Source organism: Pristiophorus japonicus, chromosome 16, assembly GCF_044704955.1.
Source record: "Pristiophorus japonicus isolate sPriJap1 chromosome 16, sPriJap1.hap1, whole genome shotgun sequence".
In the NCBI taxonomy this organism is placed as follows: domain Eukaryota; kingdom Metazoa; phylum Chordata; class Chondrichthyes; family Pristiophoridae; genus Pristiophorus; species Pristiophorus japonicus.
In genome coordinates, this window is record NC_091992.1 from 108,896,002 (window position 1) to 108,954,915 (window position 58,914).

Below are 58,914 nucleotides of genomic sequence, written 5' to 3' on the forward strand. Positions count from 1 at the left end.
GGGCGCTCACGCTGTCGGCATACAACGATGTAATTCGCCACAGACTGGACACAGAGAATTGCGCAGATGCTCTCAGTCGGCTACCATTGCCCACCACGGATGGAAATGGCACAGCCAGCAGACTTGCTAATGGCCATGGAGGCATTTGAGAATGAGAAAGCCCCCGTTACGGCCTGCCAGATCAGGACCTCGACCAGCCAGGATCCTTTACTGTCCCTGGTAAAAAGCTGTGTCCTCCATGAGAGCTGGTCCAGTGTCCCAATGGAGATGCAGGAAGCGATTATGCATTCCACAGACGCAAAGGTGAGCTGTCCCTGCAGGCGGACTGTCTCTTGTGGGGCAATCATGTGGTATTGCCCAAGAAAGGCAGAGACACATTTATTGGGGAACTACACAGCACCCACCCAGGCATCGTGATGATGAAAGCCATAGCCAGATCCCACGTGTGGTGGCCAGGCATCGACTCAGATTTAGAGTCTTGTGTACACCAGTGCAATGCTTGGTCTCAGTTGAGCAATGCACCCAGAGAGGTACCGCTAAGTTTATGGTACTGGCCATCCAAACCTTGGTCGAGGATCCATGTAGACTATGCAGGCCCATTCCTAGGCAAAAGGTTTTTGGTTGTCGTGGATGCTTACTCAAAGTGGATTGAGTGTGCAATAATGTCTGGAAGCACGTCCATGGCCATCATTGAAAGTCTAAGAGTTATGTTTGCCACGCACGGCCTGCCCGATGTCCTAGTCAGCGACAATGGGCCGTGCTTCACAAGTGCCAAATTCAAAGAGTACATGACCTGCAACAGGATCAAACATGTCACATCTGCGCCGTTCAAACCCGCATCCAATGGCCAGGCAGAAATGGGCAGTCCAGACCATCAAGCAAAGCTTGAAACATGAGTCGGAAGGCTCCCTGCAAACCCGGTTATCCCGAGTACTGCTCAGCTACCGCACCAAACCCCACTCACTCACAGGGATTCCCCCAGCCGAGCTGCTCATAAAAAGGACGCTTAAAACAAGGCTCTCTTTGGTCCACCCTGATCTACATGATCACATGGAAGACAAGCAGCATCAACAGAGTGTGTACCATGACCGCGCAAACTTGTCACGTGATATTGAGATCAATGATCCTGTATTTGTGCTCAATTATGGACATGGTCCCAAATGGCTCGCTGGCACAGTCACAGCCAAAGAGGGGAGTAGGGTGTTTCAGGTCAAACTGACCAATGGACAAACACACAGAAAACACTTAGACCAAATTAAACTGCGGTTCACCAACAGCTACGCACAACCTGAAGAGGGCACCATCAACTTTGACCTTCCAACACACACACAAGTGGCAACTGACATCACAGTTGACCATGAAACAGAACTCATCATCCCCAGCAGCCCGGCAAGGCCAGCTGCCCAACAGCCCAATGAAGAACTGACCAACCCAACCACACCAACATTTGTACCGAAATGATTGACAGGGGAGCGCAAAGCCCTAGATCATCTCACCTTGTAAATAAGTGTATTGTTGACTTCATGGGGGAGTAATGTTATGTAGTTAACACCTTGTAACCTGATCACACCTGTCCACCAGAGGGCTCACCTGTTGGAGTCCCAAGGGATCCCAGCATCCCTTGGGAATACGGTACATAAACAGGCCACCCACGAGGTACCTACACTCTGGAACTACAATAAAGGAGCTAAAGTCACACTTGCTCATTACACACAGTACTCGGTCTGACCATTTATTATGAATGTAACAGTTCTGACCTACCCGCAGCCTTTGAAACTGTTGACAACATCATCCAACTCCAATGCCTTTCCTCCGTTGTCTAACTGAGAGGGACTGGTATTGACTTGCCTCTATGCAATGTCACGGGAGATCGACTAGTATATATATTACATAGAATGTACAGCACAGATACAGACCATTCAGCCTAACTGGTCTATGCCGGTGTTTATGCTCCACACGAACCTCCTCCCACCCCTCTTCATCTAACCCTATCAGCATAATCTTCTATTCCTTTCTCCCTCATGTATTTATCTAATTTCCCCTTAAATGCATCTATGCTATTCGTCTCAACTACGCCTTGTGGTAGCTATATGACATAAACTAGAGAAGATTCTCATCAAAGTCACAAATGACATTCATTGTCTGAGGACATAGAAATGGTACCTGTAGAACTCTGTTGGCCAGGGCTGAATGATGTAGGCTGTCAAGTTAGACTGATATTCTGGAGTTAGCTAGATTTGTTGAAGTCAGTGAGAAATTTTACAAAGCTTTAAAGCTTCATTACATCCTTCAGATTAAAAAAGTAGGTCAGAGTCCATGATAGGGCAAACCCCAAGCTTTGGTGGGTTGAATGGACATTTTTTATTCCAATTTATTTTGTGTTGTTGCTATATGCAAGTGACATCCTTTGTGACTGTGACAAAGGTAAACTATCCCTCCTCGTCCTTCCCGACCTGTCTATAGCCTTTGACACGGTTGACCACTCCATCCTCTTCCAACGCCTCTCCACCATCGTCCAGCTGGGTGGGACTGCACTCACCTGGTTCCATTCTTATCTATCTAATCATAGCCAGAATATCACCTGCAATGGCTTCTCTTTTCAATCCTGCATCATTACCTCTGGTGTCCTCCAAAGATCTATCCTTGTCCCCTCCTATTTCTCATCTATATGCTGTCCCTTGGTGACATCATCCAAAAACACAGCATCAGTTTCCACATGTATGCTGATGACACCCAGCTCTATCTCACCACCACTTCTCCCTACCCGGTCTCTAAATTGTTAGAATGCTTGTCCGACATCCAGTACTGGATGAGCAGAAATGTTCTTCAATTAAATATTGGGAAGACCGAAGCCATTGTCTTTGGTCCCCACCACAAACTGCGTTCCCTAGCAACCAACTCAATCCCTCTCCCTAGCATCTGCTGAGGCTGAACCAGACTGTTTGCAATCTAGGTGTCATTATTGACCCTCAAATGAGTTTCCGGCCACATATCCACGGCATAACTAAAACTGCCTATTTCTACCTCCGTAACATTGCCCATCTCCACCCTGCCTCAGCTCATCTGGTGCTGAAGCCCTCATCCATGCATTTGTTACCTCTAGACTTGACTACTAACAGACTCCTGGCTGGCCTCCCACATTCTACCCTACATAAACTTGAGGTGATCCAAAACTCAGCAGCCTGTGTCCTAACTCACACCAGAGGGGTTATAAACACATAAGGAGGGAACAATAGGCTATGGAGAGCTGACAGTTCAGTGACAGAGAATGCTGAAAGAATTTGGAAGGAAAGTATAGACATTGTAGTATTTGGATGGTGAGTGGTGAACAGTAAAGACGATGGTGGGATCAGATTTGAGTGGAAAGCTCAAAGTGGCATAATTAAATGGTGAAGGAAAACATATGGAGGAAAGTTTGAAAAAATATTTTTATAAGTACTGGGAGAGGAATCTTGGGATTTGGGAGGTTACAAGAGTGGGAGTGAGTTAGGACACAGGCTGGTACAGGATATGGCAGTAATGTGCAAGTCTGTGATAGTTGGAGGGTAGCTAGTACTGGGTCGTTGGAGACAAGTAGTGAGAGTACTGAATCTGAAAATAATGGAGACAAGTTGTGGCTCTAGGAGTATTGAAAAAGCCTTAGATTTATATAGCGCCTTTCAATTTCTAAATTGGAATAAGAATTATCCATTCACCCGCTGACCCATCACCCCAGTGCTCGCTAATCTACATTGGCTCCCGGTTAAGCAATGCCTCGATTTCAAAATTCTCACCTTATTTTCAAATCCCTCCATGGCCTCTACCCTCCCTATCTCTGTAATCTCCTTCAGCATCACAACCCCCCAAGATGTTCCATGCTCCTCTAATTCTGCCTTTTGAGCATGCCTGATTATAACTGCTCAACCATTGGTAGCTGTGCCTTCAGCTGCCTGGGCCCTAAGCTCTGGAACTCCCTAAACCTCTCTGTCTTTCTACCTCTCTTTCCTCCTTTAAGATGCTCCTTAAAACCTACCTCTTTGACCAAGCTTTTGGTCATTTGCCGTAATTTCTTCTTTTGTGGCTCGGTGTCAAATTTATTAGTTTTGTCTTGTAACACACCTGTGAGGTGCCTTGGGATGTTTTACTACATTATAGGCACTGTATAAATACAAGTTGTTATATCTATTATAAATATTTTAGTATATAATATATATGTAATATATATATATAGCTACATGTATAACATTATATGTTTGCTTATATTTATAAACTAAATACATTTATAGAATTTCATATTTGTGAGTGTTAGTTTGTGTAGTGGGCAGAAAGTTGTGTTTATTTTGGTGGATTTGTAAAAGTGGGTTTGTATTGGGATTTGTCATGAGTGTGAAGCCGGATATGTGGCAGGCAGGCAGAGGGGTTATAAACACATAAGGAGAGAACAATAGGCTATGGAGAGCTGACAGTTCAGTGACAGAGAATGCTGAAAGAATTTGGAAGAAAAGTATAGACATTGTAGTATTTGGATGGTGAGTGGTGAACAGTAAAGACAATGGTGGGATCAGATTTGAGTGGAAAGCTCAAAGTGGCATAATTAAATGAAGAAAAGGGTGAAGGAAAACATATGGAGGAAAGTTTGAAAAAATATTTTTATAAGTACTGGGAGAGGAATTTTGGGATTTGGGAGGTTTACAAGAGTGGCAGTGAGGTAGGACACAGGCTGGTACAGGATATGGCAGTGATGTGTAAGTCTGTGATAGTTGGAGGGTAGGTAGTACTGGGTCGTTGGAGACGAGGAGTGAGAGTACTGAATCTGAAAATAATGGAGACAAGTTGGGGCCCTGGGAGTATTGAAAAAGACTTAGATTTATATAGCGCCTTTCACAACCACTAGACGTCCCAAAGTGCTTTACAGCCAATGAGGTACTTTTTTTTAAAGAGTGTAGTCACTGTTGTAATGTAGGAAACGTGGGAGCCAGTTTGCACGCAGCAAGCTCCCACAAACAGCAATGTGAAAATGATCAGATAATCTGTTTTTTAGTGATGTTGATTGAGGGATAAATATTGGCCAGGACACCGGGGTAACTCCCCTGCTCTTCTTCAAAATAATGTCATGGGATCCTTTACGTCCATCTGAGAGAGCAGATTGGGCCTCGGTTTAATGTCTCATCTGACAGTGCAGCACTGCACAGCACTGAGATTTTTGTGCTCATGTCTCTGGAGTGGGACTTGAACCCACAACCTTCTGATTTGGGGAGTTGTGGAGTGGTGCAGTACTGGGGTGCAATGGGGAGGTAGCATGGGATGCTTGAGCACTGGGGAAGGAATGGTGACCAGGATGTGAAGATGTGAAGATAGTGGGGGAACAGGATTTGGAAGCAGTGGAGCAGGTTTTAAGAAACAGCAGGTTGAGATTTAAATATGCAAACAATAGAGTGCAATTTAAACAGAAACAACAGCATATGACATCATTTCCAACTCTCACACATAGTTACAAAACCAGAAAGACAAAAATTTGCTTTACAAACGTCCATTTACAGCACTCCGGGGAGGCATTCTGAACAGCCAAACAATAAATTTAATTTTACAAAACCAAAATACTGCGGATGCTGGAATCTGAAATAAAAACAGAAAATGCTGAAAATCTCAGCAGGTCAGGCAGCATCTGTGGAGGGAGAAACAGAGTTAATGTTTCAGGTCTGTGACCCTTGGTCAGAACTGGAAAAGGTCGAGATGTGTTACAGACCTGAAACACTATCTCTGTTTCTCTCTTTGTTTGACCTGCTGAGATCTCCAGCATTTTCTTTTTTTATAATAAATTTGACACACTGTTCCTGGCTCACATCCAGGAATCTGGGGCGTCGCTTGCCTCGCGGCTGAAGACTGATTCTTAAACATAGTGACGGATGCCACTCGCACCTAGCTGGGCACCTGGAGGAGAAGACAGTTCACAGACATAAAATATCTAAATTCTGTTCCCGCACAGCAACTTGTGGTCAGGCCATCAAATGGTTGATGATAAAAACATTTTAAAATGTTCTTCTGGGACCAAGGCTAAAAAAGCGAGTGTGCATTTGCACTACAACTATGGCATTGATTTGCTGCAGTTATAGTGCATATGTAGATTGAACCTGGTGTCGGGGTCCACCTGACACTGGAATTCAATGGAGTAAGAGTCCCGAGAGCAGGTCGTCTCACTCCATTTTGGAGTCAGTTAAGACTTTCACATCTGATTTACACTCAAAGTTTAGTACCGGTGCAAGGCAGTTTTGCACCAATGCTAAACTAGTGAAATACGAATGCACCATAAAAACGCTGTTGCTGTCCCATGGCCAGGAACCTGGGGGCAAGGTCTGCTCAGCCAAATGAAAAATGTTTGAACACTCTTAGAACCTAGAGGCAAGGTCGATCGACTTAGCTGAAAAATAAATTGCACATTTATCCTAACTGAGAACTTGCACGGGCATCTGATGGTTGAAAGCACAGTGAAAATATAGCTGAAAGGACAAGCGGTCACACTGGAAAAAACAGCCAATCAGAGGTAAGTAGTAATAATCGCTTCAGTGGTTTATAGCATGCCAAAAGGTGTGACAAAAGAGTGATCCTCCAAGTCTGACAAACAGGAAATGTATGCTAGTCACAAGAGCTTTCTAATGTATTCTAGATATGTGGATATCTTGCATGAAAACTGCACCCAAACATTTTGTTTTAGTACATCAATTAGTTGAGTACCAAGTGCCATATTCAAAATATGACATTGTAGGTTGTTCAGCATTCCGGCCATTACAAAGCCATTGTAACCAACTAATCATCTCTTCTAGATTAAAAATTAACATTGTTTAAATTAATGGTACAAACACATTCCTTCTCCCCCAAGTCAGGTTACAAACTAATTTAGAATTTGGCCGAACTGTTTGAATTCACTGCTCCGTTTCTATTCCTAGTTACTTTTTATGCCGCTGGATTCACCTGTTTGAACTTTGTGGGACTAGTAGTTTGGAATGATCTGTTCTCGGCATTGCCCCCTCATCAGCGGAGTTAAGATTTAAGATCCATTAGCGAGGGCATAGCACTGACAACAGAACTTTCTAAGCAGGACTTACCCAAGACTGGTGGGTACCGTGGCTGCATTATTGGGCCAAACCTCCAAATTCAATATAAAATGCATTCAGGCACATTTTGTTTTAGTTTGGATAGACCATTTTTGTTAATGAACCCTATTCCCAAAGGGGTGCTTGGGGACGTCCTGGTAATGTTACATAAGAAATAGGAACAGGAGTAGGCCATACGGCCCCTCGAGCCTGCTCCGTCATTTAATAAGATCATGGCTGATCTGATCATGGACTCAGCTCCACTTCCCTGCCTGCTCCCCATAACCCCTTATTCCCTTAATGTTTAAGAAACTGTCTATTTCTGTCTTAAATTTATTCAATGTCCCAGCTTCCACAGCTCTCTGAGGCAGCGAATTCCACAGATTTACAACCCCTTGAGAAAAGAAATTTCTCCTCATCTGTTTTAAATGGGCGGTCCCTTATTCTAAGATCATGCCCTCTAGTTCTAGTCTCCCCTATCAGTGGAAACATCCTCTCTGCATCCACCTAGTCAAGCCCCCTCATAATCTTATACGTTTCGATAAGATCACCTCTCATTCTTCTAAATTCCAATGAGTAGAGGCCCAACCTACTCAACCTTTCCTTATAAGTCAACCCCTCATCTCCAGAATCAACCTAGTGAACCTTCTCTGAATTGCCTCCAAAGCAAGTATATCCTTTTGTAAATATGGAAACCAAAACTGCATGCAGTATTCCAGGTGTGGCCTCACCAATACCCTTATAGCTGTAGCAAGACTTCTCTGCTTTTATACTCCATCCCCTTTGCAATAAAGGCCAAGATTCCATTTGCCTTCCTGATCACTTGCTGTACCTCCATACTATCCTTTTGTGTTTCATGCACATGTATCCCCCAGGTCCCGCTGTACTGCAACACTTTGCAATCTTTCTCCATTTAAATAATAACTTGCTCTTTGATTTTTTTTCTGCCCAAGTACATGACCTCACACTTTCCAACATTATACTCCATCTGCCAAATTTTTGCCCACTCAGTCTGTATATGTACTTGTGCAGATTTTGGCGATGTTGGCTTGCTTGATGCTATTCCCATTAGCCTGGACAAAAGCGGACACTCGTGGGTTAATATTGGACTCAACCAGGTAGAACTAATGTCCCCTACCATTTTGTAAAATATCATACATAAATTTTTCCACACTTTGCATGACTTTTTTTTAACTTTATGGAGGAAAAATAAGGAAAACTGGATAGTTTGGAGCAAAGCCCAGACCTGAAACCAGTAATAATGCAAACAATAAGGGAAAGAAACAACGTTGCAGTGTGTAAATTAGATTTGGAAGCAGCCTAGTCCTCCACGTGAGGTGGCGATCCAATTCAGAGGAAGGGCAGAACTTACCCAACTGATGTGCACTCTTGCACGCTCGCTATCTGCTTGTTGATCCTCCAAATTGGAAACAAACACCGCTGCCAGCGAATGAGTCTCAGAGAGACTTTGAGGTTGTGACAGCGGATGGTGGGAGAGCGGGAGAAGGCGCTCAGGGATCCGATCAGACATGGGAGTGCTTCTGGACCGGTCGCAGGGCAGCTCCTCCGTCCCCGGGGGCTCGGGCTGAGTGCAGACAATGCCTTTCCGCGGGGCTGCCAACAGTAAACTCTGTTTCCTGCTCTCCTTGACTGTCTGCGCTTCGCTGCTGCTGCTGATGGGACTCCAGCAGTGGGGACCCTCGGATCTGCAGCTCGCACGGCGACCCCTGCAGCCCTTCAGACAGTCCCCCAAAAGTCTGGGCAATGCAACCCACGACAGAAGCACCTCCAGGCAGGAGAAACGAACAGGAGCCGCCGGGCGTCCCTCAGCTGGGAGGTCCATGGCTGACTTCAGCAGTGCAATAGAAAGGGATTATAGCTGGCACCAAGTTGCAAAACCAGCCAAACTCCTCCGGACTCGGGCTAAAGAAAAAGGGCTGCAGGGCTTTGCGAAGAAGCCGACGGTGAGAGATCAGGCTGGTCCTGGATCTGAGGACAATGCTGCAACGCTGCTGTGGGACGTCCCCCAGCACAGCATCCACACGGGCAAGCATAAAATGCAACTCAGTGACATTTTTATTGCGGTGAAAACTACTCGGAAGTATCACAAAGCCAGACTGAATCTGCTCTTTCAGACCTGGATCTCACTTGTACAAGAAGAGGTGAGTGCTTAGCTGGTGAGCCATTCAGATATAATCCAGACAGTTCAGATTTTGTTTTGCTTCTCCAGACTTCTTCCCAGAAGGTGCTGACTCTTGCTAGTTTTCCATTCCACAGCCACGCCTGCTCTACTGTATCTGGTCTAATTGACCATTCTTTATCTCTTGTCTTGTCTCTTTATGTGACTCCAGACTGAATCCTAGAATGCTATTATTTGATCCTAACATCGCCATGCAGACGTATTCCAGCAGGGATCATTGAATGGTGATCAAGAGTGGGTATCCTGGCCGATTTCCTCCCCACCCTAGCTCAGGGGTGCTGAGGCCAATTGAAATCATGCTACTGCTTCTTTGCTCACATCAGCTAGGTCAGCATCGACCAAGATTCAAACCTGGAGCCATCCTAGTTTGTACAGCTCAATTCCATGTTGTTTCCAACTGTGCCATCTAAAACGCAAATTTAAAGAATGTTATTCAGTATACAGTTTGAGCAGCTACACTTTAATTTATAAGATAAATGCTAATGCTTTAACATTGCTTTAGAATCAAGTTGGAAGAAAATTGCCAATGTACACGATACGTTGGTTAAAATAGAAAAACCTCTCTGCTTCTGGCCCCATCTAAATGTTTGTTTGCCAAATATTGTACTGTTTCTCAGTTACTACTTCAGGTCAAACCAAAACACTTGTTCCAGATCATACAAAATACTCGCAATGAGCAGAGAGTATCTGTTTTCATTGTGTGTCTCTCCTAACCCCTGAAATGATTTCGAACATTTGTATAATAGCACTGGCAGGACTGAGAGTGATTCCTTGAGCTCTGTCTTGGGTGTCAAAATTGCTTAGCCAATTCCTAGCAGTTTTAAAACATGGAGGCAAATCTTAAAAACCCATATTCGACATATAGGTAACTACCTTCCAAGCACCATCACAAATTTATGCAGTAAGTAACACAATGGATTGGTATTGTGGAATATTAATAATGCTGTTGTTTATTTCCTAGGGGTGGCACTTTTCCTCCAGAAAGCAATAGTTTATGATCTTTTTAAAAGATCAGGAGAGGTAATGGGCAAAACTGGACCATTGACCATTTTAGTACTTTTAATATGATGGACAAAATCCTTGTGACTGTCCCTCCTAGATCTAGTTCCTGTTGATTGGTTGCAATTACTGGTATCATTTGTACCATGGAGTTTACATTTTGTGATTGGCCAAAGATTTTTCATTTTAGTGGAAGTCTTTATTCAGCGTGCAGCAACTAGCAGGCTTTCAAAATACACTAACTGGTTTAACAGTGAATGAACTTACTGTTTGAGCCTGATGCACTGTTTGATTTCAGTCAGCTGATCACTTAGCTTTTATGTGAAGGTTGGCTATTTGCACTGGATTCATTTGTTTTACTAAAATCTGAACTATTTGTTCCACCCTCGGGAGAAGGTGATTATTAATGACCATTGTCTCCAGCACGCCTGGCTTGCAGATGCTGTAAATTTCTGTGACCTTCACAATAACAACCTTCTCAGCAGTTTTAAAAGTTGCAACTCAGAGCCAGGAGTTCTTAACAACACATGCTGCATACAGCTCCTGCTGTACCTGACCTGGGAGTCCTTGAAGCTGTCACTGAGTGCAGAGTGGCAAAATGTTTGCAAGAAGTGAGGGTGCACTTCTTTCCTTAACATATTCAACAATTTAACCTCCAAAGGGACAACTTGGAACTAGAAAGTATACAGAAGCTGATCTGAGGAAAAACACAATTTAACCCCTTAAAGCATTCATCAGCAGAAGAGATCTATTTGACCATGATTATTCATTGTTGAAGAAATGCTTGTATTTATGTAGTGCCCGTTTACATTCTAGTTACTTCATGTGAATTCAGTCCTTTTTGAAGATAAATAGAATTTTGTAAATGAGATATGGATAAATCCAACATCATTTAATCCGAATCCACTATTAAACATTTTAGAGCATAATTAAGGTAACATTTAAACACAACAGTTAAAAGCTGGATCCACAGATTTGTTCCTGCTTGCCACAACTTGCAGTAGTTGTCAGTTCTGCACTGGCCTACTGGGCTGAGCAACCCGTTAGAATTCTCCATTTAGACTTGAGGTTAATTACACAAAAATTAGATCCACCACATCTTGAGCAAGATGGCCTGAAGATTTGATATAATGTTTCAATTGATTTTTGAGGGTTTTAACCTCCTGGAGATTTGATGTTGGTCATGTGCAATATTTCAGGAGCATGAACAGTAATAAATGTGAGATTGAGACACTAGCAGCACTTCCCTCCCATAGGCTCTCAATTCTCAGGTTTTATTTTATTTGTTTTCTGAAATATAGCCTCCAGATCGACCAAATATTTGGGCTGCGGGTGGTGTTACAATCCATTGGAACACCAGCATGCCGTACCGGATTGTGTACCCGAGTGAAGAATGGGGGAAAAAAAATAAGAAATACAAAGAGTGCTATTATCACAGAAAATAAATAAATGGGAGTAAAACTGATCCAAAAATCACAAGAGGTTCTCAGCTGTTTTTAGTGTGGTGCCTTCTAAGCCCCCATTGAGTGCTATCGATCACTCGCTGTTTTTAAACTGAATCTAAAGCCCTAGTCTGTCTGGATATAAAATGGTCTGTGCAAGAAGTGGTTTTTAAAATGTCTCATTGTTTTAAATTTGTTTTCTTTGTTCACTTTTTTTATACCTTCCTCTCTCTCTCCTCCCCACCCCCACTGGTTCCCTTTTTAAAATGAATGCCAGATGTTAGTTAATGCTGAGGACTGCCAGATTACAGAAGTCCTGTATAACGAGGCAGATTAAAGTTTTGTGATGTTTCTGTTAACGGATCTCACTCCATAACCACAGTCAGGCAGCCACGTGGCCACAAACGTTTTTATCCTTGCAAGAAGATGAACACAATTCTAATTTAATCAGATGCTTTCAAATCTCTTTCAGAAAAAGGATGGGTAGATTTGTGACACAGTTGAATGTGTAAATAACGTTTTAATCAGCAAAGAAATAGTGATCCCTTGATAAAGCAGAAGGAAAAGAATGATTTTCCAAGACCCGGTGCAAAATTCCTAAAGTATTAACTGAAGACAGAAATTTAAAAAAAGATATGCTCAAAATAAACCCTAAGATGAATTAGAATCTATAACTGCAGTGTCAATGAGTGAAACGGCACTCCAGAACACGTGATGCGAATTAGATTCAATTATGTGAGATAAAAAGAAAAACTGTGAATGTTGGGAATATGAAGGGAAAATACTGGAATTGCATAGCATATAACTCAGCATCTGAAAGAAAAAAAGAGAAGTTAACATTTTGGGTTCACCTCTTCATCAGAACCCATTAAGTTGCATGCCTATATTACTCCTATCTGCTCTTCGATTTCATGCAGTGCCCTCTAAGTTTTACACAACAATCTTAATGAAAAACCTCTTGTGTAATTGTAATTTGTTTACTTTGCTGTGCCCATTATTATTAACTTGAAACCTTTTTGACTGCAATTCAAGGGAGAGAAGCAAAGTAACATCGCCATGGAGCAAGTGATTATCTGATGTGAGGGTGTCAATAAAGGCAACTAATAGGCTCCCCCAGACCTAGCGGGATAGAGAGCCTTGTCTGCAACATTAACAAGGAGTCCCGAATAGTCTGTTGCCTCTCAAGTTCTAGGGTAAAGGACATAATGGAGTGGATGGAGAAAATTCTGTAGAGGGAGGGTGAGCAGCCAAAATAATTTTTCACTTTGGAAGCAATGATATAGGAAAGAACACGATAAAGATCTTGCCAAGGGCGTTTGCTGAGTAGGGTATTAGATTAAAAGGCAGAACCTCCCACTAATTTTTATCACTACTCAAACTAGGGTTGTATTCCCTGGAATTTAGAAGGTTAAGGGGTGATTTGATCAAAGTTTTCAGGATATTAAGGGGAACAGATAGGGTAGATAGAGAAAAACTATTTTCGTTGATTGGGGAGTCTAAGACTAGGGGGCATCGTCTAAAAATTAGAACCAGACCTTTCAGGAGTGAAATTAGAAAACAATTCTGCACACAAAGGGCAGTAGAAGTTTGGAACTCTCTTCCACAAATGGCATTTGATGCTAGATCAATTGTTAATTTTAAATCTGAGATTGATAGATTTTTGTTAACCAAAGGTATTAAGGGACATGGGGCAAAGGCGGGTATATGGAGTTAGGTCACAGATCAGCCATGTTCCCATGGTAGTGACATGTTCCTATGCACTGCTGGAGCTAGCTCTTTGTAACAAAGCAGGATAAGTGACCTGAAAGTAGGAGCATATTTAGAAAGTCATGACCATAACTCAATTGGATTTATATTGAAAATAAAGAAAGAAAAGTTCAAAATAAAGGTGTTGGACTGGAAATTAGCTGACTTAGCCCAGATTAACTGGTTGATAAAAGTGGCAGATCAACCAATGGACCAGCAGTGGGAAATATTTAAGTGCAAAATGGATAGTTAGAAGTTGAATACCTTCTGACTCGGAGCGACAGGCAAGGGTTTCATAGATAAATAGAGAGATTGCAGCAAAAATTACATTTAAAAAGAGGCATGTGATAAATATATGGGAGATAATATAGAAAACAATAAAAATGATAAAAGATGGAGAAATAAAGCAAAAAGAGAATAGGAAGGCTAACAGAGAGTGAAATAAAACCGCATCAACATTGCGAGTTCAATTCCCTTCATGGCAAATTGTGAAAATGAATTCAACAAATCTGGTACTGTAACTTGTGACTGGCACCAGAAAATTGATTATGAAAGCTGCTGGAATGTTCTAACAATCCACGTGGAAAGAACATGGAATTCTTGACACAAGTGACTATTCAGGCAATGACTATAACATAATTTAAAAGGGAATTGGATAACTATCTGAAAAGGAAGAATTTAAACGGATATTGGGAAAGAAGAGAGAAATGGGATTCGAGAAGACAGCTGCAGTTGAAGAGCTAGCACTAGCCTTTAAGTGCCATGCACTGGAGGTAGACCAGAGATTGAGCGATTTGTGCATGGCCCAAATGGCCCCCTACTGTGCTGTGAATTCAGTGATTTTTTTTTTGAAAGGAGCTGCTTCCTCTCCTGGCACCATTTTTGCCTCTGACTCATTATATAGTAGGAGGCAAGAGCCTGACACTGAGATATGATGTATGCCAAATATCTTTAGTGTAAGTTTAGCATACCGATGCCATAAGGCCTAAAAAGATACCAACTGATTTTTTTGTTTTCCAGAGTTTACCTCGTCGCCAAAACGACACAACCCTATAAATTCTCCTCCCGGATCCCTGAGCTGATTTGACTGCAGCAAAAAATGATTTCATGCCAATTGTATTGTTGTTAATAAGTTACTTAGTGCTTTTCCTTTAGGAGCTTTCCACTGTAAGTAGGCCAGAGATGTAGTGCACTGCATCACAGAGAGACAGGGCATGAATTCTCATCCTAAATGCTCTACTCATCAAATTCCCCATTGGAAACTGGTAATTTCAGAGAAAGAAGTACAGAGGAGAGCCAGCTGCAGCAAGGGAATGGAAATCAGTGGGAGAGAGTCATACCCGGCCATCTCTTGATTAATTGCAGAGTACCATTGGCAGGATTTCTTTTTAAGGAATACACACACAAGCTTTGTCTGTTCAGTCAGCTTGTGCCACTTTTTCCTATAATCAAATGTGAGGGGGACAAAGAGCTGACACATATGATGTGTATATCACGAGTGGTCTGAACTGGTGACTCACAAGGAATAAAGTGATGAGTGATTTGCTCACTACCATGAGGAATACAGTGCTGATGGTGCAGTGGAAAGGTCTGTGATTCGTATTGCAGTTGTGAAGGAGGAGTTGTGATGGTGGAGAATGACAAAGTCAATAGGGGCAGGGGCAGTTTATTGCAAAGGCCTACAGGGCCAGAGCCCAGGGACTCAATACAAATATGGGTCCCCGGTAAAACATGTTCTGTTATATTGATTGGGGGGAGGGTTATGCAGGGGTGAGGAGGGGCCGTAAATGTTCTTATTGCCCAAGGCTCCAAGACTTTTTAATCCAGCTCTAAAAAGGAGTAGAATATTTATGAACTTAGTTTCGAATGAACTGTCCGAAGACTTGGTGAAGGACCAAGCTGCATAATAGAAGACATGACCACGGTTGAAAAGCGGTATCCTGGACTGTAGACAAACATTTCTTTTGTAATTTAGCAAAGGAACAGGAGTGGGCCATTCAGCCCCTCAAGCTGTTCCGCCATTCAATTAGATTATGGCTGATCTATACCTCAACTCCATTTACCCACCATTTGCCCCATATACCTTAATAACCATGTCTAACACAAATCTATCAATCTCAGTTCTGAATTATTCAATTGACCTAGTCTCAACAGTTTCTTTTGAGGGAAAGAGTTCCCGATTTCCACTAACCTTTTGTTTGAATCATCAACATCATCATAGGCAGTCCCTCGAAATCGAGGAAGACTTGCTTCCACTCCAAAAGTGAGTTCTCAGGTGGCTGTACAGTCCAATACGGGAATTACAGTCTCTGTCCGCTCCACCTGTGACAGTCATTGGAGGAAAGGGTGGGTGGGGAGTCTGGTTTGCCGCACGCTCCTTCCGCTGCCTGTGCTTGTTTTCTGCATGCTCTCGGTGACGAGACACGAGGTGCTCAGCGTCCTCCCAGATGCACTTCCTTCACGTCTTTGGCCAGGAACTCCCAGGTGTCTGGGCCCTGGACAACGTAGACCACTTTCCATACCTCGGGAGCCTATTGTCAGCAAGGGCGTCGACGACAAGGTTCAACATTGCCTTCAATGCGACAGCGCAGCCTTTGGCCGCCTGAGGAAGAGAGTGTTCGAAGTTCAGGTCCTCAAATCTGGCACCAAGCTGTTGGTCGACAGGCCTGTGGTGATATCCGCCCTCCTGTATGGCTCAGAGGCGTGGCCCATATACGTAGAAACACAAAAAATAGGTGCAGGAGCAGGCCATTCGGCCCTTCAAGCCTGCACTGCCATTCAATAAGATCATGGCTGATCATTCAACCTCAGTACCCCTTTCCTGCTTTCTCTCCATACCCCTTGATCCCTTTGGCCGTAAGGGCCATATCTAACTCCCTCTTGAATATATCCAGTGAACTGGCATCAACAACTCTCTGCGGTAGGGAATTCCACAGGTTAACAACTCTGAGTGAAGAAGTTTCTCCTCATCTCAGTCCTAAATGGCTGACCCCTTATCCTTGGACTGTGTCCCCTGGTTCTGGACTTCCCCAACATTGGGAACATTCTTCCTGCATCTAACCTGTCCAGTCCCGTTAGAATTGTATATGTTTCTATGAGATCCCCTCTCATCCTTCTAAACTCCAGTGAATACAGGCCCAGTCGATCTAGTCTCTCCTCATATGTCAGTCCAGCCATCCCTGGAATCATTCCGGCGAACCATCGCTGCACTCCCTCAATAGCAAGAACGTCTTTCCTCAGTTTAGGAGACCAAAACTGAACACAATATTCCAGGTGAGGCCTCACCAAGGCCCGGTATAACTGCAGTAAGACCTCCCTGCTCCTATACTCAAATCCCCTAGCTATGAAGGCCAACATACCATTTGCTGCCTTCACCGCCTGCTGTACCTGCATGCCAGCTTTCAATGACTGATGTACCATGACACCCAGGTCTCGTTGCACCTCCCCTTTTCCTAATCTGCCGCCATTCAGATAATATTCTGCCTTTGTGTTTTTGCCCCCAAAGTGGATAACCTCACATTTATCCACATTGTACTGCATCTGCCATGCATTTGCCCACTCACCTAACCTGTCCAAGTCACCCTGCAGCCTCTTAGCGTCCTCCTCACAGCTCACACCGCCACCCAGTTTAGTGTCATCTGCAAACTTGGAGATATTACACTCAATTCCTTCATCCAAATCACATTAATGTATATTGTAAATAGCTGGGGTTCCAGCACTGAGCCCTGCGGCACCCCACTAGTCACTGCCTGCCATTCCGAAAAGGACCCGTTTATCCCGACTCTCTGCTTCCTGTCTGCCAACCAGTTCTCTATCGATGTCAGTTTATTACCCCCAATACCATGCGCTTTGATTTTGCACACCAATCTCTTGTGCGGGACCTTGTCAAAAGCCTTTTGAAAGTCCAAATACACCACATCCACTGGTTCTCCCTTGTCTACTCTACTAGTTACATCCTCAAAAAATTCCAGAAGATTTGTCAAGCATGATTTCCCTTTCATAAATCCATGTTGACTTGGACCGATCCTGTCACTGCTTTCCAAATGCGCTGTTATTTCATCTTTAATAATTGATTCCAACATTTTCCCCACTACCCGTTTTCTCTCGCCCTCCTTTTTTTTTAAAAGTGGTGTTACATTAGCTACCCTCCAGTCCATAGGAACTGATCCAGAGTCGATAGACTGTTGGAAAATTATCACCGGTGCATCCTTTATTTCTATGGCCACTTCCTTAAGTACACTGAGATGCAGACGATCAGGCCCTGGGGATTTATCGGCCTTCAATCCCATCAATTTCCCACCTAATAAGAATATCCTTCAGTTCCTCCTTCTCACTAGACCCTCGTTCCCCTAGTGCTTCCGGAAGGTTATTTGTGTCTTCCTTCGTGAAGACAGAACCAAAGTATTTGTTCAATTGGTCTGCCATTTCTTTGTTCCCCATTATAAATTCACCTGATTCTGACTGCAAGGGATCTACATTTGTCTTCGCTAATCTTTTTCTCGTCACATATCTATAGAAGCTTTTGCAGTCAGTTTTTATGTTCCCGGCAAGCTTCCTCTCGTACTCTATTTTCCCCCTCTTAATTAAACCCTTAGTCCACCTCTGCTGAATTCTAAATTTCTCCCAGTCCTCAGGTTTGTTGCTTTGTCTGGCCAATTTATATGCCTCTTCCTTGGATTGAACACTATCCTTAATTTCCCTTATTAGCCACGGTTGAGCCACCTTCCCCGTTTTATTTTTACTCCAGACAGGGATGTACAATTGTTGAAGTTCACCCATGTAATCTTTAAATGTCTGCCATTGCCTATCCACCGTCAACCCTTTAAGTATCATTTGCCAGTCTGTTCTAACCAATTCACGTCTCATACCATCGAAGTTACCTTTCCTTAAGTTCAGGACCCTAGTCTCTGAATTAACTGTGTCACTCTCCATCTTAATAAAGAATTCTACCATATTATGGTCACTCTTGCCCAACGGGCCTCATGCAACAAGATTGCTAATTAGTCCTTTCTCATTACACATCATCCAATCTAGAATGACCAGCCCTCAGTTGGTTCCTCGACATATTGGTCCAGAAAACACTCCAGGAAATCCTCCTCCACTGTATTGCTACCAGTTTGTTTAGCCGAATCTATATGTAGATTAAAGTCGCCCATGATAACTGCTGTACCTTTATTGCACACATCTCTAATTTCTTGTTTGATGCTGTCCCCAACCTCACTACTACTGTTTGGTGTCTGTACACAACTCCCACTAGCGTTTTCTGCCCTTTGGTATTCTGCAGCTCCACTCATACAGATTCCACATCATCCAAGCTAATGTCCTTCCTTAATATTGCGTTAATTTCCCCTTTTAGCCAGCAACGCTACCCCACCTCCTTTTCCTTTCTGTCTGTCTTTCCTGAATATTGAATACCCCTGGATGTTGAGTTCCCAGACTTGGTCACCCTGGAGCCATGTCTCCGTGATGCCAATTATATCATATTCATTAATTGCTGCCTGTGCATTTAATTCACCCACCTTATTACAAACACTCCTCGCATTGAGGCACAGAACCTTCAGGCTTGTCTTTTTAACACACTTTGCCCTTTTAGAATTTTGCTGCAGTGTGGCCCTTTTTGATTTTTGCCTTGGGTTTCTCTGCCTTCCACTTTTACTTTTTTTCTTTCTATCTTTTGCTTCTGCCCCCATTCTACTTCCCTCTGTCTCCCTGCATAGGTTCCTATCCCCCTGTCATATTAGTTTAACCTTGCTGATAATAGGCTCCCGAGGTATGGAAAGTGGTCTACATTGTCCAGAGGGCCAGACACCTGTGAGTCCCTGGCCCAAGACCACCCTAAGTGGAGGAAGTGCATCCGAGAGGGCGGTGAGCACCTCGAGTCTCAACACCAAGAGCATGCAGAAATCAAGCGCAGGCAGCAGAAAAAGCGTGCGGCAAACCAGTCCCACCCACTTCTCCCCTCAACGACTATCTGTCCTGCCTGTTACAGAGTCTGTGGCTCTCGTATTGGACTGTTCAGCCACCAAAGAACTCACTTTAGGAGTGGAAGCAAGTCTTTCTCGATTCCGAGGGACTGCCTATGATGATGATGATACAGTAGACACCTCAAATCGCTGGAGAAATACCACCAACGATGTCTCCGCAAGATTTATATCAATAATTGCTTCCTGGCATCACCCCTTGAACAGCCTAGCTCTAATTTTAAGGTTGTGCCTCCTTGTTCTGGATTCTCCCACCAGAGGAAATAGTTTCTCTCTAGCCTATCGACTCTTTTTAATCATCTTAAACACCTCAATTTAGATTACCTCTCAATCTTCTATACAAGGGGATACAAGCCTGGTTTATGCAACCTTTCCTCATAATTTACCTCTTTTAGCCCCGGTATCATCTTGGGAATCTGCGCTGCACCCCCTGCAAGGCCAGTATATCCCTTCTGAGGTGCGGTGCCCTGCACTGAATGCAGTATTCCAGATGCAGTCTAACCAGAGCTTTATACAATTGTAGCATAACTTGCACTCCTTTGTATTCCAGCCCTCTTGAGATTAAGGCTAAGAACCCATTGACCTTTTCAGTTATTTTTTGTACCTGTCCACTAGCTTTTAGAACCGGTGTTGGAAAATATATATTTATATCCAGTACAGATTGTGTCCGTGATGAGTCCCTTTTTAAATATACTATTCTCCTCCTTTAAGTCTTCCTGGGCTACGTACCATTTGTGTCCATTGGTGAGCAGGTTACCTGCACCAAACATACATCTAGGTTCTATGGTATATGTTGCATCATTGTGTTCTGTCACCAGCCCAGTTTTCAACACTCTCTGCTTGTCACCAGGTAACATGGCTGACCTCACAATGCTGCCATTCTGCCTAGGATCCTGTGCACTGAGATTGTGGGTTCTGTATTTTTAACATATTGCACACCTTACAGTTGGGCTGAGTGAGCTTAACTGCAATTTCTCTGGGTGCATAAACAAAGAAGGCTTTCAGGACCTGCAGTAAACCATCTGCAGAGGTTCTGTATCAGAGACTCAGCAAATTATTAAAATGTCCAAAGTAATAATACAAAAGCTTGTATGGATTAGCTGAAAGGAAATGATCACTTAAAAGAATCCCTGCATTTTTCATCCATTTTCAAATCCACGGCACATATTTGTTTGTTGTGCTGCTGCCTTCTGAACTGCACTGGCTGAATACAGCAGCTTTGTCTATCTTTCAGTAGCTTATGAGTATTTCATTGTCCAGTAGAAATCTACTTGAAAGAGGGTGGGGGAGAAAGAGGAACTTTTATTATGCTGAGCTGTAGAGGTGTTTGGACTGGTTCAACAATCAATTTGAACATTCTCCTTAAAGAGATGTGTTTCCTTTTACATATTCTTCTCTGCTGTTCAGCTAAAACCATCAGGGCTTTTTCAAGCTTTTAATGAGGCCCCTGAGAACCCTGTACCATGTTTACGTGGATGTCTGAGTGCATTACCAGCATGACAAGTGGCCAGTGTATCTTGCTTACATGGACGAAATTTGAACTGTTGAAACTAGAAATAAAATAAACATGCCAAAATCTCAGAATTCTCACTGGGAAATGCTTCAAATAACCTACCTGTCTGACAGCATAGGTGCAATCTGCAGTATTCAAGGAGACCACTTACTGATCCAGGGAACGATTTTGGAATGGCCATTCCGATCAGAATCCAGGCTGCACGCCAGACTGCTTAATGAACAACTCCTGGGAGTAGGTTTTTTTTTCCTGCCAATTTTCTCCTGTCCTCGGGGCAAGTGGTTCATGCTGGGGTATAGATCCACAGGCACCTCACCAAGACAGCAATGATTAATGAGGAAAACATCATGTAAGAGCTGTATGGAGAGTCGTGACTGCCATGATGCCCATTCCTGGAAAATAAAAACTGAAAATATTCGTGCTTACAAACCCAACGGTGTTGTATTTATTTTAAGTAGATATACAGGAGTGATTTCCAGGCTGTATGCTCATCGGTATGGGAGTGGATGGGTTTGATGAAGGTTAAACTAGTTGAATTATACTTCATCGTTCATGACATCATTTGTCATGTCATCATGTCCATCCTTTGGAGTTCCATGGGAAAGGTTTAGGTCAGTGTTTGGCTCAGCACTAGCCTGTGTGGTGGCTGGTGTGCAACAGCCATCCCACGTTAAAAGAATTCACGCACAAGCATCTTCCACCATTTAAAATGAGTTCATCAGTCACCTGAGTACTCATTTTTAGTGTGGAAGCAAGTCATTTTTGACCCTGAGGGATTGCCTATGATGATGATGGTGACGTCGGAAGACAGATTTTAGTTAAATAGCAAGGGATGGTCTCCCTGAACTGAGATTAACAAATTGTTTGAAACTCTAGTACAGAGCAGGAGAGTTTAGTACACCATTTGATATGTTGAACAGTGTTAAATCAGTATCAATTAGAATTTAGAGTCGGCAGATTTGTACCCTCGGGGAGGGGCGACTGCAAATGTCTGTCGAGTCTGGAATTTGAACTTGTGCCTCTGTTAGGCTGCCCATTAATGATCTTTTTAGAGCTAAGAGCTCAAAACTTTTTTCAGTTACATATGCTGCAGGAGTTAAATAGCTTTGGGTAATATGTTTCTGTCTTGAAAATTTGCCTCCGGATCCACTGAAGGTGTCAGAACTCGGGGCCGTCTAGCAGTGGACTACAACCCAACTTTAACCACATCCCCTGTGTTCACCAATACAACTACATCTTCACTAAAATGAATCTTGCTGAGTTGTTAAATGGGCCGTTTCATTTTTAAGTTATAAAAAGGCAATATTCACCTGTACTTTAGCTAAAATGTTCATCACAAGCTGTGCATCAGTTGCTCACTAGGTATACTACTGCAATCACTGTGACACAGTGTTCATCTTTAATTGGCAGTACTGCTAGTTTAATACAAAATCAATTCAGTGACTAAGGGCCCGAAAGCTGGTGCTCCCCCCACCTTTTTATGGCCATTAGTGCGACATTTTTTCATGGCTGGGCCACCCCATATTCAGTTCCAAAAGTGAACAAATGGGTTCCAGCACGAATGAACCCTTCCCAAGGTGAATTTTTCAGCGGTGTGGCTGTCTTAATTTGAGCGTTATCACCACTGAGAAATTCACCATGCAGGTAAGGGTTTCTAATGAGCCAGCTGGCCTTTCTAAAGGTGGCTGGTGTAAGAGGTGCAAGGAGAGCCAACAGGTTCATTGATATGGAGCTGGAGACACTGATGGACAGTGTGGAGGGCAGAAGAAGAATACTGTTTCCTGATGTGGGGAGACCTGGCAGACCGCCAATACATAATGCATGGAGGGAGATTGCATGGGAGGTGTCCGGCACCTCCATATATGTGAGGATGCAACCTCCCAGGAGGGTACTGGCCAGTCTGCACCCGGCCCTTCCAGGGTGGCAATGGGACGACGCCTCCTAGCTCTGGTGCGACAGGGATCCTCCTCCTCCTCAGGTGATACTGCTGGCTCGACCTCCAGCCGCTGTCTCCTCATGATGGCAGGTTGTGCAGCACGCAGCAGACCATGATGATTATGGAGACCCGTTGAGGAGAGTACTGCAAGGTGTCACCAGAGTGGTCCAGGCACCGGAACCTTTGCTTAAGGATACCTATGCACTGCTCGATGATGCACCTGGTGGCACAATGAGCGTCATTGTATGCATGCTCTGGCACTGTCCTGGGGTTCCGCAGAGGAGTGAGCAGTCAAGTGGACAGGGGATATCCTTTGTCCCCAAGCAGCCAACCGCAATCCTGATTCGAGCCGGTGAAGACGGCGGGCACACTGGTCTGGCACAGAATGAACGAATCATGACTGCTGCCTCCCTTGCCCGCTGCCTGTCTGCACGGTGCTAATGGCGACGTCTTCTCCTGCGTGCCGCCCTGCTTCTGACCAGGTGTTGCCCTCCCAATGCTCCTCCCATCTTCGGGGTGAACCCGGCCAAGCAGATCTCTGCAGCCCACAGGCCTCCACTAAAGAGTCCGACCTGAAAGTTGTAAAAAGTACAGGGGTATGTGCAAACCTCTGAGCAGCACTCAGCAGGTTTAATGGAGCCAAAACAAGTAATAAAATTATATGAAAAGATAAATACTGTGGATGCTGGAAAATGAAATTAAAACACTAACAATTAATAAAACTATATGAAAAGATAAGTACTGCTCATGCTGGAAAATGAAATTAAAACAATAATAATTAATAAAACAATATCAAAAGATAAATATTGTGGATGCATGCTGGAAAATGAAATAAAAACGCTAATAAGTAATAAAACTATTTACCGACCAAAGGGCCCGAGCGGTGTCGCGTTCGAGCACCGCATCGAAAACCTCGCGGAGGCACTGCTGGGAAAAGTCCTACTTTTTCCTCGGTGAGTTTCACTGTGTTAGTCCCTTTCCAGAGGCCCGCATGCTGCAGAGCTCACCATTGGAAGTGAACACCGCTGAAATCCTCCCCGAGCTGGATATAGCTCGGGGAGGGAAAAGTACCCGACCGCGGTCAACCACCTAAAGTCCACGGTAGCCGTCCCTTCGGGGATGGTGAATTTCAGATCCTTTAAGTCTTATTAAAAATGATTGCTCTGACCCCTGAGCTTCAGATTCCTGATTCCATATTGACTGAAATGGAATGTGTGCTTTATTGGAAATGAGGCATCTGTTATTGTCACCATTGTTGGTTATTTCAACTGTATATTCTTTCAATGTCCACTGACAGAAAGCGATTGCAAACTCGCAAATGCAGCTACACTGTTGTAATGTATACACCTATAAGTATGCTCACAGGTTTGGAGAGCTGTTGAGAATTCCTCATTGGCGCCAAGTCCCGAAACCTCCCTCGGGAGCTGGCACCTCACAACTTAAGCCTCCTCTGGGAAATCCCCTCCATGCCTTTCAGTTCTGCACGGAGGGGATTCCTGTACAGGCTGCTCTTCACCTTGCCATCCTCGTCTGCCATCCGGACACGCCATGGCGCACCATCTTGCCATCCGGAGGAGGTGAGGTTCCCAATGGAGTGCTCGCTATGTGGGAGTCCTCCCTTTATTTATTGGGGACTTGGCCTGGAAGGTGTTGCACGGAGCAGTCCCATGCAACATGTGTTTAAGTCGGTTCACGGGCTCCCAGGCCACCTGTCATTTCTGTGATCTAGAGGAGTCCTTGTTCCACATTTATGTAGAGTGTGCGAGGTTGCAGCCCCTATTCCATTATTTGAAGGGGCTACTCCTCAAATTCTGGTTGCACTTCAGTCCCACACTCCTGATCTTTGGACACCCTGTGCGGAGGGGAGCGAGCAGGTCGGAAGGCCTCCTCGTGGGACTGCTCCTGGGCACGGCCAAGGGTGCCATCAGCCGGTCCAGGCAGCGGGCGGTCGAGGGGGTCGTTCAGCCCGACTGCCTGCCTCTCTTCCACGGTTACATCCGAGCCAGGGTGTCCCTGGAGATGGAGCACACGGTGTCCACACAAGAGGTGGGCACCGGAGGGACTGGACTGCATCATTTCAAACGGGAACAGAATTTTAAATTGATTTGATTTGATTTGATTTGACAAAGGTTCCCTTTATGTTGAATTGTTAATGTGTGTTTTTGGTGCCGTCAAAAAAAAAAACAAGGGGGCACTTGAATGAAAGTTTCTGGAGTGTGACTTCACCACCCCACCCGCCTCCTTAATCAGGGGGCGCTTGATTTAAATTTAAAGTTGATTTGTTGATTTACAGGTACAACAAAATAGTTGGAGAGCTGTTGAGTTGGGAGTGGCTTAGCCAGTCACGTGATGTTCACAAGACTCAAAAAAACCCCAGCCAGTTGGGTTCGGGGGATCCACGATGAGGCAAGTGGTTGTGAGCCTGGTGGATGAACTGGTAGTGTGTAGTGTGATTATTAAACCTTTTGCTAATAAACCAACTAGTTTTTAATAGCCATGTGTTGCTGAGAATGAATTCTTAAGCAAAGAACCCATGAAGCAAATACATTACAATTGTGAAAGCTGGTGGCTTGGAAATCCAGGGCTCTAGCGCATTCAGAATGAAATTCAAGATTGAATCTAGTGTAAACATGCAAGATGCCTTTATTAAAGATTTTAAAGTAGATGGATAGGTTGCCATGGTAATGAATTTGAGGCAGTGAATGGGGCTATTCAGATTAAAAATGAAACTGAGTGCAGCAGGTTATGAACACTGCTGAACACTGATTACCTGTTTCAATATGATTTTTGTAGATGAAAGAATAATTTTTTTTTTAATGGACAACATTACTAAAAGCTTTTTATATCCAGGTAAAAACATTTTTCTCGTCCATGCAATCCATTTTCTGTCTCATAATGTTTGTGGTTCATGATTAAAAAATCATCTGTTGTTATCTCCAAAGGTTTTAACAGGGGCTGGTATTATGTACTTCTAAATAAGTTAGCATTATGTGGCCTTCCACTAAAACTACATTCATGGGCTATCTGGCTTCCTCTTGGATCACTATCTACCGTGTCTACTATATGTATTTATGCTGAAGTTAATTGCTTATTTACTGATTTTTTGTCCATGGCTTTCTGCCCTCTTTCCCACTGTGTTCCTTCATAACAATAACCTCCTTTCAGTCCTATCCAGTCTCGCTAATAATTCAGCTCTACATTCATCAACTTCCTTTGGATCGCACATCCAGTGCCATGACGATCTCTACACCTTGTCTCCTCCCTATCCTTCAATGGGCAGGGAAAATCTTAGTGCCTTTGAAGTGCTGAAAGAATTACCACAAGTCTAATAAACTGCTTCCTCCTCTTCGCTAGATGGCTACAGCTTTAGTCCCGCTTCACCTTTGACGTTCTAGACTCCTCTGGCCTCGAGTGTAGCTCCCAGATCACCACTGCCAAAGTTGTATCCAAGAGGCACAGTTTCCTCTTTTGTGCCAAACGCTGCTTTCTCCTTCTGCAACTCTGAATGAAGCTAAAATCAATGAAAGATTTAAATACTGCTCCCATACATGGGAAGCTTTTCTGTACCATTCTCTCCCTTCTGGATAGGATGCAAGGGAATGGCTGTGCTTTGATAGGCAATCCCTCTCTTTTACCTCTAACCTCCAACATTGCAACCTTTTTTTATCTTTCTCTATCTTATCAGCACTACTATGATGTCCTATGCTAAACTTTCCTTTCTTGTTCCTTCTAGGTTCCCAATATATATGCTGTTCTGCACACTCTCTCTCTCTCTCTCTCTCTCTCTCTCTCTCTCTCCTCATCCCACCCTATTGAAATCCAGACTTATCGTACAGTGTTCTACTTGAACTCATTCTTTCTCAGGAGCCCAAAACTCTGCCACTCCTTTCTTTCCCCCGACAGTCTTTGTGCTTTTCAAACTAAACCTGTTGTTACCTTCTCCCTACTTTATGATTGAGCTTGTCTGCTCCTATACTTTATTCAATTTTAGTAATATCCCACAGTGTGGTTACTTAATGTAAGGTTTTTTTTTAAGTTGATTTATTTTTCTTCAGTGACAAAAATAATAAATGGTTCCCTGGAGCCAAATGCAATTTTCTGGTGGGCCTCTATCAATGCAACTTGGTAACTGTGTGCAAGGGGTATGAAGGAGAGAGGCACCTGGCATTAGTCTTACTATACAAAAAAAATAAGGGTTAAACTAGACGAAGGTTGTATATATTTAAAACCATGAAGGAATTAAAGGATTAACTCTGCAGTTATTTGTGTATTCATTGAGCTAATGATGGGTTCACTTATGCCAAAGTTGTATGTAAAAAAAAAAAGGTCTGGAAATGCTTAGCGAGGGCTGCACGTTAGACTATACATTATTCAAGGAGACTCCTTTCTGACCCAGGGAATGATTTTGGAATGGCTAATCCAGGCTGCACACCAGACTGCTTTATGAACAACTCCTGGGACTAGTTTTTTTTTCTGTCAATTTTCTCCTGTCCTCGAGGCAAGTGGTTTATGCTGGGGTATAGTTCCACGGGAGTCTGCTGTGCTCTGGTACCTTACCAAGACAGAAATTGTTAACGAGGAAAACATCATGTATATCTGTGCGCAGAGTAATGACTACCACAGTGCCCACTGCTGGAAAATCAAAACTGAATCCATTTGTGCTTATCAATCCAACAGTGTTGGAGTGATTTCCAGGCAAAAGATAGACTGAGGATCTTGAGGAAAGATCAGTTTTACTTGCTCACACAGTCAAATCTTTGTGGAAGACTTAAGTCCTTTTTGATATAATGTAGAGAAAATTTATCTCTCTTGTTTCTGGACCCGTCATCAAGAATCATACAGATAAAGTTAGCATACTCATGCCAGAATCCATCCTCAATAACATCAAAAAGATGCTGGCAGTCGACAATACTGTCATGACTAATATTCACTGAAAAACCCACACATAATTCTCCAATGTTTTTAATTTTAGTGATTGGTTGCATGAAAAAAAGGATGAAAGCCTCAAAAACCGAAGTCCACTCTAAATTTCCCCGGTTCTACTTAATTGTCATCCAAGTGCCTGTACTGTGTTTATCTTCCAGGGTTGCATCTCCCTCCAGGCATGTTCATTCCAATTGCTTTCTCTGAACAAACAAAAGGAGAGGCTGAAAGAAAGAAGTGAACATAGGAGCCAGGAGAATAAAAAGGCAAAATAGAGAAATAAGAGAAAGTAAGGAAAAATAAGGAACAGAAAATGTAAATAAAATAAAATAAAGGTGAAACTAAAAAGAAAGATTTACATTTAAATAATGCCTTTCACGATCTCAGGATATCTCAAAGCGCTTTACAGCCAATGAAGTACTTTTGAAGTGTAGTCACTGTTGTAATGTAGGAAACATGGCAGTCAATTTGTGCACAGCAAGCTTCCACAAACAGCAATGTGATAATAACCAGGTAATCTGGTTTTATGTTGCTTATGGGACAAATATTGGCCAAGTCACTGAGGATAACTGCCCTGCTCTCCTTCAAAATAATGCCATGAGATATTTTACATCCACTTGAGAGAGCAGATGGGGCCTCGGTTTAATATCTCCTCTGAAAAACAGCATCTCCAACAATGCAGCACTCCCTCAGCACTGCACTGGAGTGTCAGCCTAGATTTTTGTGCTCAAGTCTCTGGATTGAGACTTGAACCCACAAACTTCTGACTCCGAGACGAGGGTGCTACCCACTGAGCCACGGCTGACATGGGGGTGGGAGGGAAAGATGGGGTTCCTTACATTGAATTTTAGACAACATCTTGCCTTTAATGTAGAAAAACATTCCAACATGCTTCTAAGATGCGTAATTGGAAAAAATATGGATGTTGAGGTTATAAAAAGAGATATTAAAAGCCCTTGAACTTTGGGTTTCATAATTTAAATGTATTTTTATAAATTTTAATAGAAAATTTGTTTTTAAAAAAAAAACAACTTTTGAGCTTTCTTCTACCTTCTGTTACTTTAGGCCCTCTTGGGCAACCAACCTCCGAGTTAAGGCAGGCTGACCACCTCTTCCCAGACCACTACCATTGGTGCTCTAGCCCAACTGACAGGATTGGTGCAAAAACGGGTCTGAAGAAAACCTCCCTTTTTTTGACTATCTTCTACTTATCACCATCCTGCAGCAGCTGAGATCAGGTTATCACTGTGGATAAAAACCCATGTCCTACCATACTGTGGCACTGTGAATTGGGGCATTAAGCGTCCTGTGCCACTGCGCCATCCAGAAAACGTGCATCTTTTAAAGCTGCAGAGAGTCTGGCACTCTTTGGGTTAAGATAAATATTTGCTCAGTGCTTCACGTGGAAGCCGAGCGGATGGATAGTTTTACATCTGCTAAGACTCGGCAAATGAAAACATGGCAGGGATATGCTCCAACAAAAGCGCGATGCAGATGTTTGCTTTCTGCTGCCAAGTGCAATATTTATCCTAGCAAGGAATCGTGGGAGTGTGACCATAGCAGATACTAATGGAGCCGAAATGTGTAAGAAATAAACATATAGCACAGTACTTAGGAAACGTGCAGTTGAGCGTAATTGTTAGTGTCTGTATTTGATCACAATGAATTATGTTTCTTTAGGGCTTGTAGGTTGAGTTGGGTTCCTTCAAGTGTTGAAGAGACATAACATTGTCCATGCAGCTAACCTTGAGCATTGGTTATATAATTTAGGGCCGAAGCAAGTAGGAGGGGAGGAGCTGCCTGATCGTCGTAAAGCTCTTTGATATATGACCCAATATTAGTATCTCTAAATGTTAGTTATTTGCTGTTCAGGATTTGCTTGAGCAATCCTTACTTAACAAAAAAATGTGCAGTAGTTTAAATCCTTCAGCTCCCTTAAGGTTGGGGATTAGGTTGGCTCAGTCTAAACCAAGACAAGCCACTTACCCTAACCATGGCTGGATTTTTGGTAATCTATTTTTAAAAAACATTTGTATCATTGCGTAGATTTTCAAGAATATTCATTCTCCAGAAGGCTTTTGTTTACACCTTTTTTGGAGACTTTAAAAAAACAAAACTCTTCCCAGTCCAATTATTTTATTGTGAACGTGAACCTTAACATTATTTCATACAAAGAAAACCTCCAGAAAAATGGCAAAGCTAGAGACTGCATTACAGAGAAATGTGGTTTCTCCATGTGTAAAGGGGTTAAAGCTTTTGCCATTTATATCCACCCCATAAGTTCTGCAGTATTCTCATAGTGATGCTTAAAGTGTGTGTTGTGTAGAATTGTGCATCATCCTCCAATAGAAATTAGTCACCGCTTCAAAAGGGAGTTAGATGTGGCCCTTATGGCTAAAGGGATCAAGGGGTATGGAGAGAAAGCAGGAATGGGGTACTGAAGTTGAATGATCAGCCATGATCATATTGAATGGTGGTGCAGGCTCAACGGGCCGAATGGCCTACTCCTGCACCTATTTTCTATGTTTCTACCCAGGAGTGATAAATTAGCGCGTACGCTCGAGATAAATGTTGGTAACGGTGGAATCGATGAAAAGAGAAATCATTCTGTAGGTGGCACGAGAAATAAAACTGCCAGAGGTAAAAGTTCTCAAGTGGCAGCCTTCTAAATGTTTCCTTTATTGCTCATGGAGGGAAGAGAAATGGTTGGAAAATAAACATAGTCCAATTTACTTTGTTAAAAAAAAACTCAACTTGTTCCCACTGAGTATTAAATGTACTTATCAGCCTCCATGTCAACTGTATCACCAAATCATGGGTACCACAAGTGGGGTGAAAAGACTACAATATATATTGTATTTTTGGTTTGACTTAGTTTCTCTTATAGGCCAATCAATGAACGAAGCTATACATTTCAGTGGGGAGGATCTCCTTAAATTGCAGTTTGCTTGAGATGGGCTAGTGTTGAGTTTAACTCTTAAAATCAAATGTACAGCTGTCCATATCATTAAGTAGCCAGCTTTGAGAATGCTAAGTAATTCAACAGGAATGAAATGAATATACTAGACAGTCCCTTAATACTTATTTTCCTTTCTCTCAGACATTCATATTCACAGATGGGGAGGACAGAGAATTGCGAGAAAAAGCTGGTGAGTATAGAAGGAAGAATCTAGCCTGGAACTTTACCAAGCGATGAAGGAGCCTGCTGTCCCTACTTCACCAGGGATGTGGATTGGCTGCTGTTCAGCTGCATGACCCAGTTCTCCGAGTATTTCAGTAGCCCCATTCATTCATTTACTTTTTTCACAGATTAGTTGGAATTCTCCAGAAACTCTCAGTTTCTGCCACTGAACAGAATTGATGTCAAAATGATAAATTATTCTGCAGTCCATCTGTTCTGAATGCATTTAATTTATACAATGCCGTGCAATGTAAAAGTGTAATTACATAGTGTATATAAACCAACTATTTGACGCATGTTTTCCAGTCTTTAAAAAAGATTTTGAAATAATTTAAAGAAGATTATTATAATTATCTCGTAAATAAATTGGAAAGATGTTATTTTGATTGTTTAACTGACCTTGTATGCCTATTTATTATTGCTGATGGGAAGAGGGAGCAGTGCTTTGCACGTGACTTGTATTCTACCTGACCTGGTGTGGCTCGATTTTCTCATGGGGTGATACCAGGAAAGCCTCAGCATAGACATCTTCCCTTGATGAGCACAATGGAGTGGTCTGATAACCGATGTCTTCATTGCTGTCAGATAGGATTTCTAAGGGTTTGAGATGCCGCTAACGTCAGTAAATCTCCGCATTACATTTTGGAGAGTCACAATTTTTAATCTGACGACCATCGATGCCCAAGTTCTGAAGTGATGAATGATACAATACACGAGATTACAAAACAATTGAGTACAACAGAATGCAGTACAATATAATACAATACAGTACAGAACTCTACAATACAGAACAGTACAATACAGTACAATCCAATACTATATTTCTGAAACAGACTACAGATGAAGTGCTTCATGGCAGAAGTATGTTTTTGCAGGTGGGGAAGAATTCATCTCGTCTGACGCTGACATGGCCCATCTTCTCATTGATCTATAGAACTCCACAAAAAATGGTCAATGGTTGGAAACAGATTTTGAGCATCGAATCATTGAGCACTCCTCAAAGAAGGGCAGTTTCTGTTTTAACACGTCTCATCCTTGGGAGCAGTCTATTTGGGCTGTAAAGGTCCATAACACAACCACAGCTAGTAGTTACCTGTCACCAGTGGCAGTAATAGAGAAACTGATTGCTTGTACCACCATACCTGCTTGTACCCTGCTGTGCACGGCTGCATGTAGGCAGCACCATGTGAGGAAAAGCTAAATTAAGTTACCACGACAAAAGCAGCCCAAGAGCCTGCTGAGGTATTGTACCCCACAAAATGGTGATTATTCTAAAATAAAACATTCAACTGGTACATAATTTTTAAGTATTGCAGTATTAGTTTGGTTTCAGCATAAATCTGACAATATTTAAACAATCCTGTTATTTGCCTACATAGCGACGGTGAAAAATAGCAACAGTGAATAGACATCAAATGTAATTTCTTGGCTGTAAAGCACTTTAAGAGTGTCCTGAGAATGTGAAGGCACTATATTAACGCAGGTTGTTCTTTCTTTCTTTCTTTCTTTCTTTCTTTCTTTCTTTCTTTCTTTCTTTCTTTCTTTCTTTCTTTCTTTCTTTCTTTCTTTCTTTCTTTCTTTCTTTCTTTCTTTCTTTCTTTCTTTCCTTTCTTTCTTTCTTTCTTTCCTTTCTTTCTTTCTTTCTTTCTTTCTTTCTTTCTTTCTTTCTTTCTTTCTTTCTTTCTTTCTTTCTTTCTTTCTTTCTTTCTTTCTTTCTTTCTTTCTCTTTCTTTCTTTCTTTCTTTCTTTCTTTCTTTCTTTCTCTCTCTTTCTTTCTTTCTTTTCTCTCTTTCTCTTTCTTTCTTTCTTTCTTTCTTTCTTTCTTTCTTTCTTTCTTTCTTTCTTTCTTTCTTTCTTTCTTTCTTTCTTTCTTTCTTTCTTTCTTTCTTTCTTTCTTTCTTTCTTTCTTTCTTTCTTTCTTTCTTTCTCTCTCTCTCTCTCTCTCTCTCTCTTTCTTTCTTTCTTTCTTTCTTTCTAAGCTATTTTGGGAATTCTTTTAAAAGGTAACAATAATGTCGTTTTATATAAATTCTGTATTGCTGAAGATACCTTAAACAACATGCATATTGTGTTGGAAAGGCTTATAACTGGAGCCTGCTGTATTCAGGCAATTTTGTAAATGAAGCAATGATCTATGAATTTGGTGAGTTATAATCAGCACTGGCCTTCAAAAAAGCAAGTATGTGTTTTTCAAAAGAAGCATTTTGTGGTACATGACTGCAAATGTTAAGTGTGTATTTTAGAAATAGAAAAATCATTTTTTAATCCAAAAGAGTTCGACTGAAAACAGATTAAGCCAGATGGGAGTAAATTAAATATTTTGGATGCTGTTCAAATGATGAGCCAACCATTCTTTTTTTTCTCTTTCCGCTTTCTTTGTTTAGGAGATCACATGATTAACACAAACTGCTCTGCTGCACATACACGCCAAGCACTTTGTTGTAAGATGTCTGTGGAGTATGACAAGTTCATTGAATCTAAAAAAAAGTAAGCGTGTTTAGAAAATTATATTATGTGCTTGTACCATAGGTTTTCATACTTGGGATCCCTAGACTTCAGGAGTCCCTGAGGCCATCTCTGTTTGAATTTGCTTCTGTAATTATTGACTTACTCATGTATTTTATCTGTTGCTGTTTGATAATAAAAAAATCTCTGCAATCTTTTGGATAATTGATGCTTATCCAAAATGAAGTTGGTGCCCCCAGGAGTATGCCAGTATTACCCCCCCCCCCCCCCACCCCCCCAGGAAAGTTTGAAAACCACAGAGATACACAACAAGACTTTGTAGTTCATAGAAAAGTAAACCCACTGGGCGAGTTGGATATGCGTGTTGGGCTTGTGAGCTGTGTGACTGATGCTAGTCAACCATCGAAAGCGACATGTTGACAGATTTTACAAGTTTGTTTAAGTTAATTTTAAAAGATTGAGACAACCTAATGTCTTTATTCCAAGGGATCTTATTATCAACCATCATGGCAGACTGCAGCATTTTCTATTGTACGGAGGTGCTATATTGTGACAAAGCCTTCATAACAATAACAATACTGAAGAAATCAATGTCATATTAAATGTTAAACAATTCTAAATAGTAGAAAGCTCTGTTGTGGAAGAGGACAGTTGAAAAGGCTTTTTTAGTATGAATGTGCATTGTACAATTTTTAAGAATATAATAATACCAGTTTCAGAAATAGTCTGCTGCAAATCAAATACAATATATTTTTTTTTTAGTTCAGGCAGATTACTTTGGAAGAATTGTAGTATGGTTGACTAGAATCAGTCATTTTTGCAAGATTGTAATGGTCAGCGAGCTCAAAGCTGATCCAGCACACTTCATGCTTACTCAATCAGGGAAGGCAGCATCCTCCTCTACTTTCTACCAGTACCTAGCAAAGAGAAACAGGGGTAACATGTTCAAAACTACAATGCAGAGTTCCACAAAGGGCCAGAATGTTGACTGCAACAAAGGGTATGTTAGTGTAGTGGTTATGTTATGGAACTAGTAATCCAGAGGCTTAGACTAATAACCTAGAGAACATGACTTTAAATCCCACAATGGCAGTTTGAGAATTTGAAAAAAAATCCGTAAATTAAAGGAAAAAGCTGGTGGCGATGAAGCTGCTAAATTGTAAAAACCCAATTGGTTCACTAATATATTCTGTAGAAGGAAGCTTGCTGCCTTTACCCGGTCTGGCCAGCAAGTGACTTCACTTCACACCAACATAGTTGACTCTGAACTGCCCTCTGAAGTGGCATAGCAAGCCACTCAATTGTACCAACCCGCTACAAAGAATTACGCAGCCATTAAAGAACAAGGGCTAAACTTTCCTTTCATTTTCGGCGGGTTCTCAGCGATTTTCTCGGCGGTACAACTGTTTTTCCGCCCGACGAAAGTTTTCCCTTTCGTTTTTTAATGGTATCACCCAAATCTGAAAACGCCCGCCAGGTCCAAGCCGCCGATGTGCACCACCGAGAAAATCGCCAGGGCGTAAGTTTGGCCTCAACGGAAGCCCATCCAGATCGCTGAGGGAACCGCCCTGTGAAAGCTGTTTAAGCAAGGCAGTAGGTGAATAGTCTTTAAAGAAAGGTAAGTTAAAGGTTCTTTATTTTTTTAATTTTTAAATGGTGATTATGTGTAAAAGTGTCTTGGGAATGTGTTTTAACTTTTTTTTAAGTGACTTTTTAAAAAAGTTTTCCCCCCTCCCTCGACCCAACCGCAGCCTCTGATTAAAATTTTTTAAAAACTGCCCGTTTTACTTAGTTTCCTCTTAACCACTGAGAAAACCACCGAAAATAATGGTGCAAGGCCCATTTTCTCGCCAGGCGATTAGTTTTAATTCGTTTTAACTTAAAAGTGTAAATTTTCACCAGCGTTACTTACCAGACATTAGCGGTTTTTCTGGGTGGGCAATCGGGCATTGAGGAGCTCTTGGGAAAGTCTAGCCCCAAGTCTCGCCACTTCCTTCTCGGGGCCACTAGGGATGGGCAATAAATGCCGGCCTTCCCACTGATGCCCACATCCCTAGAATGAATTAAAAACAAAGTATCTTACTTGATGATTTTCTAATCCCTGCTATGCCGTTGGAAAGCAGAAAGTAGTGACTTCCCTTGGGGAAAGGATGCAGAATAAGACGGCAAGTTTCTTCGGGCTATTTGCACGCTGCTGCCAGCAATGATGAACAGAAAGCAACTGAGAAGTCATTTACTCTCATTCTCAGTCAGGAAGTTAGGGTATGGCACAGGAAAAGCTGAAAATGAGAGGAAGAGAAAATACAATTTTTATATAAAAAGACCTTTATTTTTTTTCTGTGAAACATGTTCGAGCTTGAATCTGCCACAAGTATACTCTATAATACTACTACAACTTGCTTAACACCCTGCGCTTATGCTAGGGTAAATGCAGCAAGCTGCTAATTGAACACTCTCCTCCCACTCACCACAGGAGTATGCTAGAATCCTCACTACTTTCTGCTGCTAGGCCTCCATTTTTTAATTTTACAGACACATTAATTTATTTTGTAATCCATTCATCAGAAATTATTTTTATTCTGGTTTCACAAAATTCATCCATATAGTTATGTATTGTCTGAAATATTAAGTCCTTCCTATTTTAACATTGTTTTCTAGATGGTTTTGCCATGTTGACGATGATAATTATGTAAATATTCGCAGTCTGCTCTACCTGTTATCGGCGTACTCGCACACACAAGATGTTTATATTGGCAGACCAAGTCTTGATCATCCAGTGGAGGCTGCAGAGAGGGTGAAGAGTGATGGGTCGGTAAGTTTGGTAAATGAGTAAAAGTATGAGGATTCAGCAGAAGAATCCATTTGCCAGTGTCAAGTTTCTTTAATGGCAGGACACTGAGCCACATATTGGTGTATCCAAGCTGTACTGTTTGTACTCGTCATTTTCTCTCCACGAGTTCTGAAAATCAGCTCCCTGGGCTGATCCAGTCATAATACCACCTGGAGTTCTGGCCCTGGAGAGAGCCAGACTCTCGGTGCTTGAAATATTCAAAAAAATGTGACTTACAACTGACTGATCAGACAAATTGTACCAATTTAGTGTTGTCTTTATTACAAATGGTATAGTAGAAACATGAAATAAAAACAGAAAATGCTGGAAATCTCAGCAGATCCGCAGCATCTGTGGAGAGAAACAGAGTTAACATTTCAGGTCTGTGACCCTTCGTCAGAACTGGAAACGTTCGAGATGTAACAGATTCTTAAGGAAGTGCAGGGTCAGGGAAAGGGGGAGGTCTGTGATAGGGTGGAAGGCAGAAGAGATTTAAGAGACAAAAGGATTGATGGGCAAAAATGAGATGGTAATGGCGCAAGTTAGGAAACAAAAGATGAGTCTAGATCAGATGTGAATGGCGGAATCATCACCAGCTGCCATGGGAAAGAGAAATGTATTTTTAAAAAGGTGGTGTGGTGGGGGGGGGGGGGGGGGGGGGGGGGGTGAGGGTTTGCTTTTTAAAAAAAAAAAGGGAATAATGGGGAAAAAGATATGTGTTGAAATTGTTGATTTTGATGTTGAGTCCAAAAGGCTGTAAAATGCCTAAACGAAAGATGAGGTGCTGTTCCTCGAGCTTGCATTGAGCTTCATTGGAACATTGTAGGAGGCCGAGGACGGAGAGGTCAGAGTGGGAATGGAGCAGAGAATTAAAGTGACAGGCGACCGGAAGCTCGGGGTCACGCTTACGGACTGATCCACATAATAGAAACATGGTCTTGTTTGTGTCCTTCAGACCTCTGTGAAGTTCTGGTTTGCTACAGGAGGAGCTGGATTCTGTATCAGTCGTGGGCTGGCACTGAAGATGAGCCCATGGGCCAGGTACCATTTCTTTATATACCTTGCATTAATCAGTCTTTTTACTTTTGCTGAATGTGCTTCCCCTCAGTTCCCGGTGGCTATTTCTTTTACTTGTGTTTGAAGATCTTTATAGAGCCCAGAATATATCTGTTTAGTTAATAAAGAAGTGAAGTTGACACCATCTGGTATCGGCAGCAAAAGAGTTCTCTGTGGTACAAGTGTCAGGTAGGCTCAATTGTCATCCCTCTCAGCTCTGAGTCCCAAACTGATGGATTCAGCCCTCCTCCAGAACTTGGGCACCTATTTTGGAGCATGCTCTGTGCAGTACTGAGGGAGTGCTGCATTGCTGGTTGGCCTGTCCTTCGGATGGGATGCTAAACCAAGGCCATGTCTGCTTGCTCCAGTTCTTCAGGATAGAGCTAGCTTAATGGATTGAAAGGCCTTTTCGGAACTCTGTACCTAGCACTGGCATCAGTACATTTAGTTTGCATGTTTTATGTTAATTCCTTCCTTGCTGCCAAGGTTTTTGTCAAATTGCTGGAAACAGAATTACACTCGTGTCAATGCTGGCCAAAAGCTGCACTCTGCAGGATTCCACTTGGCTAATATCACTACAGCATCTCTGTGTGTTCGATACATGTGCTTCAAGTGCAATTTTTCTCAGGAAATAAAGATTTTAAAAAAATTTAAACTAATTACCTGGAACACATCAAGTGCAGGTCATTTACAATCAAGATACATGTTTGAAAGGTGACTGTTTTCTTTAGCTCAATTACGGTATGATCATTTTCTCTACATTGCATACAAATGACCCTGCTATATTTTCAACATTTAGGAATCTTCACTGCAACAAACAATTTCTGTAAACACACCATGTTGACTCCTGCCAATTAAAATTCTCTATACCTGACTGACATGAAATAAAAACTCACTTGCTGCAATAAAATGTACAGTCGCTACTTATTATTCAGTACCTGCGTGTACAATTTGAATGTATCAAACACCCTGCTTCTTTCACTCCATGGAGAATTAAAGTAGGTGTTGGGAAATGACAGAGTGCAGATTCATAAACTGCATGAAAACTTGTTGGGCAAGGCCAAAGCTACTGAAAGCTGAACAACATATGATTGCCACCCACACACACAGCGTGTTTGAATTCACAGCTGCATTCACTCAGCTTTTAGACTGTGTGTACTTTAAAAACAAAGTGTTGTGGATCTTTTTCTTTTCCTGCTGGCTGCAGCCACTTCCTTCCGGGTTATTCTGCAGGCTGGTTACCACGTCCAAGAATTTCTCTTAGTCTACTGAATTTTGCTGCTCTACTCGGTTTCTAGATTTTTTCAGCCGACTGGGTCACATCCCATTCCAGTGGGTGAGTTACAGTCCAGCTCTTTTACCCCCCCCCCCCCCCCCCCAAAAGTTTCTTCTACTCATGGCTAAATTAATATCCACAAGCAAACTGAATCTCTTGCGGACCAAATCTGCTTTATTTTGAAATTATCATTGTTAAACTTGGCTACATCAGTCTGTGCACAATGAATCCCAAATCAAGGTAAAATACTTCATTGGAAATGTATACCAGTCAGGTCTAATTTGTTTATAGATGGAATAATGTATATATAAAAAAAAAACAGTCAATATAGTACAGAACTAACTTTTAGAAAATCCATGTACTGGTCTGTCTGCTTAAAAATAAGATAAGACAAGACCTAAATCCTTGCAGCTTCTCTCAGTAAACACTCAATAACACAGTCACTGATAACCAACCACTCAAAAAGTTTCTATCTGTAATCATTGTAATGCTTAGGTAAAAGAGGAGACCAAAGATCATGAGATTCATAAGAGTCTTTTTCTTGGCAGATAAAACAATATCTTCTCAACATTCAGGCAATCAAAATGTTACACCTTTTTAATAATTTGGTAGACAAAGTAGAGTCAGCTTGAACTAAGACATTCTGGAGCCTTAATCGTCTGTTTTTTCACATCTGATATTAATTTAAAAACACAATTCTGACTGTGAGATTGAAACAAATGAAGTATCCCTTGTCCTTCAAAGAACCTGTAATATGATTCGTTTCTGAACCAAAGCTTTAGTGGAGCTCTGAACAAGATGCCCTAGCCGAGATTTTCCAACTGGCATTATTTTAAATACTGATCAGAAATGTATTGCCTCCAGGCAATTATTACTGTTTTCCAAGGAAGCATTTGGACATCATCTGAAGTGAATACGTCTCGTAGGATAAACACTTGTTATGGGGTTTGGTCTTAAACTTTGTTACATAGTCACGTTGGTAACCCTGCATTCATTGCAGCATTCCAGTGATCAAGATGTAATAAGAAGATTCTCGGGACGGGGGCGTGGGATTAGCTGAAGTGCTCTTGCAGAGAGCTGGCACAGGCTTGACAGGCCAAATGGCCTCCTTCTGTGCTGTAACCATTCTGTGATTCTATCATTCACTCATTGCTCTCACATGGGCCCAGGAATTGCGGTGGGTAATAACAACAACGAACAGCGTTCGCTATTATTACCCCTTTGAACCTGACTGCAATGTCAGGATTTAGTGCATGTGCATCCTAACGCAGAAATCCTGAAGTTGCGGTCTGTCATTCACTGCTCCGACACTGGCTGCATTGTAGCCGCAAACCCCCCCCCGGCTTTTAGCCGGTGTAATGCGTGCACCTCTGAGTATGCTCACAGGTCTATAGAGCTATTGCATTGTGAGTGGCTTAGCCAGTCACGTGATGTTCGCAAGATTCAATAAAACCCCAGTCAGTTGGGTCAAGGTCATCCATGATGAGGTATGCAGTTGTGAGCCTGGTGGATGAACTGGTAATGTGCAGTGTGATTGTTAAACCTTTTGCTATTAAGAACCAGTTGGTTTATTGGCAATGTGTTGCTAATGAATTCTTAAGCAAAGAACCCTTGAAGCAAATACATTACAGCCGTCAATCCGTATAATCAGGGAAATCAATGAAACTGAAACAAACTTTGGCTTTTCCACGGTAATAGTGCTTTTAAATTCCCCATTAAAAGTTAGAGCCTTTGGATTAGGTGTAACTGGGGTTTAAACAGCGTATTGATTGCTAAACACATTTTATGGCCCTGAAAAACTAATTTTAATTTTGTGGAGTGTCAAATTTCTCCATTTTAATGAAAATGACCATTTTTAAGAATTTAAAAACAATTAAAAAAAAAAGTTTGTTCATCTTTATTTCAGCTTTACCTTTTCCCCGTGTGAGAGCTTCAATCTTTGTTTTGCTCTCTAACATTTTTAAACGTTAGAATAAAAGGAGCTTCTTCACTTCCTGGTTTGTGCAAATTCTGCATTGTGATTGGCTGCTTAGACAGCTTGTTGACATCACAGCAGCTCGCACTGTGGAATTCCCCATTAACTTACACTGACCTCAACTGAACGCGGAAAAGCCAAACCCACCGACCGCAAATTACGGGCCATTATCTGTTCAATGTTAAGTATTCTTATAACCTGGTCAAACTTTTCCTCTAAGGTCATCCTTTGACTTGCATAGAAGCAATTAAACTGTTCTGTATTTTTCAATTTGTCACTGGATTTTTTTTAGGTAGAGTTCTAATTTATAACTTGCTGTCTATACTCGGATTATTTCAATCCCTCCCTTCACTTTGCTATTTGTGTTTCTTTTCTTCCTCTTCTGTTCTTTCTTTAGTTCTTAATGCCTCCTGCTGTTTCTTCATTTGCTTCTCTTGATTCAAACCTCTAGATAATTATATTTGCTGGAAATTAGTTCTATATATGAATAATGGGCACCACCCCTCTTGCTCCTCATTCCTTTGCCCTTGTGCCTTCCACCATACTACTTATGCCCCTTATAACTATCTCTTTGCTCTCATTAGACTGAAGGAACACTACTGAGAGCTAAAGTCACATCAGGTTCCCTCGGTTCTAAAATCAATGTGTTCTCATTGCAAGAATGGTACAAAACTCTTATTTTGTATAAATATCACTTGATTTTTGTGAACAGTTTTGGGAACTTTATCAGTACGGCGGAGAAGATCCGTCTCCCTGACGACTGCACCATTGGCTACATCATCGAAGGTCTACTGGAGGTGAAGATGATTCATAGCGATCTGTTCCACTCACACCTAGAGAACCTGCAGCAGATCCCACCACCTATCATCCCCAGACAGGTCAGGCTCTCCAAGCTTCCGTTTAGAATTGTCTGTAATTTTCTTCTTTTTTTCTCCTGAAAGCAATCACTGGTGTTGGGATACAGTTCCGTGTGTGCCAGCAGCACTTGTATAACCTCACCCATATGACCAGTCATCACTTGAGCCTAGACAGTGAATGTAAACCAATTATTTGACTGTTGGCAGGATCACAACGGAGTCCAATCCTGTTCTTAACTTACCCAACATCCGCATCTCCAGCAAGGAGGGAGTCACGGGTTACAGATCACATGTTTTTGCGCTCCCCAACCACGAGGCATTAAAACTAATAGTAGTGACCCTCAACCACTTCCCCAGTTGCTATTAACTAACTCGGTATAGACCAGGAATCAAACCTGGTACCTTCTGGTCTGGTCTGTGTGGCACAAATGCTATGCTGCATGGTGCACATGCCCATTGGGATATCTGGGCATTATCTCCCTCCACCCCCTGGATGGGTGGAGACCTAAGTTTCTGGGGATATGGAGTGGATGTGTACCAAAGATGCATCCACAGTGGACTTGTGCCCAGCAGATTATTGGATGCAACACCACTGACCCTGCAGACTCCATCAGGGTCAGCACTGGAGGGCACCAGCAGGCACAATCCTGGCATAACCAATGGGATTTGGAAGAAATTCAGCTTTATAGAGGCTCTTACTTTCTTGAGGACCAGTGGCGCACTCCTGGTGTAAGTCAACCAGAAGTGCAGTGAAGGGAGTGGATAATTGGCCAGGGCCAGTTACAATGAATCGGTGCCCAGGCTGCTAAATTGTGCAGGGGAACTTTAGGCAGAACTTTTGTCGTCCTCAAATGTGGCGCCTGACGTCTGAGGTTGCAGGGCCAGGAGCAGGAAATTCCCATGCTGGAAATGTCCTCAGCCCTCTGCCTCTCACTGACTGAATGCTGGGGGAGAAACAAGCATATTTAGACATCCCTGGGCATTGACAACAGCAGATGAGTGAGTGTCTTGCTAGAACTGCTTTTCCTACTCTGGTAGGCACCTAAAATACAGCCATAGTGATGTGGGTGCCCATCACGTTTATGTAAGTTAGATTACACCTTCCCTTTCCCCCCCCCCCCCCCCCCCCTCCCACTGCCTGACCCCGGATACTCAGGAGTGGAGCTAACTGCCACCCAATGTCCGGAATTGCCCCCGTTGGAGCAGACCCATGCATTTCAGGGCTATAAAGTATTTAGCATTGAGTTCTTTAACATAGAAAATAGGTGCAGGAGTAGGCCATTCGGCCCTTCAAGCCTGCACTGCCATTTAATAAGATCATGGCTGATCATTCCCTCAGTACCCCTTTCCTGCTTTCTCTCCATAACCCCTTGATCCCCTTAGCCATAAGGACCATATCTTACTCCCTCTTGAATATATCCAATGAACTGGCATCAACAACTCTCTGTGGCAGGGAATTCCACAGGTTAACAACTCTCTGAGTGAAGAAGTTTCTCCTCATCTCAGTCCTAAATGGCCTACCCCTTATCCTAAGACTATGTCCCCTGGTTCTGGACTTCCCCAACATCGGGAACATTCTTCCCACATCTAACCTGTCCAGTCCCATCAGAATCTTATACGTTTCTATGAGATCCCCTCTCATCCTTCTAAACTCCAGTGAATAAAGGCCCAGTTGATCCAGTCTCTCCTCATATGACAGTCCAGCCATCCTTGGAATCAGTTTGGTGAACCTTTGCTGCACTCCCTCAATAGCAAGAACATCCTTCTTCAGATTAGGAGACCAAAACTGAACACAATATTCCAGGTGAGGCCTCACTAAGGCCCTGTACAACTGCAGTAAGACCTCCCTGCTCCTATACTCAAATCCCCTAGCTATGAAGGTCAACATACCATTTGCCTTCTTCACCGCCTGCTGTACCTGCATGCCCACTTTGTGACTGATGAACCATTACACCCAGGTCTCGTTGCACCTCCCCTTTTCCTAATCTGCCGCCATCCAGATGATAATCTGCCTTCGTGTTTTTGCCCCCAAAATGGATAACCTCACATTTATCCACATTAAACTGCATCTGCCATGCATTAGCCCACTCACCTAACCTGTCCAAGTCACCCTGCAGCCTCTTAGCATCCTCCTCACAGCTCACACCGCCACCCAGTGTAGTGTCATCCACAAACTTGGAGATATTACACTCGATTCCTTCATCTAAATCATTAATGTATATTGTAAAGAGCTGGGGTTCCAGCACTGAGTTCTGCGGCACTCAACTAGTCACTGCCTGCCATTCTGAAAAGGGCCCGTTTATCCCGACTCTCTGCTTCCTGTCTGCCAACCAGTTCTCTATCCACGTCAGTACATTACCCCCAATACCATGCGCTTTGATTTTGCACACCAATCTCTTGTGCGGGACCTTGTCAAAAGCCTTTTGAAAGTACAAATACACCACATCCACTGGTTCTCCCTTGTCCACTCTGCTAGTTACATCCTCAAAAAATTCCAGAAGATTCATCAAGCATGATTTCCCTTTCATAAATCCATGCTGACTTGGTCCGATCCTGTCACTGCTTTCCAAATGTGCTGCTATTTCATCCTTAATGATTGATTCCAACATTTTCCCCACTACTGATGTCAGGCTAACCGGTCTATAATTACCCGTTTTCTCTCTCCCTCCTTTTTAAAAAAGTGGTGTTACATTAGCTACCCTCCAGTCCATAGGAACTGATCCAGAGTCAATAGACTGTTGGAAAATGATCACCAATGCATCCACTATTTCTACGCTACTTCCTTAAGTACTCTGGGATGCAGACTATCAGGCCCCGGGGATTTATCGGCCTTCAATCCCATCAATTTCCCGCCTAATAAGGATATCCTTCAGTACCTCCTTCTCACTAGACCTACTGTCCCCTAGTACAATCGGAAGGTTATTTGTGTCTTCCTTTGTGAAAACAGAACCAAAGTATTTGTTCAATTGGTCTGCCATTTCTTTATTCCCCATTATAATTTCACCTGAATCTGACTGCAAGGGACCTACGTTTGTCTTCACTAATCTTTTTCTCTTCACATATTTATAGAAGCTTTTGCAGTCAGTTTTTATGTTCCCTGCAAGCTTACTCTGGTACTCTATTTTCCCCCTCTTAATTAAACCCTTAGTCTTCCTCTGAATTCTAAATTTCTCCCAGTCCTCAGGTTTGTTGCTTTTTCTAACCAAATTATGCCTCTTCCTTGGCTTTAACATTATCCTTAATTTCCCTTGTTAGCCTTGGTTGAGCCACCTCCCCCGTTTTATTTTTAGTCCAGACAGGGATGTACAATTGCTGAAGTTCATCCATGTGATGTTTAAATGTTTGCCATTACTTATCCACCGTCAACCCTTTAAGTATCCTTTGCCAGTCTATTCTAGTCAATTCACGTCTCATACCATCGAAGTTCAGGACCCTAGTTTCCGAATTAACTGCGCCACTCTCCATTTTAATAAAGAATTCTACCATATAATGGTCACTCTTCCCCAAGGGGCCTCGCACAACAAGATTGCTAATTAGTCCCTTCTCATTACACATCACCCAGTCTATGATGGCCAGCTCTCTAGTTGGTTCCTCGACATATTGGTCTAGAAAACCATCCCTAATACACTCCAGGAAATCCTCCTCCACTGCATTGCTATCAGTTTGGTTCACCCAATCAATATGTAGATTAAAGTCGACCATGATTACTGCTGTACCTTTATTGCAAACATCCCTTATTTCTTGTTTGATGCTGTCCCCAACCTCACTACTACTGTTTGGTGGTCTGTACACAAATCCCACTAGCGTTTTCTGCTCTTTGGAATTCCACAGCTCCACCCATACCGATTTCACATCATCCAAGCTAATGTCCCTCCTTACTATTGCATTAATTTCCTCTTTAACCAACAACACCACCCCGCCTCCTTTTCCTTTCTGTCTATCCTTCCTAAATGAATACCCTTGGATGTTGAGTTCCCAGCCTTGGTCACCCTGGAGCCATGTCTCCGTGATGCCAATGACATCATACCTGTTAACTGCTATCTGCGCAGTTAATTCGTCCACCTTATTCTGAATACTCCTCGCATTGAGGTGCACAGCCTTCAGGCTTGTCTTTCTAACACACTTTGGCCCCTTTAGAATGTTGGTGTAATGTGGCCCTTTTTGTTTTTTGCCTTGGGTTTCTCTGCCCTCCACTTTTACTATTGTCCTTTCTATCTTTTGCTTCTGACTCCATTTTATTTCCCTCTGTCTCCCTGCATAGGTTCCCATCCCCCTGCCATATTAGTTTAACTCCATCCCAACAGCACTAGCAAACACTCCCCCTAGGACATTGGTCCTGCTCAGGTGCAGACCGTCCGGTTTGTACTGGTCCCACCTCCCCCAGAACCGGTTCCAATGCCCCAGGAATTTGAATCCCTCCCTTCTGCACCACTGCTCAAGCCACGTATTCATCTGAGCTATCCTGCGATTCCTACTCTGACTAGCACGTGGCACCGGTAGCAATCCTGAGATTACTACCTTTTGAGGTCCTACTTTTTAATGTAACTCCTTGCTCCTTAAATTCTTGCTCTGTTCATGATGAACCACCATGTTCTGAGGTTTGTGAATGCTGTACCTAAACTATTAATTGCAATTGTTTTAGGTTACCTTAAGTTATGGAAGTTCAGAGATCAAGCGGAATATCCTGAGAGTCCAAGGGCCATTCAGCCTGGCGGAGGATCCTTCACGGTACAGTGACTTGTTTTTGATTTTCACCTACTTTATCTGCCAGTATCTCAAATGATTTATAGTCAACCCACTGATATAAGTAGGAGCTGCTATTTATAAAATTGGATTTAAAAGTTTGCAGTAAGTATACTTTTTTTTAATGATCTTTCAATATTATGTCAAAATGAGCTTGGTACAAGAAGTTGAACTGGTCTTATCCTACCCCTTTTATGAAGTCAAATGTAAATGACACAATCTTTCTTCCCTTCCACCTTTACCCTGGCTCTGTACTTGCATAAAAACTACTATCTCTAGCATCTTCCAGTTCTGATGAAAGGTCATCAACCTGAAGCGTTAACTGTTTGTTTCTCCGCAGATGCTATGTGATCCTGTTGAGTGTTTTCCAGCATTTTCTGTTTTAATAACACAATCTTAATCCTGGGTTCTAAAGCTGAAAGACTGGTTTGAAACTACTGAAGCACCCATTAATCCAACTCTTAATAGAATTCAAGGAAGGCCAACTGGAAATATCTTTTTATCTTTTCAAATCAATACACGAGTGCAAGAAGTCCAAATATGGATGCAACAAAAATGTATATGTTATGTGAGACCAAGTCCACATACACGCAATGGGGACAAAATTGCCCCGCGCTCCGTTTGGGGTGCACAACTTGAATTAAATGAATATTTAGCACCCGGTGAGATGGGCCACTAAATGTCGCTGAACTGGGGTTTTTGTCTGGAACAAATGTGTGGGATGATATTGGAGGCGTGATTCGCCAATCTGGAGTTGCACATAATTATTATGATCAACTGACCATGCAAATTTGCTTGCAAAAAGAACTCTTCACTTTGGGCCAGCATTTCAAACCATTTAGTAGATCAATCTTACTGTCTTCCTGCTCATAGTATGCATATAAATGAATGGAATGCCCTTAAATTGGATTCTATTTTAAAGTCATCTTGTTTTCCTGCAGGTTCAAGTCTATACATTGTCACCTCTATCATGATGTCTGGTGTCCTGTCAAAGACAGACACTGATCGATGAAAACCGTTCTGCCCCCTTTCTCCATCAGCTGCAGTCCTTTTGAAGAGCTTCCAGTGAGTGAAAAAGGATCTTTTTAGAATAGCAAGGAAGAGTAAGACTGTGACGCTCCCAAAAAAGTGAAGAACTACATATTGTACATTGTTGCTGTGCATTGTAACGATACGTCACATTTTTTGGTGGGTTGATGACAACTACACATGTTCTGCAAAGGAAACAGAAACCAACTCTTGAACTACCCGAGTGAAAATTCCAAGTCTTAATTGAAGTGTCATTCTCTGACCCTTTGTCTTGGGTGTTCCTGTTATAACAGGATTCACCGGAGTGAATCTGGAATTAAGTTGTGTCAAAGCTGTGTGTCAGAGCTGTGTGCCAAAGTGCTAAAGTTACCTCTTCTAAATGTAACCTTCTCTTCTGCTTTACAGTTTGGGAGAGGGAATTAAATCTTGAGTTGGCCTCATGCAAACAGAGACTTGGAGTCACTCAAAATCACCATTTCTCATATTTCCACTTCCTGGGTCTACAGATACCTTTGGCAAAATATTGATGGATGGTGCCATCCTGCTAACTTGCAAACTTGGAGTCCTCTATGTATTTGGTGTAAATAAGTTTAACTGAGTGCAATTCAGTTCTAAGAATAACAAGTTGGCAGCTTGTCAATGTTTGTTGTGCAGTTCTAGACAGTTGACAGAGAAACTCTGTGCTTTCTTACAGAGATGTCTCATTCCTTATTGTAGCAGTTGACACTTACATCTCTGTGAGATGGTGATTTCCTATAGATGTGTATCACTGGCTTCATAGTGCCATATAATGTCATGATTTGGGGACATTTGGCACTGAGTCACTGAAATGTGCACTGGCTGACAAGGTAGAATCACATTCTGGATCAAATGTAGAAAATCAAGATTGAAATTAATACTGTGCCTATCAATTATTTTAGTAATTGAATGTTCTGTTAGTTATTAAAATGATTTGTTTGCATACTCATACAAACAAAATCATCATAAGATGGTCGGATTTCCTAATTAAATGTGGTCACATTACCTGCATAGTATGATGAATTTTTAAGGGGAAAAATTCTCCAACATAGAACTCTCATCTCCCATACAAGTGCAACCCTATATACCAGTTTACTTCTTGGCTTACCACTTACAGACCTGTCATCAATTTATCTTTTTATAGTACTTAACATTTGCTGTTGTTCTACACAAGATTTTGTGGTATTTATTTTATTAGCATTATTCTGCAAAGTACAAACTCAAAAACAAAGTAAATGTGGGCCTGCTGTGATCTTCTGCCATGTTTAGAATGATTCTGGAGTACAAGTTTACTTTGATACTCCAGAGTGACAGCCATGTCTGAAAGAACTACACGTTACAACTGCTGATTTGGTCTTCTGACCATCCGTGTATCTTCACAACATGGGTTAATGTCACCAGTGCTGGCTCTATAGTGCTAGTTTTGATTGCACCAGAAGCGGGACTCCCATCGATGGGCTTCAGAAGGTCAGATCGCAGGGATAGTAGGGATTTACATCTTCCAGGAATGAGTCAAAAGTCAGTTTGTTTATCAGTTCTGACTATGGCATTTCTTGTATGCTACGCTCAATTAATGACTCCTGTAATTTTGGCAAACATACCTCTTGCCTGGTTTGTAGCACACACCTCAAGGAATGGACATTGAGACTAAGTTTCAGCCTAGATTATGTGCCCAGGTCTTAGAATGGGGCTCGAGTCCATGATTCAGAGGCAAGAGTGCTACCACTGAGCAAAGCTGAATTAGTTAGAATAAAGAGAAAATTCCACTTCTGGTAGCATGTGCATACATTACATAGCCCCATAAATTTGATTATACTGCAATTGGATATACTGTCATTGTTTGCACAACACTCAAATGGGAACCCTGAATGCATGTGCAAATGAAGAAGATTTTTGCAGAGGCTGATCAGTGTGTATTATATTACAGCACCAGGATTTGAATCTGTAATTTTTGCTTATGCTTGTAACAGTTGCTCACAGTGTACAGTGACACTACCTGCTTTATTTGTTTTCACTGAAATTAGAAACTGTTGATGATATAAAAAAATCATTGCGTTATCAAGTATCTCTAAATAACATCTGAATATTGTACTGGAGAAAAGTGACCTAATTGCATGTTTTGGTCTCTTTACTCACTACGTTTTCCTCCAGAATTGTTCATACTATGAGGTCTTTGCTTTTCCACTGTAAGCTAAGAAATACATGAGGGACTTGTCAGTAACTGAAATGAAGATGAAGTGAGAAAATGTTCATTTCTCACAGTACAGGTAATGTGTTTTGTCTGATTAACGCATGCAGTTCAAATTTTGATAAGTTTTGTGAGAAATTGTAAAGCGTAAACGTGGATGTAATGAATGTGCACTGTGTAAACTTAATAAAGAGTGGTAAGTGGTAAAAGGGAAGTTTAAAAATGGAGGCCCCAATATTCCTCGGTCTCCTGCCAGAGCCGGTGGAACTTCCATGAAAATTATGGCGACCTGGTTATGCTGGTTCCCTGCCATTTCTGAGAATTTCCTGGTTGCATTGTAAAGAACAAAGCCTCCATCTGCCCCTTGCAAGGCAAATGACAACAAGGGGACAGAGCCAGGGGTGGGGGTTTTCTACAGCAGGAGTTCTATATCAGTGGAAACTGGTGAACTGAAGCCCTGCAGGAGCCACACTGGAAGGTGCCAGTGGGCGCGATTCCGATATAACCACCAGGATTGGGTGCCCAGGACCCATCTACTTTTAGATGCCTAATGGTTAGTACAAATACATTTTCACAATCTGAAAATGACTGAAGAAATTGGGTGCTTTCAGAAATTAAAACACTTTAAAAAAAAAAAAAAAAAAATTTTTAATACATAAATATTTGTACATATTGGTAGATTGCTTTTGCTAGTGCCTTGTAGAGAATGCTAAAATGCCCAGCATCCCACAGCCAAGAAGATTGCAAATCTGAAATGTTTGATTTGTTGGTGCAGCTTTTCAAAAAGAGGCATCATAATGTCTCTCTTCTAGATTAGAAAAACAATCTTGTATGTCAGTTCTGGAATTTTGTACAATTCTATGACCGGACTAAGACACAAATGTAACCACTTTCTTTGGCTGTAATTAATGTGTAACTTAATTGGTCAATGGTTTCAATAAAATTCAAAGAGTCTGCTGAGGATGGACTGCCCATTGCAATAGACTCTACAGCAGAAGTAGTCACAGACAGTGGAGTGAAGTAGTCTTTGTTAATGATGTATCATCACCAGAAGAACTAATTGTAGGGGTGAACTGAACAACTGCTCTCCAGGATAGCGGGCCTAGTAAAACAGGCAAGCCTGAAAACGTGTGAATTGGTCATGGATGGACTTCAGCAACAGTTCAACTGAGCATGTGCAATCCCATTACAAAGACTGAAAATGCTCAGTGAGGTTGTAGAAAAACTCACTAATAAACAGTGTTATTATCTATATGTGAAAATACTATTTTATAAATGTGTATGTTTACATTCAGCTGGAAAGGCCAAAGTTATTTTTAAATGCTAAGAATATAACAACTCACTCTTTTTTAAAAACTGGAGTATCCTTTTATACAATTACTTTGTTTAAATTTATAAATTCAAAATAAAGCAAACTGTAATAAGCATGTATGGACTGGTTTGGAATCAGGTCCACCAGTAGTTTGCTGCACTAAAATGTAGGCAATTGTTAAAAGGAGAAAAATTGAATTAAATGATGAAATTTAAACAGTTTTCAGTATTTTTGTCATATATTTAGTTAAATCTCAACGTTACATTTAATGGGAGATTTCAAGTGGGCTCTGTTACATACTTAGTCCGAATCCTAAAGACATTGTTAGGAATGACAATACAGATTTACACCCAATACCAGTGAAGATTAATGTAACTTTAAAATTCATTAACCTATTCATTACAAGAGTTTATCTGCATTGCCTCAGTTGGAGCACTCTCGCCTCTGAGTCAGTAGGTTGTGGGTTCAAGTCCCACTCCAGACACTTGAATACATAATCTCAGCTGACACTCCAGTGCAATACTGAGGGAATCCTGCACTGTCTTGGATACCGTCTTTCGGATGAGATGTTAAACCAAGGCCGTGTCTGCCCTGTCAGGTGGACATACATGATTCCAAGGCACTATTTGAAGAAAAGCAAAGAAGTTCTCCTTGGGGAGAATATTTATCCCTCAACTAACATCACTAAAACAGATTATCTGGTCATAATCTCATTGTTTGTGGGAGCTTGCTCTGTGCAAATTGGCTGCTGTGTTTCCTACATTACAACAGTAACTACACTTCACAAGTACTTAATTGGCTGTAAAGTACTTTGAGATATAAAAATACAAGTTCTTCCTCTTTGTACCTTCCTGATACTAATGAGTAAAATGTACCATTCTAACGTTAGTACTCCTGTCAATGTTTTCTGGTGAAATTTACTGTACCTAGGAAACCTGAAGTCCATTTCTAGTAAAGCCTACTCCTTGTTGACCTTACAAAACAGTAATATTACATTGACTTTGAAGTACACTGACATACCCAGCCCAAGCAAATCTAGGAATTCTGTGATTTCACATAGCTCTAACTATTACTTCTGTTTTCATTCTCACTGCAAATAAAAAAGACAAATCTATTATTTCAAGCTGAACTGGCAAAGTGAAAAGGATGTCTAGAGGCAAGCTGTCTTTCAACTGAAAGTGGTCACATCCAGCGTAAACTTAAGTTTTCTATTTTCCCTAAACAAAAATGTACATGGATTAGTCTGTACAGTGCATTCAACTCTGCTGTAAGTGGCTTAGAGAGCAGTACAAAGGTTCTTGTTTTTGTCTTGTTCATTCCCAGAATTTGTTCTTTCTCGCTGACAAATCCACCTTTAGATACACAAAGAACAAGTAAATTGCACAAAATGTTGGGGTTGCACAAAACTAATGACTTGGGTAAGATCAGTGAATGTAAAACCCTGTTAGATGCCAGCTCTAGTGTAATTCCTGGTTGATGGTTTACCCATTGGGAATGCATGAAGCAATGGTTCTCTTCATTTACATTGCCTTGATATTTAACAAATGTTCCCTGTTCCAGGCTAGATGACAGCAGGAGGCTACTTTTTAATGAAGTAACTTACCATAGACACCAGCTGTTATGTATAGTATTGTGCAGATTTGAGAATTGAGCTGACCATCGGAAACTTTTCTCCTTTGGACACAAACAAACTCTCAAATCAGACACTGCATTATGATAATTGCAATCAATGGTCACTCCGTACAATTCATTTTCATGGGCATACGGTAGCAGGAACAACATCTTTTTTTTCCCCTACTTTGCAAGGTAGTCTCTCCATCTCCATCTCACTTTACATTTCTAAAACCTTGAAGAGAATTAAAACAAACAGTTTGAATTTCAATTGGTCTTGATGAATAAGGTTCTAAAATCTTTACGTATGACCTATCAGCCAATCTATACTCTGAGTTGTGTAAGATACCTACAGTGAAAGGTTAATGCTCATCTTTAATGTTACGGAAAATAAATCGATTTTGCCTCATGGTCTGAATAAATGAGTTTTTAAAGAATAATAAATTTACATACAGATAAAGCCTACATGTTTGCTGTTTTGCTATAGATCCACTTATGGCCTATTTCAGAACTGGCTTCTATTGGATTGCTATATTGCCAAATGTACACCTGGGACTTTTTAATTATTTTTTGGTTTATTCTCATGATGTTGATTCTAGTAGCTACTTTCACTTGTGACACATACTTCTGCACACCTCAGTGAAAATTGCACTAGAATTGTTAGACTTAGGAATGTTGTTTTCTTTTGTCATTTCATTCACATTTGACCCTAGTAGGTTGTTCACTGGACTCCATTGTTTTGCACCTGAGGAGAGCAGTGGAGTCTGGAACTTAGTATTCCACAGGAGAGCAGCATGGTGGTCCAGTGCATTGGAGTCCTAATGCTCTGAGCTGTGAAATAAAAGGAAGCAGGTGCATATCTGGGTTTACACACCCCACCCACCCCCCTAACAATGAGTTCTCTATTTCAGCTGTGCCATCATGGAAAGATGGCTCACTTTTACATGCATGACCCCTCCTCCACCCACCCCCTGCACACAGTTATGATGTGGATCAAGCACAGGGCTGAGTGCCCGTATGTTAAGCTGCCACTGTACATTGGCCAAAGCCTTTGAAGGACCATAGGAGTTTACAGTGTAGGAGGAAGCCATCGGCCATCATGTCTGTGCCTGCTGTTTGCTGAAGTGATCCGAAACTGATCTCACTACCTTGCTCTTTGCTTTGTATCTTCTTCTTCAAATATTTATCTAATTTTTCCTTAAGAAGGTGCTATGATTTTTAACAACCCCCTATGACAGCAACATCAACAACTTGTATTTTTCTAGCGCCTTTAACGTAGTAAAACATCCCAATGCGCTTCACAGGAGTATTATAAAACAAAATTTGACACCGAGCCATAAGGAAAAATTAGGGCTAATGACCTAAAGCTTGGTCAAAGAGGTAGGTTTTAAACAGCATCTTGAAGGAGGAAAGAGAGGTAGAGAGGAACATGTGGAAACTCCTTGTGTTCTGAGAGAGAAACACAAAGCGGGGGAGAGAGAAAAAAAAACTGGGGAGGGAAGGAGAGAAAGAGAAACAGAAACTGGTGGGAGAGAGGAAAAAAACAAGCTGGGGAGAGAGAAAGAAGAAAGAAAGACTTGCATTTATGTCGCTTCTTTCACGACTTCAGGACGTCCCAAAGCGCTTTACAACCAATTAAGTACTATTGAAGTGTAGTTACTGTTGTAATGTAGGAAGAGAGAGAAATACAAACTGGGGGAGGGAAATAGAGAAAAAGATAAACTGAGGGGGGAGAGAGAAAGAGAAAAGCACAAGTTAGTGTGTTGGACTCCCGGTGTGTCGGGCTCCCGGTGTTTGGTTCCCGGTGTGTTGGACTCACGGTGTTTGGTTCCCGGTGTGTCGAACACCAGTGTTTGGTTCCCGGTGTGTTGGACTCCCGGTGTTTGATTCCCGGTGTGTCGGTCGACCGGTGTTTGGTTCCCACTGTGTCGGACTCCCGGTGTTTGATTCCCGGTGTGTCGGTCTACCGGTGTTTGGTTCCCGGTGTGTCGGGCTCCCGGTGTTTGGTTCCCGGTGTGTCGGACTCCCTGTGTTTGGTTCCCGGTGTGTCGGACTCCCGGTGTGTCGGGCTCCCGGTGTTTGGTTCCCCGTGTGTTGGACTCACGGTGTTTGGTTCCCAGTGTGTCGGACTCCCGGTGTGTCAGACTCCCGGTGTTTGGTTCCCGGTGTGTCGAACACCCAGTGTTTGGTTCCCGGTGTTGGACTCCCGGTGTTTGGTCCCCGGTGTGTCGGTCTACCGGTGTTTGGTTCCCGGTGTGTCGGACTCCCGGTGTTTGGTTCCTGGTGGGTCGGACTTCCCGGTGTTTGGTTCCTGGTGTGTCAGACTCCCGGTATTTGGTTCCCGGTATGTCGAACACCCAGTGTTTGGTTCCCGGTGCGTTGGACTCCCGGAGTTTGGTTCCCAGTGTGTCGGACTCCCAGCGCCCGTGTTTTGGTTTCTCGTAGTGGCAGGAACACTATTCAACCAAACTTCTCTACCTTGGATGATGTCCCGGTGTAGGCCACAAGTCCCGAACAGGAGTCCTTTCTGGTGCGGGCCGGTGCGGGGTCCTTTTGGCCCGGGATAGAAGTGCTTCACCAGGCCTCCGCTTCTGACCTCCGTTCCTCTCCAGTCCCGACCTCCGATCCTCTCCAGTCCCGATCTCCACTCCTCTCCAGTCCCGACCTCCGTTCCTCTCCAGTCCCGATCTCCGATCCTCTCCAGTCCCGACCTCCACTCCTCTCCAGTTCCGATCTCCACTCCTCTCCATTCCCGACCTCCGATCCTCTCCAGTCCCGATCTCCACTCCTCTCCAGTCCCGACCTCCGTTCCTCTCCAGTCCCGATCTCCGATCCTCTCCAGTCCTGACCTCCACTCCTCTCCAGTCCCGATCTCCGATCCTCTCCAGTCCCGACCTCCACTCCTCTCCAGTTCCGATCTCCGATGCCTAACTCCAGTCCCGACCTCCAGTCCCGACCTCTACTCCTCTCCAGTTCCGATCTCCACTCCTCTCCATTCCCGACCTCCGATCCTCTCCAGTCCCGATCTCCACTCCTCTCCAGTCCCGACCTCCGTTCCTCTCCAGTCCCGATCTCCGATCCTCTCCAGTCCCGACCTCCACTCCTCTCCAGTCCCGACCTCCGCTCCTCTCCCGTCCCGACCTCCGCTCCTCTTCAGACCCGACCTCTGCTTCACTCCTGTGTCGACAATCGGTCCCGACCTCTGCTCCTGACCTCTGCTCCCGACCTCCGCTCCCGACCTCTGACTCAGACCTCCAGACAAATGTCTGTAACTGACTTGGTCCAACAAAAATGGAGACGCTCTTCGATTCACCCTATCCCGGAACAAATGTGCCACAGTCATCAGTGCGTACGCCCCAACACTCGATGCAACGAACTCGACCAAAGAGGGTTTTTACTCCAGCCTCGAAAAATCCCTGTCTTGCGTCCCCGCGGACAACAAACTGAGCCTCCTAGGTGACTTCAACGCCACGGTCGGCAAAGACACAGCCTTCTGGGGAGGTGTGATTGGCAGAGAGGGGGTAGGGAAAGCCAACTCCACTGCATTTACCCTACTCCTGACAAAATGCCTAGAACATGAACTTCTCATTACCAACACCCTGTTCCGCCAGAGGGACAAATACAAGGCATCATGGCAACACCCTCACTCCAAACACTGGCACCTGCTCAACTATGTCATCGTCCGAGCCAGGGATTGCAAGGATGTGCACATCACCCAGCCATGACAGGAGCTGACGACTGCTGGACGGATCACTGCCTAATCCGATCCATCATCGACATTAACATAACCCCAAAGCGAAGGGGGCAGCAGAACCAATGCCCCAAAAAAGTCAGTGCCGGGGCACTTAAAGACCCAGCTAAGAGAGCCCCTATACAGCCAGCACCTCGCAGCTAACTTGGCGTGCCTTGATGATCCTGAGATGCAGAATGCCCACAGCGCTTGGTCTGCCCTCCAGGCCTCCATAACCAGTGCCTGTGAAGAGACACTTGGTCACTCAACCAGAAAACACCAGGACTGGTTTGATGAGAATGATCAGGAGATCCAAGAACTAATAGATCGCAAGCGCAGAGCATTTCTGAGCCTTAAGCAGCAACCCAACTCAGGATCTGCAAAACAACATTACAGGCGGCTCAAGGCTGAGGTCCAACAAAAAACCCGGGACCTAAAGAACAGGTGGTAGATGGAGAAAGCGCAGGAGATACAACAACTGGCCGACAGCCATGATGTGCGAGGATTCTTCATCGCAGTCAAGGTCACCTATTGTCCAAACTCCCGAGGCCCCACGACACTATTGGCCAAGAACAGGGAAACACTTATCAAGGACACCGAGGCAATCAGAGCCCGCTGGAAGGAGCATTTTGAAGATCGCCTCAATCGAGACTCTGCCTTTGATTTGAGTGTTCTCGACTCCATCCCGCAGCATGTGATCCGCCACCACCTCAGTGAAACCCCAACGTTGCACAAGGTAGTAAAAGCCATAAGACAGCTCAAAAACAACAAGGCTAGGGAATGGCTGGAATCCCTGCTGAGGCGCTAAAGTATAGCGGAGAGGCGCTGTTGGCGCAGATACATGACTTCATCTCTCTCATCTGGAGGGAGGAGAGCATGCCGGGAGATCTCAGAGATGCAGCGATTGTGAGCAACTTCAAAAAAGGGGACAAGTCCGACTACTGCAACTACAGAGGAATCTCCCTGCTATCAGCCACTGGGAAAGTTGTCGCTAGAGTCCTCCTCAACAGCCTTCTCCCTGTGGCCGAGGAGCTCCTCTCAGAGTCACAGTGTGGATTCCGTCCCCTACGGGGTACAATGGACATGATTTTTGCAGCGTGACAGCTGCAGGAAAAATGCAGGGAGCAGCGGCAGCCCTTATACATGGCCTTCTTCGACCTTACAAAGGCCTTTGACACTGTCAACCACGAGGGTCTATGGAGCATCCTCCTCCATTTCGGATGCCCCCAAAAGTTCATTAACATCCTCCGCCTGCTCCACGGCGACATGCAGGCTGTGCTCCTTACCAATGGATCCATTACAGATCCCAATTCGCATCCGGACCGGGGTCAAACAGGGCTGTGTCATCGCCCCAACCCTCTTCCCAATCTTCCTCGCTGCCATGCTCCACCTCACAGTCAACAAGCTCCCCGCTGGAGTGGAACTAAACTACAGAACCAGCGGGAAGCTGTTCAACCATCGCCGTCTCCAGGCCAGGTCCAAGACCACCCCAACCTCTGTCGAGGAACTACAGTACGCAGACGACGCCTGCGTCTGCACACATTCAGAGGCTGAACTCCAGGACATCGTCGACGTATTTACCGACGCGTACGAAAGGATGAGCCTTACGCTAAACATCCAAAAGACAAAGGTCCTCTACCAGCCTGTCCTCGCCGCAGAGCACTGCCCCCCAGTCATCAAGATCCACGGCGCGGCCCTGGACAACGTGTACTATTTCCCATACCTCGGGAGCCTCATCAACAAAACCAGACATTGATGAGGAGATTCAACACTGCCTCCAGTGCGCCAGCACAGCCTTCGGCCGCCTGAGGAAAAGAGTGTTCAAAGACGAGGCCCTCAAATTTACCACCAAGCTCATGGTCTACAGGGCTGTAGTAATACCCGCCCTCCTGTGTGGCTCACAGACATGGACCATGTATAGTAGACACCTCAAGTCGCTGGAGAAATACCACCAACAATGCCTCTGCAAGATCCTACAAATTCCCTGGCAGAACAGACGCACTAACGTTAGCGTCCTCGACCAGGCCAAGATCCCCAGCATTGAAGTACTGACTACACTTGATCAGCTCCGCTAGGCTGGCCACGTCGTCTGCACGCCAGACACGAGACTCCCGAAACAAGCGCTCTACTCAGAATGCCTTTATGGCAAACGAGCCAAAGGTAGACAGAGGAAACGTTACAAGGACACCCTCAAAGCCTCCCTGGTAAAGTGCAGCATCCCCACCGACTCCTGGGAGTTCCTAGCCGAAGGCCGCCCTGGGTGGAGGAGGCGGATCCGGGAGGGTGCTAAGCGCCTCGAGACTCATCGGCGAGTGCATGCGGAAGACAAGCGCAGGCTGCAGAAGGAACGTGCGGCAAACCTGTCCCACCCTCTCTTACCCTCAACGATTGTCTGTCCCACCTGTGACAGGGACTGTGGTTCTTGTATTGGACTGTTCAGCCACCTAAGGACTCATTCTAAGAATGGAAGCAAGTCTTCCTCGATTCCGAGGGACTGCCAATGATGATGATGACAACAGTGACTACACCTCAAAAAGTATTTCATTGGCTGTAAAGCGCTTTGGGACGTCCGGCGGTCATGAAAGGCACTGTATAAATGCTAGTCTTTCTTTCTATAAATGCCAGCAGGGGCTAGATGGGCCGAATGGGCTGTTTCAGTGCTGTAAATATTATGTAATAAAGAGGGACTTTTCATTTTAATTTTTTTAAATAAATCTTCAACGGATTTGCAAACAACCGAGTACATTAAAGAAATCTTCTCACTTTCAATGAACAAGTGGCACATTAATCTCCACAGGGTGGGTCGGAGATGAAACCTCCTTCACACAAAGA

The 58,914-nt window shown here is 43.0% G+C and overlaps 1 protein-coding gene across 1 annotated transcript; it reads left to right on the forward strand.

Moving 5' to 3' along the window:
- Positions 1-8,500: 8,500 nt before the first annotated feature.
- LOC139226710 (beta-1,3-N-acetylglucosaminyltransferase radical fringe-like) lies at positions 8,501-50,953 on the forward strand. Its single transcript, XM_070857671.1, has 8 exons — positions 8,501-9,232; positions 30,911-30,959; positions 33,376-33,478; positions 36,116-36,269; positions 37,243-37,328; positions 41,307-41,472; positions 46,094-46,179; positions 47,136-50,953. Exons 1-8 carry the CDS (start codon positions 8,669-8,671, stop codon positions 47,197-47,199), a joined length of 1,272 nt encoding a protein of 423 aa, XP_070713772.1. The 5' UTR covers positions 8,501-8,668; the 3' UTR covers positions 47,200-50,953.
- Positions 50,954-58,914: the final 7,961 nt, after the last annotated feature.

Coding starts and splice junctions, on each gene's coding strand:
- LOC139226710 (XM_070857671.1), top strand. CDS start 8,669: ATGCCTTTCCGCGGGGCTGCCAACAGTAAACTCTGTTTCCTGCTCTCC. Junction 36,270..37,242: donor GGGTGAAGAGTGATGGGTCG/GTAAGTTTGGTA, acceptor TGTGTCCTTCAG/ACCTCTGTGAAGTTCTGGTT. Junction 37,329..41,306: donor AAGATGAGCCCATGGGCCAG/GTACCATTTCTT, acceptor TTTTGTGAACAG/TTTTGGGAACTTTATCAGTA.